Below are 72089 nucleotides of genomic sequence, written 5' to 3'. Positions count from 1 at the left end.
TGCCTTCCTCCTCTCATCACTCTTCTGTCTTCATCACCACCCCCTTTTTTTCTTTCCCATCCCCTCTTGACTCCTCACTCCCTTTCCCTCCTCCAGTCTTTCCTCCTTCATGGATACTGAGTTAAGAGCCTGCCAGTGACCCAACTCCACATGCCACATGGCTCTGAACAGTCTCATAGTATCCCTGAGATGCCAGTGTCCTAGAACTGGCCAGAGCTACTCAGAGGCCTACAGCGCCCCCTGCCGAGAAGGGGTCATTTTGTCAGACTCCCCAAGGGACTGATATCCACAGGAGAGAAGCTCCCAGGGACATGAAGTGAGGGGGGTGCCAGTTCGAGAGTCTGAACTCGGAGCCTGGGTGTTGTCCCTGAGCTGCTTTTACTCAAGGCTAGCACCCTATCACTCGAGCCACAGCTCTAGTTCTGGCGTTGTAGGTAAGAGTCTCTCAGACTTTCCGGCCCAGGTTAGCTTCAGACTTCAATCCTCAGAGCTCAGCTTCCGGAGAAGCTAGAACTACAGGCGTGAGCCACCAGTGCCTGGCTGAGGGCATCATTTCCTCATTTCCTTCCTGTCCCTTCTTCCTTTTTTTCCTTTTCCTTTTTCCTTGTTCTGGGGCTTGAACTCAGGACCTGGGTACTGTCTCTGAGCTTCTTTTGCTCAAAGCTAGCACTCTGCCAGTGGTGCTAAGGTTCAAGTGGTAACTTTTTCTGTTTATGTGGTACTGAGGAATTGAACCCAGGACTTTATGCATGCTAGGCAAGCCCTCTATCAATAAGTCACATTCCCAGCCCTGAGGACATCTTTTTTTTTTTTTTTTTTTGCCTGTTGTAGGACTTGAACTCTGAGCCCGGGCGTTGTCCCTGAACTCTTAAGCTCAAGGCTACCACTCTACCTCTTGAACCACAGCAATACTTCCAAGTTTTCTGGTGATTAATTGAAGATAAGAATCTCCTGGACTTCAGGGCCTGAGCTGGCTTTGAACCGGGATCCTCAGATCTCAGCCTCCTGAGTAGCTAAGATTACAGGTGTGAGCCACTGTGTCCAGCTAGAAGGCATCATTTCTAAGAAGATGGGAGCTGTGAGGCTGCTGCATCCAAGGAGGGCTGGTGTAAAGGGTAAAAGTTCCAAAGATGGTGCCCAGTCCTGAGGGGCAGGGGCAGAACCTGCAGCTACGGGACAGAGCCTCTGGAGGTCACTAGCAGACAGAACAGGCTTCTAGAAACTGCTAGAAAAGGGAGCCTCTGAGGCAACAGCCTCACTTTGACATTTAAATGGTTTCCAATCTCTTATTTATACTTCACATATTTATGCATAATTATACTTTTAATAATCTGTCTCATCACAAAAAAGCATAGTTTTTATGAATTTCTGGTGATGTCCTAGCCCAGAATTTCTGTTCTTTGTTCTCTGTATTTCCTCAGGTGACTTGTTCTCTCTCTTTCTGTTTTCAATACAACACTGATTTCTCCTCGACTTTATCATGAATTTAATAACTTAGTAGAGCTGTGGTAGAGCTTTGTGTCTTTCAAGAATTGGTCCATTTCATCTAAGAAGTTGATCATAAGAATGCCTCTATACATATTAAACACAAAGAATTCAAACCTGAAAATTCTCCAACAAAGGAAAGCCCAGATCTGGATGGCTTCACCATGAATTCTAATACCAAGTGATTTAAGAAGAAATAATACCAATTCTACACAAACTTGTTGTAGAAAATAGAAGAGGTGAAAAAACTTCTCAAATCATGTTAGAAGCCCCACATTTCCCGGATATCAAAAGCAAACAAAGCCATCCGAGAGAGAGGTGGGAGGGGGGCTACAATCTAGGATTCCTCATGAATATAGATGTAAAAAGAATCCCCAGCAAAATATTTCAAAGCCATGCATGCAAGGGATCACTCAGAAATGTCACACTGGGAAGCAGCTGTCTTTCAATGGACACAGACACATGCACTCACACACACCTAACGGGACAACCCTGCTCGGCCATACAAAGGAACAAATACACTGTGGGTAAATGCAACGCCACGGAGAAGCCTTACACACATTGCCATGAGTGAAAGCAGACAGGCTCCGGGGACACTAACTGAATGATTCTCTGTGTTCTGGAAGAGATGAAATTATAGGAGCAGAAAATAAAACCCTGGACTGTCAGGCTGGGGAGAAGAGAGCCATAAAATAGTTCTTTGTCTCGGTTGCCTCCATAGAACTGTCTAGATTTCACAGACCTATGTGCCTGGTATGGGAGAATTTTACTACATGTAAAACCTCAGTGCACCTGATACAATAAACCTTGATTCCCTGAATTATCCATCACTGCTTTTCTTCAAGGATTACTCATCCCACTTGTTATTTCAAGAATACAAGTAAGATTCAACTTCTCTGATCACAAAGAAAGGGAAAAACTAATTTAAAATACTTTTATATTTTTTTCTCCCTCAAGGATGGTGCTTTACCACTTGAGCCACATGTCTACTTCTGGCTAAAAGCCAGGATTACAAACATGAGCCACTGGTGCTTAACTTATACATACACCTCCCCCCCCCACCCTGCCCAGGCATGGTAAACTTCTCCTCATATGCTTTCTTATCTGTAAAATAGGGGTCTGGCCTTTTACCACTATTCTTTGACAGAGAAGATCATGGTTTCAAAGTCTGACACCTAGGTAAAAAAGAAATCTCTATCACTTGCCACCATCTGTGTGGCTCTTAGGTTATTATTTCACCTTCTTAGTGGCTTTGGTTACCTTTCTGTCACTGTAACTGAAAAATACCTGAGATAAACAGCTTAACCGGAGGAAAGGTTTATTTTTGTTCCTGGTTTTAGTTTTGGCCAGGAATGTAACACCCTGGGAGGACCTAGCTTACTTCCAATTTCCCACCTCCCGAATATTCTTGTCTTTCAATAGAACCCCAGGAACAAACCTATAATACATGGGTCTTTGAGGGAATGTTCTAGATCCAAACTAGAGTACTAGCTATACTAATTACATCATTATGATAAAATTTGCTTCACAGAACTGAGGCTTAAATGGGGCAGAGAGTAAAGAACATAGCTTGGGTCAGGCATGGTGGCTCAGTTACAATCCTAGCTACTTGGGAGGTAGAGATTAGAAGAATCTTAAGTTTGAGGCCAACATGAGTGATGAAAGTTAACAAGACCCCATCTCAATGCAAAAATCCAGCTGTACTGACATGCTGTACTGACATACCTGTCAGCTACACTAGGGGCAGGCACAAAATAGGATCACCAACCAGGCATAAATGTCAGTCTCTGTTGTTGTTTGTTCAGTCATGTTCGTTCAGGCAAACAAGCTGGGCTGGAAGTTTGGCCTAGTGGTAGAATACAGTGCATGCCTGGCATGCACGAAGACCAGGGTGGCTCATGCTTGCAATCCTAGCAACTCAGGAGGCTGAGATACGAGAATCACAGTTCAAAGCCAGCTCAGGCAGGAAGGTATGTGAAACTCTTATCTCCAATTAACCACCAAAAAAAAAAAACCAAGTGGTACTGTGGCTCAAAAGTGGTAGAGCACTAGCTGTGAGCCAAAGAGCTCAGGGACAATACCCAGGCCCTGAGATCAAGCCCCACAACTGACAAAAAAAAAAAAAGTTGTGGACATGCAAGCCCTGAATTAAACTGGAAAAAAAAAGTGCAATGATAAGCACACCTGTGTGCTCATGTACTGACAGTGGCAGCCCATCTCAGGGGGCAGTGAGGACTCAGGCAGGGGCAGGCATTTGTTGTGGCCAAATGATGCCCTACAATGTGTTCATGTCCAAATTCCCAAAAATGTCAGTGTGACCTTCTATGGCCATAGAGGCTTTGCAGATGGAGCCAGGGCAATTTCCACCTCAAGATCCATTATGTGGCCTGGAGTCTCCCTTGGGGCCTAATAGGGGACAGAGAGCTAGAGAGGGAGTTTGTACATGCTAGGCAAGCACTCTACCACTAGGCCAAAGACCCGGGTTCCATTCCTGTGTACCACATACATAGAAAAAGCTGGAAATGGTGCTGTGGCTCAAATGGTAGAGCTCTAGCCTTGAGGAAGCCCAAATATAGTGCTCAGGCCCTGAGTTCAAGCCTCAGGACTGGCAAAAAAAAGAGTTGGAGAAGGAGATGTAACAAGCTGTTTGAAGTGGGCTACCAGCAGAGGAATCCAGACCTCCTTCAGAAGCTGGTGAAATATGGATCCTGGGTCTAAGTGGCACGATTTTGGCATCTTAGTGAATGATGGAGACTTGCATCATTCTCTGGAGGTGAGACTCCACTTTGTCACCCCCACCTCCTATGTGACAGGCAACTAAACCCCTACAGGCAAATGGGGCCGGGACTTGGACAATAGGTTCTAGTACCATAAACGTGTGAGACTCTAGGTTCTAGTACCATAAACGTGTGAGACTCTGAGTGCTGGATGTCTCTGTGACGCTGCCCTCTAACCATGACCCTATTTAGGCCCCTCAATTCCTGCTGCCATTGTGCCATGCCTCTGATTCTCTTTAGGTCACCAGGGCATCCCTCTTCAACTCTGCATTAGCATTGATCTTGTTGAGATTGTTTTCTGCTCTTTCTTTACTACCCTTGTGGCTCAGCTACTAACAATATTAAGGGCAAGCAGGCTCCTGTCCCAAAGAACCTGAGCCTCTGCAGTCTCTGGCTTTCAAATGAAGACTCCAGATTCAATGCCAGGTTCTCTCTCTGGCAATCAGATTCCCATAAAACATTGAAAATGAACTAGCTTCTAGAAGTTTGAACAGGTAAGGAATACTCTCTCCTCAAAGTCCACTCTCCTCTAACCACTGGGTTTGTGGCAATGTACATGACAGAAGTAACAGGATTCAGCCGGGAGTGGTGGCTCATGTCTGTAATCCTAGCTAAGATTAAGATTACTATCAGGAGCTGAGATCTGAGGATCGTGGTTCAAAAGTCAGCCTGGGCACTAAAGTCTACGAGACTCTTATCTCCAATTCATTGCTAGAAAATGGGAAGTAGGGCTGTGGCTCAAGGGGTAGGGCAGGCCTGGGCCTAGAGTTCAAGCCTCATGACCCACAAAAAAATAATAAATTAACAGAATACTACAGATTCTTAAGGGAAGAGACCCAGAGTGGGGAGAGTTGATGTGGTACATGAATGACATAGAGCAGAACTGATCTCGTCTCAGAATCAGGCTTAACAAAGACCAGAGAGTGCAGGGTTCTTACAATGCAGATGCTGCGGGTTGTGGGCTGTGGGTGAGGTGACTCCTGATTGTGGTCTGATTGTGCACCAGCCATCTCCTTCCTGGGCAGTGATTCTTCATCTACAGTCTGGAGCCCTGTGGGGTTCTTTGAGAAAATGGAGAGTGGGATTGACTAGGCATTTGTTCAACTTCACCCACAAACATGATTGCATTTAGAAGCGACTGGAGATTGGTGTAATTTAATTTGGTGGTGGGGGGGGGGGGAGAAATGCTTTCCTCAACTGTCCACTGGAGGGTGCTATGGATACGTTTATAGGGGCTGTGAACACAAATCTGAGCATCACTGAAGCATTCACTCAAGCAGAGAAATATAGACAAAGACACATTCACACACATGTGTGATGGTGTGTGAGTTCATGTGTGTCTCTGTAGCTGGATATAGGCACATCTCCAAACCCACCGGGAGTACACACTGGTATACATGCACACAAACATGCTCAAGAATAGTCACACATGGCCAACACACACACATACACACTAGCCCAGATATGTGTAGCCAATTAATTGCATATTGGCAAACAATCACAGCCATGTGTTTTGTGTCACAAACATACGTTCAGACATCCACGCAAGCAGACAGGTACACTCTGGGTCCAAATAGCAGCAGGTACACACATGCATGTGCTCCATCCTGGGCCTTTCTTACCTCAGTCTTGTGGAGAATGTAGTCCCTTGAGGGGTGATTAGTCCTGTGTTGTTTCTAAAGGAAAACAATAGAAATGTCAGCTTCTTGTTCCTACCAGAAACTGTTTTATTCTTTAAATGTTAATGAAAAGCCATTCAAATAATACACTGTGTCTTTCAAAAGAAAAATAGTAGCCCTGCCCTGACAAAGCAGAAAATCCCAGCTATAGTTTTGCAAACACCTTAATAACATAGAAAGAAATGGGTCTCTTAGAGTATCTCAGAAGCCTTTCTACCTCCCCCCCTTTCATTCTGATGAAATTTCAATAGAAAAAAAATAATGGTAAGTCAAAGGGAATAAAAAAAATGACAAAGTTGAATAAGAAATCCAAACAACTCCCTCCTCAAAAAGGGTGATAAACACAGAGTCCTTGCAAATGACTATCAGATGGCCAGGCATGGAAATTTGCCTTTGATAAGACAAAAGCATTGAAAGAAAAACATGAAAGAAGGAGAGAGAGTGGGAGAGAGAGAGAGGGAGAGGGAGAAAGCCTATGTTATGTTCTTATTGAAGGAGCTGTTTTCAAAAGTGTGGGAATACAATCCACTCTGGCAGCCAACACCCCTGCCCCTCGCCCCTCCCCCATCAGGAGAGGGTTGGGGTAGAGGATCCAGTGGGGTTGCTGGTGACTTTGCCTGGAGATATCAGGCCATCCACTGCTGTCTTTCTTCACAGAATCTACATGAGACAGGGGATGGGCCCAGTGTGTGGTTCACAAAAACCCAGATCCAAACCACATTCTGCCTTGGTCAGTGACAGCCCCGGGTCCTTCCTGGACCTCAGTCTTTCCAGGTGGACAGTGAAGAAGTCTCTAATCGCTATATACATTTCCTTCTCTCTCACAATACCATCGCAAGCACCCCTCACTCCCCTCCACACACCACCTCACCCCTAAAGGCACCTCTGAGACCTCTGCAGTGGTTGTGGCCACAGGAGGAGACAAATAGCTGTGTTTGTGCATTTAACAAAGTGCCGGCTCCAGCCCATAGGCTCAATCCCACTGAACAATAGTGCAGGAATAGATAAAAGGCATTCATCAGGCAGCCAGGCTCAATTATCATGTCACACAGAATGAATGTATTTTAAAATCTTTTCTGACAAGAAAATGTTCCAAGTAGGTACCTTCAAATTAGCTGGAAAATCCAGAAAATTTGCTATTAGGCCTTCTTTGAAGAACCTTTATTCCCCCCAACCGTTCCAGAGGAATTCCTTGGATATTATTAATTCCTTCTAAGAGTCTGCCTTTATGACTCCCGCTGGGACTGAAACACTTTGCCTGTCTGTCCAACTCTCCAGGGGGCCACCACAGAGATGATATACATCATGGCCCTGGCTGGGCATCCCTTGTCCATCAAGTTCAAGTGGCAAGTGAAATTCAGTTCTGTTTTACTACCATATTGTAAGTTATCTAGTCTGCATCTGTGTGCCCAGCCTTGGACAGGAGTCCATCCAGCATTTGACCTTGAAAGGAGACTCCACTAAAGGGGCCCTGCTTACCAATAGACCAGCTCTGGCAAGAAACTATCTGGCCGTTCTTTGTGCAGTAGATGCAAATGGAAACAGGATTGGCCATTGGCTGTGTGACCCTGGCCTAATGACTTCACCTCTCTGAGCCTTGCAGTCCTTGTGAGGAAGGATGCTTTCCTGGGATGAAGTCCTTCCTTTTCTCTGGCTCACACAGAGTAAGTAGTTAAGGCTGTTATAGCCAGCATTTTCTCTGGTTTTGTGGCTGGAGATTCTTGTTCCTGGTTCTTCTACACTCACCACCCACATCTTTTTATTTGCAGCCTTATGTTGTAGGAAGCTCCCTTTGGCTTTGATGTGGGAGAAGAGACTTCCCTGGCCTGCTGAGAATCTCTGTCAAATATAGAATGATCTAAGATGTGTGGCTCTGGTGTCCCAGACGTGAAATAGCCCTGGAATAGTAATAGCAAGAAAGGAGTGATTTGGGGAAATGGTATTTGAATGAAAACAGAATGGTGTGATCCAGTGTCTTCTTGTGGTTGTGGGTTTGAGCATGGGGCTGCTTGTAGGCAAGGGAAACTTTTTTTTTTTTTTTTGCCAGTCTTGGGGCTTGAACTCAGGGCCTGAGCACTGTCCTTGGGCTTTCTCAAGGCTGGTACTCTACCACTGGAGCCGCAGAACCACTTCCGGCTTTTTCTACTTATGCAGTAAACCAAGGAATCAATTGGCCTAGTGGTAGAGTGCTTGTTTAGCATGCAAACTCCTGGCCCTAAGGGAAACTTCTTGAACCACTAAAATTCAAGCCAGAGGGAGTTCAGTTAATTCTTTCACAGGAAAGGAAACTAAGCCCTAGAGAAGGGAGGAGGCCTACCCAAGAGCCCACAATTAACCCGTGGGAGTCAGGCCTCGATCTCGGGTGTGTTAGGGTCCGTGATCAAAGGAACGAGTCTGACACAGAAGCAGAAGTTGGAAGTTAAGTTAAACAGTTTTATTCCACTCCTAGCATCGAGAATCATAGTGACCGGTCAGGGCCCTGCCTAAGATGAGAGAGCGACTCCGCCTAATCTTACAGGCTACCTTTTTAGACCGCCAGCTATGTGGCTGGGCTGGCCATACACAGGTGGCCAATGGAATTCAACAAAGTTGATTGATGGCTGGGGCAACCAGTGACACCTTTGCTGTTTGAAGGGGCCTATCATCTCGGTGGGCACTGCTCTGACAAGGAAAGGGAGGGAGTTTCCTGACAGGCCAAGGGGGTAAGGTGGGGAGGAATTGGAAGTCCCTTTCAGGGTGTCCTGCATCCTGGTCCTGCACTCATGACCCTTTAGCTATGTCACAGTTACACCAGTAGCTGGCCCTGCCTCCTTGACTCCACCCACTGTTTCGAGCAGCTGCAGGGGAGCAGAAAGGGGCTGTAGGCTTGAGGAGGGCTGAGAGCCTACTCTGGGTCCCTACATTTATTCCACAGGGTTACACTGAGATCAGAGTCTGACCTTGTGGGGTGAGAGATCTTGCTGTCAGATGCTGTTCTGGTAATTTCCTTTGTCGGATGCCGATATCTTCTGCACTTCATCTGCAGGGCTTTGTGTGTCCAAGTATGTGCTGACTTACTGTGCCTTCCCCTTGTGACAGGGGAAGGTCTGAGAGGATTTACAAACAACTGGCTGTTGTTTGTATCCAAAGAGCAAAGCCCTCCCCTGCATTCTCTCTAGTTACCTAGCTGAGCGGGCCACAGGCTTGAATCTCTTTCATAGCTCATCGCTGGTGTCACCTGGGAGCTCTGGAGGTGGTAGTTAAAAAAAAAAAAAAGACACCCTTGGAAGAGTGAGAAATATGATGTCTTCCCCTCCACCATCCATCACTCAGATGTGATGTCTTTCCTCTCTCAGAAGAGATGGTCATGGTAGACTTTCCCTCCACCAAGTTCACTGACCTAGCAATAGCCTTGCTTCTGCTGGGCACACACAGAAACTATGTGACTCTGGAAATGAAAAAAAATGGAGATGCCCATACATGAGGTCCCGCTGCATATTTTCAGAGATTTGCCATCCATGTCCTAGCATTCCTCTTGGAGGGGCTCTGATGCCACCCTTCAGATGCCACTTGGCACCCCAAATACCCTTCCCTGCTCTCAGGACCCTTAAAGCTCAGTGGACTAGACATGGGCACAAAGACATGGACTGCTTTATCTTCTTACACTGAAGAGATCTTTTTTTTTTTTTTTTTTTTTTTTTTTGGTGCTGGTACTGGGGCTTGAATTTAGAGCCTAGATGCTGTCCTTTAGCTTTTTCACTCAAGGATGGCACACCATCCCTTGAGCCGTAGCTCTACTTGTGACTTTTTGGTGGTTAACTGGAGATAAGAAATGCATGGTCTTTCTTACGCAGGAAGGCTTTAAACTGCAATTCTCAGATATCAGTCTCCTGAGTAGCTAGGATTATAGGCATGAGTCACCAGTACCAGGCGAGAGGCAGGATTTGATTTGATTTTTAAGAATAGGCAGCAGTGATGGGAAGAACATCTAGCAGCGGGGGATAGCATGGACAATGGTCTAAGAGAGAGAAGGCCCCATTTGGGAACCATAGGAACTTGAGTCTGAGATCTGAGCGAGGAGCAGGATAGGCCCTGGGAAAGGCCTTGCTAGTGAGGAGGATAATAGGGAATGGGGAAGAGCAGACTCCATGTGAAATGTTGTTTTGTGTGAAAGCTGGGTGGGCTGGGGAAGGGTACCCACGGATGAGGGGACATCTATCTAGCAAACAACTACTCAGTGCCCAGCAAATCCGGCCCTGGCCCTGCTGTATGTTTCTCACCATGGTGGATTTCTTCAGAAGACTAGCACTCAGGGCTCAGGGACAGGCCCTGGCTGTCCCCATCTAGCATCTTTACATCTGAGTATCTGTCAAGGAAACACCTTTGAGAGGCAGCCACAGAGGCCCAAAGGCTGCCAGATTCTGCCTTATCTCACATGTAAACACAGGTGTTTTACTACCTTATCAAAGGCACCCAGCTGCCCTAGGGAAAAGAGAAATTGCAATCCCTTCAGCCTCCTGCAAACAAGCCAGGTGAGGTCTCCAGCTTGAATGCAAAGTTGCAGTGGAAACCTTTTCTTTGTCTCAATGGAAGAGTCAATGCCTTGGGATGGGCCTCTCCTGCTTTCAAAGTTCCTTGTTGACCAGGACTGGTCTTCTCATTCTTTCTCTCTTACTAAACAGAAGAAGGCTGCACTCATATGGGAGTCCCAGCACCTGCCATACTGCTATTGCTCCAGGATGCCGGTGCATACTGAAGAGCCAGTAAGGAAGCCATGGGTGCTGTTATGGGGTCAGGAGGAGGGGATTCCACATCCCACCAGAGTCCACCACACAGACAGTCTCATAGAAAAAGGTGAATTTAGGGGCCAGGAGTTTGGCCTAGTGGTAGAGTGCTTGCCTAGCATGCACGAAGACCTGGGTTTGATTCCTCAGTACCACATACATAGAAAAAAGCTGGAAATAGTGCTCAGGCCCTGAGCCCAAGCCCGTCCTTGGACTTTCTCAAGGCTAGAGCTCTACCACTTGAGCCTCAGCACCAAGACTGACAAAAAAAAAAAAAGGTGAATTTATTGGAAGTAGATGGTGAACTGACTGGCCAGGGACTCAGTGTCAGCTCCCGAGTCTGCACTGTGACCCCAAGTGGCTCTCACTCTTGGTTTTTAAGGGCCAAAGCCATGCGGTCAAGCCTGGCTGGATATAGGTGGCTGATGGGATAGTTACATACACAGAAGGGCTATATAGCCAGCTCCAGCCACACACAGGGTTACAGCCCAGTGTTTGAATTTACCTATTGGCTACCTATCACCTTAGTTGGAGTTGTTGTGCGAAGTGGGCAGGTCTCCACACAAAGCAGGGTCCCCCTCCACCCAAGCCGATATCCCTCTTCGTTGGGGGTGGGGATAAGGTCAAGGTTGCCCCTCCCTAGAAGGGCAAAGGTGGCTGGACTGCTTTACCATTGTTGACCTTCCACAGTGGGGTGGGGAACTCTTAGGCATTTGGGATAGCGCCAGTCCCTGCTCCCCTTAACAGGTGCCTCTTTTCTGTCCAGTTTCAGGCCCTGTCTGGAGTCCAAATACAGGGAAGTGAGGGACAAAGCTATACATCTTACAAGCCTTGGCCCCCAACAGAGCTTAGTGTGGGGGCAGCTCCAGGTTTTGGGGGCTTCTCTTTATTGTGAGAAAATATTCATGTATGCTAGACAAGTACACGCATGTGTGTGCACATATGTGAGTACCAGTATTAGAACTTGAACAGTATTGGGTCTGGGCAGTGTCCACATTGGCTTTTTACTTTCTACTTTCCTCCCCCCCCCCACCCCAAGACTAGCACACTATTTCTTGAGCCACAGCTCCACTTTCATCTTTTTGGTGGCTAATTGGAGACAAGTCTCATGAACTTTCCTGCCTGAGCTGGCTTCAAACTGTAATCCTCAGATTCCAAACTCCCGAATAGTTTAGATTACAGAGGTATGAGCCACAGACACCCAGCAGGTTGGTTTGTTGGTTGGTTTGAGACAGGACCACACTTACATAAGCCAGCCTAGCCTTGAACTTGAGATCTTTCTGCTATCGTCTATTCATGGGTTTCCCCAGTAATGGGATTATAGTGTTATAATTCCAGAGCTCAGGCTCTTTTTGTCAATTATCTCTGATCTGGGACAGAAAGGAGTTTGTTCCTGAAAGGATTCAGGCTTGTTAAAACAACTGCATCACAGCTATTCTTACTGTCACATTCTCAATAACAAATCCAGAGAAACTGGATCCTGTGACTCAATGAAGAGTGACAGCCAGGGGCAAAGGGCAGATTCAATGTTCCTGCTTGATGGCCGCTCCAGGAGGGCATCTGGGGTGTGAGAGATCAGGACTGGCCTCACTTGGTAGCTTTGGGATGAAGGCCAGTTCCTTGACCCTTTGGGCCAACAGGTCCCAGGACTTGTAGTTTTTTCTCTTACAAAGAGGAAGCAGGGACACAGAGTTCAAAAGTCCTCAGCTTAGTTGGAGTTATAGCTGTGCCTGAAGCCTCGAGCCACCTTGTCACAGTCCTTGAACTCCTGGTCCACCCAGCAAGTGTGTGCACCTACCCCAGAGCTGTTGGTGAGATCACTGGCATTACAAAGTTTGTAAGTGGAGCTGATACTGGACTTGAAAGCATTCTTTGAACGAGACGACTGTGTTGTACCAGATGTAAGTGCATGGCCCCAGGTGTGGTGGTCTCAGTCTAGCCCTAAGAGTTGGGCCACTTTCTCTTAGAGGCTAATGTGGGGTTTCCCGTGTGTACTGTAGTGGGACTTTGAGATGGTCAAGGTGAGGGAGGCGTGTGTGTGTAGTAGCACATACTAGGAAAATGGCGGAAAAGGATGATTTGTCTGGATGATAGGGAATGTAGACTGTCTTTGAGGGCAAGCGAAATGCAGAGATGGGCCACCAAACTTCTTTCTGGTTGCCATGTAGAAGGTGGTTTGGGGAAGGTGACTTAGTGAGTGGGGAAACTGAGGTACCATTGTCATGGGGTCTGAATGATCTGGGGCCCATGGGCACAGCATGTTATGGTCTCCTTCATCAACTACACATATGAAGAGACAGGAGAGCCAAGCTGAGAGATGGGGCCTGGAGAGGGTTATTAACCTTTCATAAGAGGGCAAAATGCCACCAGCAGGAGACACAAAATGACTAAGGTAGTCTTTCTGAGACTACCAAGGGCCCGTCTTTGAAGTGAATACACAGAAAGAAAAGTCTCATGAACAAAGTGTCATGAACAGATTTGAACATTGCCATCCTTTGCCACTGAAGGCGGTTAAGATTCAGGCTACAGGAGAAAGAACTGCTCCCCCGCCTCCAGAGAATTCCTGGTATGTGACGGAGTCTCCCTGTCCAGTGTCCACAGAGCCACGGCTGACACCCCAGGCTCATTTTGTCAATATACCCTCCCCACCCCAGTCCTGGGCCAGTGCTGGCAGGCTGGAGTCAATATCTGCTTTATTGTATTTTGCACTCATTAACATGGACTGGATTAAGCAGCCCACATGGGCTTTTCAATTAGGAAGACAAGTTTCTGTCAGTATTTACAAAGGATTAGATCCCTGCTTAGCCTGTGACAGGCCCCTCTCCTCTTCCTCTACTCTCCTTCCTCCCCCCTTCCTTTCTTCTCTCCCCCCCTCCTCTTCCTCCTTTCTTCTGTCCCCCTCCCTTCTTTCCTTTCCCTTCCTCCCATATTTCCTCCCCCTTTTTTTTTCTCTTGCAGTTGGATAAGCACATGGATTTGACTCTCCTTCGGGTATGGGTGGCAGGCCAGGCTGGTATGAGTAAGCTTGTGATCTCCAAGCACGTGTGATTCTAGTCCTGCCTTTGCTCTGCTCTTGCACACTTCCGGCTCCCAGGTGCTCACATCCTCAGAAGATATGTCACTATGACGACTTTGATCACAAGCTGACTTCTGCCCCCACCCCAAGCCTGCTTTTTAAGAATACTGCTCTGTAGTGACCTTGATCTCTTGAGAGGCAGAGGCAGAAATCTCAGGGAGGGCTGGGAGCCTCCATTTGTGCAGAAGTCTGTGGCTCTTGGCATCTAGGCTGTACTTGGGGCCCACAAGGCACATGTGCACATAGTTTGTATCAGGCTATAAATAGCCTTTTTGTTCTCGCTGTAAAATTAAAAATACACCCTATATACATTGTCCCACATGGCACACGCACACACTTCAGAGCTACTCTTGAAGGGTTTCAGAGCTTGCTGGGCAAGCGTCATGACTTCTCCCTCTACCATGGACCAATGCACATTCAGCTTTCCAAACGTTTCCCCAGCATCTTTGTTCATTTGCTTCTTCCAGTGAGTAATTTCCCCAGGAGAAATTCACATTAGTGAGAGATGCCTGGATCATTTATCTTGATTTGACTTTCAGTACATATTGTTAGATAGCCTTACAAAACGTTGATGCCAGGCAGGCTGCCATCTACCCTCTGCTGCACACCCCCCCCCCCCCCCGCCAGTCCCCAGTAAGCATGGCTTCTCCTAAAAAATACCACCTGGACCAGGTTTTTTTTTTAATATATTTTTTCTATTTTGTAGGAAGAAAGCCACCTCAAGGTGGTTTTAATTTGATGTCTTTCATTGTTGATTAAAGAAAAAAGAACAATGGAGGGGAAAGGAAGATGTCTTTCCTTGTTTGTCATTGTCTTTCTCTAGTATGAACTGTGTGTAAATAAGTAAAAGGTACACATTGAGATATTGATGGCTTTACAACCTCCAATGAGCTTTTAAGTTGTAAAAATATTAAACCTTAGTCTGTTCTTGATCGGGCACTTTCTCCCAGCTCATTTTTGCTGTTTTGTTGGGCCCATCCTGGAGCTTGAACTCAGCCTTGAGCAAAAGAGCTCAGGGACAGTGCTCAGGACTTAACCCTCTATCACTTTGAGCCACAGTGCCACATCTGATTCTTTGAGTACTTAATTGGAGATACAAGTTTCAAGGGGACTTTTCTGCCTGGGCTGGCTTTGAACTGTGATCCTCAGATCTCAGCCTCTGGGATAAACCGGACGCTTGTGGCACATGCTGTAATTCTAGTTATTTGCTTTTAAGAATGTTATTATTGCTCTCTGCCCAAAACGACTCACATGGAAGATATGAGAGCAGTAGGTCACTCCCCAATGCTGTTCCCAGAATTGGCGCCTTGCAAGTTGAAAAGAATAGAGAAAATATGCCCAAAGCACATAGGACGGTGTTGTCATTACTATTATACCAAGGCAGCGGCACTTTGCCTATTTCACAGATGTGGACATTGAGGCTCTGAGAGGTGAAATGCCCACTGCAGGTCATATAGCATGCACACATGTGTGTGTACACACACACACACGGGTGGTGTGAGCTGCATTGTCTCTGATCTGTTGTTCTCTTTTCACAATACCAGCAGTCTGCAGAGTAGTAAGAAAACATCTGCTGCCAACCTCTCCAGGTTTGTGACTTCAGACTCCCCTGGCAGAGGAGGGAATTACCATATTTGGGGGCAATTTACATCAAATTACCATGCACCAGCCAAACAGCTGCTGCCTGGAGCGGGAGGCGGCCTGCTCAGAGATGCTCGCATTTGTACACACGATAATGAAAACCCAAGCTCCGAGCTCAGGCTCCTCACTCTCCCATAAATATGGTCATTAGGATCTTGTTGGCATTGCTTGTTGAATTCTATCTTGCAAATTGTTTCCTGGTTGCCTGAGGGAGCTGACTTGGGCTCTTCTCATTCTCCTTGTCTGTAAGATGCCACCAGGTTCGGGGGCTCACTCACTCAAGCTCCTCAGATCATTCTTCAGCACAGATAGGATTCACAGGAGGGTGTCTGCCCAATCCTAGCATTCACAGGAGGGTATTCGCCCAATCCTAGCAACAGGCATCAAACCTACCCTGTGTGAGCATCCTGCCATTCTCAGCTACCCTATATCAAAGTCCAAGGTGAAAAGAATCTTTGTGGATGTGGGTAGCTCATGCCTATAATCATAGCTACTCAGGGAGCTGAGATCTGAGAATTTCAATTAGGAAACCAAACCAGGCAAACAAATTTTCTAGCTTTTGCTATTTAGTTGTAGATAGAATGCAGGAAGAAAGGAATGGCTCAACTGGTGGAGTACCAGCTATGGAGAAGGGAGAAAATAAATGATAATGCAAGGTCCTGAATTCAAGCCCGAATACAGGTGTGCATGTGCACACACACACACACACACACAGATGTGGGCACAAGGGGTAGAGGAGATCTTTTATATCTCCTCCACTGAGCCTTAGAAGGTGGGACTGAGCCAGGCATGTTGGCTTACACCTGTAAGCCTAGCTACTCAGGAGGCTGAGATCTGAGGATTGTGGTTCAAAGCCAGTCTGGGCACTAGAGTCCATGAGACTTATTGCCAATTAACCACCAGAAAACCAAAAGTGGTGCTGTAGCTCAAAGTAGGGAGGAAACCTTGAGTTGAAGAGCTCAGGGATAATGCCCAGACCCAGGGACAAGGTGTTAGCCTTGAGCTGAAGATCTCTGGACCTGGGAGCTATTCCTGAACTCAAGACCCATGCAACCAAAAAAAAGTAGACTTGAGCCTCCCTCCCCATGGCACCAGGAGACTAGGAAGGCATGGAGCTTTGAGTTGTATATGTAAATAATGGAAATCTTCTAGGCAAGCAAGAGGATAGGACAGGAGAGAGATTGGTACCAGAACACAAGGCTGAGATTCATTTGACTTAAGAACTAGAAGCAGGCAGTGGAAAGCTGGCAGGAAGAGCTGGCACATTTTCCTTCAGCCTCTGTCTGCTTCTCTCTTCACAGGGACTCCAATCACCGGTCTGTGAGCATCATCTTCTCCACTGGGTGGGTTGTGGATGCCCATTCAAAGTGCAGTGATTATATGTAGTCATATGTGGAGTGGGGTTCTCTTTTAGAATGGTACGCTGTGGAATGACTGGGCTTAGCTTCGGTCAGACACTCAATCCTAGCTCAGTCATCTGTAGCCAGGAGAGTAAACTCAGCTCTGACACATAGCAAGGAGAGTGAGCAGGATTAGATTCAAGGAAGGTCCACACTGGGTGATAGACTAACTGCCATAGACTTATTCACTGTCTTAATCCCTGAAGTTGTTATTGAAATATCTACAGGTTCATATGCAGTCCTATGAAATAATGCATTAAAAAATGAACAAAGAGTTCATATATACTTTACCCAAACTCCCAGCCCCGATAATGTTTGTTTTTTGTGTTAGCCCTGGGGCTTGAACTCAGGGCCCAGGCCCTGTCCCTGAACTGTTTTCTTAAGGCTAGTTCTCTACCATTTGAGCTACAGCTTCACTTTCAGGTTTTGCTGGTTAAATGGAGACAAGAGTCTCCTGAACTTTCCTGTCCATGCTTTCCTGTCCATGCTGACTTTGAAGCTGTCTTTGAACTGTGATCCTCAGATCTCAGCCTCTTGAGGATTACAGGCATAACCCTCTAATACCCAGTTCAAATGGCAATGTTTTTCTTTTTTAAACTATACACATTATCATAACCAGAGGGTGATAAGGATATAATCACTGAATCATACTCAAGCCTCAGTAATTTTACTTGTACTCAGTTGTGTGTGTATATATGCACAGTAAGTTTTGTGTAATTTTATTCCTAACAAAGTTCTGTGTATCCAATACTACATTCAAAGAGCTGAACTATTCTGTCACTGCAAAGATTTTCACCTTATCTGTATGGAGGTAGGGGTGATGGTGTTATTTAGCCCCACCCTTATCATTTGAGGCTACATCCTAGTGGCTGGAACCTGTGAATGTGATTTTTTTTTTTTTTTTTTTGCCAGTCTTGGGCTTGAGCTCAAGGCCTGAGCACTGTCCTTGGACTTTCTCAAGGCAAGAGCTCTACAACTTGAACCTCAGCACCACTTCCGGCTTTTTTCTATGTATGTGGTACCAAGGAATCGAACCTGGGTCTTCATGCAGGCTAGGCAAGCACTTTAACCACTAGGCCAAACTCCTGGCCCCAGTGAATGTGATTTTATATGGCAATAGGGACTTCGTGATCAAATTTAGGGCCTAACCTAATTAATTCAAATGATATTTCCATCTCCATATTCTTAACTTAGTCAAACAGTTTCTCGCAAAAAAAAAAAAAAAAAGGCAAGAAGATCAAGAAAGGAAGTAGGAAATGGGATGTTGGCACAAGAGATCAAGGGATACAAGGAAGGGCCGAGGAGTGTAAGAGGCTCTAGAAGCTGCAAGAGGTGAGAAGACAGATGAGCCCAGAGCTTCCAGCTCTACCAACACTTGATCTTAGTCCAGTGAGACTGACTTCTGAACTTTGGATCTTGCAGAATGGTGAGAGAACACATATGTGTTATCTTAAGTCGGTGAGTTTGTGGGAACTACAGAAGCAATTGGAAACAAAAACACCCTTTTACAACTACATACTCCCCCTGCTTGGCACTTTTCCCAGCAACCACAAATATGTTCTCCACATCTAAAATATGATTTCAAAGATAGTATAGAAATGGAATCACTTTTTACAACCCCTTCACTGTTAAGAGGATTGAGTGGAGTTACCCAAGAGAGGACCACAAAGACCTGCAGTGCTCAGAGAGTGGCTTGGGATGCAAACTCCAGGAATTATGGTGTTCCTATAGATGCAGAAGTAGGGAAGTGGCTGTGATGCCTAGGCAGTTGTGGAGGGTGGGGGGGAGGCCAGGGACTGCTAACATTTAGGAGGAGGATCTTAGGAAAGAAATCTGGATCATTCAGGGAAGGGCCATAAACCAAGGAATGCAGGAGGTCTCCATGACGGCACCCACCTTCCTCATTGAATATCCTCTGCTATTCCTCTGTATGGGGTATGGAGCCCTGCCTCTCCACCTGGGAAACGGGTACTGTTGTATCCCTTTTAGATGAAAACAAAAATCGAGGCACACAAATCACGTTGAGTGAGACAAGTCAAGACCTAAGGAACAAAAGGCGCATGGTATCCTTAATATGTGGCTATTAAATCCAAAGAGTATAAGAGCAAGGACTCAATAACTGCATACCCGAAGCTATGGACATGGTAATGGAAATACAAACATAACTATATAAACATAAAAACCTATGACTCTATAGACAGAAACATTAATTTATGAAACATTATGACATACAAACCCTTAGTATTTAGAACTTAATCAAAATTAGGCTAAGTCCCAGTGATTCTAAATAGAGATTCCCTCCTTGAACACTTGTTTGTTAAACTTGTCATTTAAAATATGATGTAAAAATCAACGTTAATAAACTCTTTAATTAAAAAAAAATTGAGGCGCAGAATGGTGGAGGGCCCTGGGTAAGGACACCTGGATGGTAAGGGGCCGAGGTTGCGTGGCCCCTGAGCTCCATGCTTGGGCTGGATTGGCTATATGTTAAACCTTCTGGCCAAGGCAAGATTGGAATGGGTAGCTGGGTGCCGGTGGCTCACACCTGTAATCCTAGCTACTCAGGAAGCTGAGATCTGGGAATGGTAGTGAGAAGCCAGCCTGGGCAGGACAGTCTGTTGGCTAATTAGAGAAGAAAGGTTTCATAAAGAGCCAGAAGTGGAGGTGTAGCTTCAATGATAAAGGGAAAAAACTGAAGGGACAAGTGCTCAGCCCTGAGTTCAAGCTCTAGTTCTGGCACAAATAAAATAGCTTATTGTCTGTGGACTGACATGGACAAGTAGACAGGCTAGGGTCCTAGGAAGAGGAGTAGGCTTTGGACTTTACCTGGGAGAGGCCTTAGTAAGAATGGAGCTGAAGGAGGAGGAGGAGGAAGGGAGACTTTAAAGGACCAATTGAGAAGAAGTCAGTCCAGAGGAAGAAGCTGGGGATTTAAGACAAATGTACACGCACAGACAGGGGACAACTAAACGAGGGAACCCCATTTTCCCTACCTGAAAAGGATCTGATAGTACCAATTTCCCTGGTAGGGATGTGAGGCAAGCTGAATAGGATAGTCTACATGGGACATGGAGGTACATGGGACATGGAGGCTTCTCCTTGTAACAGAGGCCCTTGTCCCCTTCTCTGAGGTATCCCCCCTCCTTCTTGGAGAGCAATGGCCTGAAGATGTTAAACAAAGACCTCGGGGAACCAGAACAGAATAATCAGAAGCCATCCCAAGTCTGCCAAGTCACTGCCTCCCAACACCCACCCCTGGGCTCCAGCAAACTCCTCCTGGCTGGGGCCCAGCAGGGCCGTCTGGTGAGAACCCTCCAGGGAGCTCAGCCTTCTGGGCGCTTTCTCTTCTGCAGGACAGAGCTGTCAGGCGCCTCCTGGAGATTTTACAAGCTCCCCTCCCCCAGGGGATGCCTTTGTCTTTGTCTCTAGGCAGCAGCAGCATCGGGTGTGTTTAGAGGAGGGAAGGAAGGCACCATCCTTAGACCCAGAATATTCTCATTGGAGGAGATGTCAGGACACAGATAACTTCGTACCTTCCACGAGAAGCCTCAGAAACTGAAGCTTTGCATCTTTGAAATAATATAACTCTCAGAGGACTGGGAGTTCACTGAGTTCTGAGAGGTAGGTAGCAAGAGAACTAAAGAGAGCTTCATGGAAGAGGTGGCTTTTAGGCTGTCCTGCTAGTCTTGTAGGCAGAAAAATGGACAGAAAGAGTATCTGTAGTGGAGAATCACATGTCCCTTTTTTTTTTTTTACCAGTCCTGTGCCTTGAGCTCAGGGCTTGAGCACTGTCCTTGGACTTTCTCAAGCCAGAGTTCTACCTCAACACCACTTCTGCTCTTTTTTTTTTTTTTTCTATGTATGTGGTACTGAGGAATTGAACCCCGGTCTTCGTGCATGCTAGGCAAGCACTCTACCACTAGGCCAAACTCCAGGCCCATGTCACTTTTTTTTTTTTTCCATCGTTGGATCTTGGATCAACAACAGGACAACCATTGAGGCAAGAAAACTGGGGGGGACATTGGGTGGTTCTCTGTGTGTGTTCCTCAAGCAAGTATAGAGCTGTTGGAGAAAGAGGGAGACAAGATGTGGATAGGGAGAGCTCCAGGCCAGCCAGATGGTAAGAGACCTGAATGCAGGGCTAAGGAGCAGAAGTTTGGTTCTACAGGCAGTGGGGGACCATTGAAAGATTTGTGCAGAGGAATGACTTGATAAGGATGATGGACTGGAGAATAGGAGAGTAGGCGAGGAGAAGGCTGGGGACAATGAGGTGGGGGCTATTTGCAGCTGGATTGGGCAGTGGGTAGTGCCCACTTTCCACCTAAGAATAGAATGGGGACTGATGAGGAAGAAGTCACCTGACATGACACCAAGGCCACCCAAAGGGTTCTTTGGAGATGCAGTTTGAGAGCAGGAGGGGCCGGGTGACATTTTGGGGGGCACAGATCTGTTTGGCTGGTCCTGGATGTGTACGGTCAAGAAGGTAGGACTGTTCTGGACTGACCTTCCTTCCCTTCTCTTCCATCCCATCTTCTCAGGCTCACGCAGGGACTTGGAGTAGGTGCTTCGAGCATGCTGCTTGTGCCAGATGCTGGTCTCAACAGACTTGATGAATGGGGGCAGAGACTAAGCTCTGGGTGGAGGGGCAGTTCTTTCCTCTGGAAGGCAATGCTTCCTTGGCCCTTTCTTCCCATCATTACACCGCTAATGAACACTTCCCCTGAGCCAAATGGAGGCAGAACTCTGGTGGCTTCCAGACCAAGCTCTATCCTTAAAGCGATCTCTCTCTGTCCAACAAGAGGAGGATGGCATGCATGTGATGGGCTTCAATATTAGATCCATGGTGCTTAGGGCCTTGAGACAAGGACGGAGTGACAGGCCAGGGAGAGGGGCTGTGCATAGGGACTGTAGTAGAGGAAGCAGCAGGGCTGCAGTGTAGAGATGAGGAGGGTGCTGGTACTGACTGAAACCTGGGAGGGTTGAGGGTGGGGAGGGATGAGGGAAAAGAAAAGCAGAGCAGGCCGCAGGAGGAACACCTCTAGACAGGCAGGTTCTAGCGGATTCTGGAGGCGTGGGCTTTGGCTGCAGGGAAGGTAGTGAGGGATAGTAGGTAGGCAGGAAGGAGAATGATAGAATGATAGAGAATGTGATGACTATCAGGCTTGAGAGGTCACTGGGGCTGGCTGTCTGCTCGCCAGGACCTCCCAGTTTACGTTACTGTCTGGGTCCTGATCCCTTATATTACATTTCCGGATCACCCACTCATAAATCCTCTTCCTGCCTGGGGCCGGGAGCCCTTGAACAGAGAGCAGCTTTGATTTAAAGACAAGACTGGCAGGAAAGGGGGGAAAGAAACCATCCAGAGAAGAGCATAGGCCTCCCTGGGGGCAGCACTGGAATTAAAATGGGGCCATCTCTCTTCCTGAGAGCCCTCCTACAGCACATGGGAGGGGAAGATGACTCTCCAGCATCGTAGCCTATGCGGGTACCTTCCTAGGGCCAGCAAGATAAGGCCAAACTCAGCTGCACACAGACAGCTCCCTGCTGTGGTCAGCAGTCATTTCCACCTGCCAGTCCTGTTCCAGTATAATGCCCCTCCCATGGCGTGTAAGTCTGGGGTGTCTAGGGTGTGACCTAGTGACTTGTTTCTCATGCATACAGTAGACAATTATGGAAGTGGCCCCCTCTCTCATGTACTGAGTTATAAAGACAGTGGCTTCCGTCTCCCTCGTTTCTTGTCCTTTTCTCTTCTGCCTTCTCAGTTTGTTTGCATTAAATAAAGCAAGCTAACACCCTGGAGAGGTTCACATGGAAGGAACTGGGGGTCACCTCTGGTAACTGAGGAAGTTGGGCCTTTAACCCAAAATATACACAGAAGCCATACCAATGAGATTGGCAGCAGATCCTTCCCTGTCCAGCCTTCAAATGAGACCACAGTCCCTGGACTGACACGTAGCTTGTAGCCTCACAAGAGATGACAAAGTAGAAGGCACAGCTAAGACCTGCTAAGACCTATAGAAACTGGGACATAACAAACTAGGTAAGTACTGTTTAAACACCAGGTTTTGTTTTATTAAATCAGCAGGTGTGTGAGCTATTTATTCCTGTGTGAGTTAGTCAGTTGCATGCCCTGAAAATCTCCGTGTTCCCATCTGAATAAAAGGATGGGCAACACTCAGCTCCAAGAATGGAACAGACATCAGAGATGAAAGACCCGTAGGCTGTATGATGCTGTGTATATGGGATTTTTTTTTTGGAGAGGAGGGGTTGTAGGGCTTGAACTGAGGGCTTGGACACTGTTCTTGGGCTTTTTAGCTCAAGGCTAGTGCTCTACCACTTGGAGCCACAACACCACTTCCAATTTTTTGGTGGTTAATTGGAGATAAGTCTCAAGAGCTTTCCTGTACTGTCTGGCTTTGAACCACAATCCTCAGATCTCAGCCTCCTGAGTAGCTTGAATTACAGGCATGAGCCACAAGTGCCCAGCCTAGGATACATTTTTATTAATAAAATAATTCCTTTTGACAAGATGGGAAGAATGTAGCTCTCATATTGACTCATTAACAGGCCTTGAAGTCAGTGAACCTTCTTTTTTCTTGAGTGAACTTATCTGGAAAATGGGACTGTCAGGAGAACCAGAGGACATTCTTTATAGTACAGGCAGGAGGCCAAGGGAGGCAGTGTATATCTTTGAGCAGATATTTAGGGGGAAGAGAAGACACAAATGTAAGAGGCACCAACCCACAGAAGAAGCACTATAATGAGGTGCCACTGGAAGGACCTCCCCCCCAACACCAGTCCTGGGGACCAAGTGTCTGAATATTTGCAGGGAATAATGAGTTGCCTGGTCGAACCAAGTCTCAGGGCACATGGAAGGTGGATGCTCACAAGGATAAAAGATAGGCCAGAGAGAACACAGCCTGGCAGGAGCTTATAGGCAAGGAGAAGAGCCCAGACTTCATTCTGAAGAGGGGGGGGCAGAGGAACCCTAATAGGGGGGACCTTGGAGTCTATTGGAAAGCCATGCCAAGGGGCTGGGGCAGAAAGACCACCTAGAAGACTGATCCAAGAATCTTAGAGTCAAGAGTGAGAGCATATGCTTGTCACCCCAGTCACTTGGAAAGCAAAGGCAGGAAGATCACAAGTTCAAGGACAGCCTGGATAGTTAATGGGTGCCTATCTCAAAAATAAAATATAAATAAAAAGGCTAGAGATGTGGCTCAAGAAGTAGAGTGCTTAGCTAGCAAGAGGCCCTGGGGGTTCAATCCCCAGAACTGCCAAAAAATTCATTTTAGGTCTGCTGCTGGCTGGTGATACAGACTCCATTATAAGGTTATGAAAACTTCCCAGAAAATACACATAACACCCTGATCCAGGCTCCCTAATGCTGCCAAACCACCAGGTCCCCTCCCCCAGTGGTTACCTAGTGACAGCCACCCCCTTTCCCTCTCCGGCCCTGTATCTCTGAACATATGGTTTCTCCTTTCTCCACCACACCCTGTAAAAGCACTGTTCTTTCCTGTTGTCTATCTCCATTCCCAGCAGGGCTTCTGATAGCTGCACCCAGAGCATCCCTGAATTCTTCAAAAGACGTGTTTGGAAACAAGAAATTGCTAGAGAGATGATTCAGGCCTTGGCCTCAAATTGTGTCTGGACATAAGCAGGCCCATCTGTGGAGTCTGCATTGCCAAATTCTGTCACTCGGCTCCATATGGCCCGCGCTCCCCCCGCGTTCCCCCCCCCCCCCCCGCTCCCTCCCAGAACCTGCAGTCTGAGCCTGTCTCTTGCTCTGCTTTGGTTGATCCATGAAAAAGTCAGTGAGGGGAGTCTTAACTCCAGTGAGCAAGCACCTCAGACCTTCATGGAGACAAAAGCCTCTCTGTGTGTGTGTGTGTGTTGTGTCGAGCTTTCCTTTGGCTTTATGTGGATAATAAGGGAGAAGATTCAATGTGGATTTGTGGGGCTGAGACGAACAGAGGGAGACTGTCAGCTCCTGCCTTCCCTATGGCAGGGGGCAAACAGAAACTTCCAGAAATGCTAGTTCAGTTCTCCACTGACACAATCTGCTTGTCCTGGGAAAGATGTTGGACAGTATCTTTCAACCACATCCCTGCCCCCTGGACAAGCTGGATTTTACACTGGAAGATAGTTTGTATCAAGGTGTGTGACCGTGGGTCATTGGTTAACCTCTGTGACCTGCCCTGTCCTTCCTGCCCTGCTCATGGGTCCTGGAGACTTTGTGGGTGTGCTGTTGAGCAGCCAGTCTTGATTGAAGTCTGGTCCCTGGGCTCTTCGCTACAGCGTCCCCTCGGAGCTCCATGGCTGAAGCAACATCAGGACTCAGGAGAATCTGGAGAGGAGCCCGTGAGGCGGAATCCCCAGGCTCTCCCAAACCTCTGCTGCTCACTGGAATCCATAACTTCCAGGGAGAGTAGCACATTGTAAAATCATCCACCAGTCACCTTCATGTTGGCATAGAGTACTGCATTTGGCCATGTACATATTTCATTAGGAATGCGTGTAAAGCTTACAGATCTGTGTGATTTCTCATCTGGTGAAAAAAATCCATTTCAAAAATAGATCTCAGCCTCCTGAATAGCTAGGATTACAGGCATGAGCCATAGCACCTGGCCTCCTGGAGGCTGAGATCTCTCCAGAATGATGCTTTTCCAGTTTGATTATGACCACATCTAAGTATTGCTATTCAAAGTCAGCCAGGGCAGAAAAAAAAAATCTGAGACACACTTATCTCCGTTTAACAAAAAGCTGGAAATGGAGAGTGTCTCGAGTGGTAGTTAGAGTGCCAGCCTTGAGCAAGAAAGGTAAGAAACAGTGCCCAAGCCCTGACTTCAAGCTCCAGTACAGGCATACATACACACACACACACACACACACACACACACACACTCCTCAGGGGCTAAGGAAGTGAGTGAGTACTAGAAGAGGCAAGGACAGGTAAAGAGGAGCCAGAGGCTGGCCATACTACCAAACTCAACCGCTACCAAAGACAAACAATAAGCCCCTGTGCCAGCCAAAGAAAACACATATGTTACCCAGATCTGGTACAGGGCCTGCCAGTTTATTATTGGTATAAATACCGGGGGAGAGGGGGATTTGGTCTTAACGAGGCTATGCATTGGCCACATCCATAATTGTTCTGGGAAGGACTGTTTGGTATACAGTGGTTATTCCCAGGCTCAGCCTGAGCTAAAAAAGTTGCATGATTTTACTAATTCATTTATTCAGTCATGTCACTCAAACATCTGTGGAGGTCTGTGCTAACTTCTGTGGCCTCCAAGGTGAATCAGACACTTTCTATCTCTCAGATGCCCATTCTTGTCTATGAACCGTAGCACTACACTAGGAGATAATGGGCATCCTGCATGAAGAGTGATCCAGGATTAGTTAAGCAGAGAAAACACCTAGTTAAGCAAAGTGTGTTATTCCATGCAGAACTCCCCAGAGTTCTTGCTAACCCATACTGTACACTAAATGATCTCAAGGTACCTGGGACTGTCTGGAGTCCCTGATGTGCTTGGGGACCAGTGAGTGAGCAAGTATGCCTCCCTCCCCATGTGATGGTTGTCAGGTATGCAGCTGTATTGAGGGCAGGGGGGAGGGTGGTTTTGTTTCCTTGGGCCCTATTGAAGGGCTGTGTCTTCTGTGTAGCCTTTATTATCTCAGGATGGACCAGTGAGGTGACAGACCTCAAGGGCAGGTTTCACTTCCTGTAGCAGCAGTAGGGCTTCGAGGATTTTATCTGAGACTACCAGTCACATATGCATCTGAGATATAAGACTGTGCTATGTGAGAGGGAGAGAAACCTGCTCCGTTGTTTCTTGGTATAACGACATGGCCCAAGAAGGAGAAAGCAATTCCCTGTGTACAAACAAGGCTGATCTCCCCTTACAGTGCATTGGCCACACTTTGCCTGGGAGCCTGAAGAAAGCAAGCTCAGATGGCAGCTTGAAGTACATTACCTGCTGCTTCACAGCCCAGGCTGGCTCCGACTTCTATGAATAAAATTTAAAGGTTCACGACAGAGCTCAAAACCAATCATTCCTTCTCTTCTCAACATTCTGTCTGTGGTTCAGGCTCCCAAGCTTTAGTGCCTCCCCATCCCCTTCTCTATCTCCCTCTCTCTGTCTTTGTCTCTCTCATTTTAAAAAAGTCATTCCATTTGGGGAATCAGTTTGTCTTTGTTCTAGAAATCCCCATGGCTAAAGAAGAATGAATTGCTCTGGTTCTGGAATAATCTTTCACAGAATTAGGATAGAAAAACATTCATGGAGAAAGATGATGCAAACCAAAAGAACCCCCTAAACTATCTCTATGAATTTCATTTCCAGAGAAATCTCAAACTTCCTCGAGAACTTCTTGAACTAATTGGAGGCAATTTTGGAATCCTTTAAAGTACCAGTGTCTTCCCCAAGCGCCATTTCTAATACAGAAGTCTTCTTCCCACATGAAAAGAGAAACCAACAAAACATTTCCAAAGACAAAACAATAAAAGGTTTCATGGCAAAAGAGAACTTGGGAGGAAGAAAGAACCAACAAAAACCATGTTACTTTGAAGATCTGTCTAGACTTTGGTGGGACAGAGCTCAAGTATCTAGGCTGATATTGGGGATGCAAAGCGGAACAGTGGAAAGCACCTGCTGCCGCTTGTCTTTGTGACTGTGGAGAAGAGGGTTCTCCCTGCAGACAGCCTGAGTCAGTTCTCTTCCTCTCTTTGCCCCTCTCCCTCTCTTGGCAGGCCTCTGGTCCGTCCCTTTGCCTTGGATTGCTGGCTGGAGAATCTTCTGCAGTGTTTCCAGAGAAGGAAAACACCTCAGGAATTTTCTTCCTCCACAGTCTGAGTGGCAGGACTCTCAGGTTCTGGCTGCAGGCTCACAAGGGGTGGCTGTAAGCAGAAGGGACCAGCTGCAGAGTTGTATGTGTGATTCAGGAAAAGGGTCTCAGGCAGTGTCTCGGGAGGGGGGAGAGCGAGGGGGAGTTATCACCCACAGCTCTGGCTTCCATTGGAACAAGATTTTGAGAACTATCATCAGAATATCTTGGGTCATTTGTGTGGGAAAGCTGGGAACAGATCAGAATCTGTTTTGGGTGGGATTGATTATCCTTCCCTCTTGGGGTGAAGTGATTGTTTTGTTTTTTTTTTTTTTAACACAGATTGTCTTTGTACTCATCTGGAACCCCGGTCTGGAATCAAAAGAGATCCAGATCTTCCCTCAGCCACAGCTTTACCAAGGAAAGCAGGACATGGGGCTGGTGGACAGCTGTTCAAATAGGAGTCCTGCTACTAGAAGACTAGGTCAACCAAGGGGTCTTTTCTGTGGTTAATTTAGCCAACACCTCTTCTTTCTAGAATGTGAATAGATGCTGGGCAGGGAGAAAAGGAAAGTGAGAGAAAAGCTGTGTGGAAGGTAATTAAGTTTCTTTGCTGATTCGGAAGAGTCTTAATATGCTAATATGCTTTGTCTCTAGTGGGGAGGAGGTGGCCTCTCCCTCCCCCTTCCCCATTCAGAGCACCTCAGGGAACCAGTGCTTCCTGGAGTACATGGAAAAACAAAAAGTGCTTTTTGTTTTCCAGCTGGCCTACCTTTGTAGGGATTGGCAGTGGACAAAGAATGGCAAAGAGCCTCACAGAATGATTTGGCCTCAGTCACCCAGGGCCTTGATGGCCCACAGAAGGGAGTCGGTCCTGGGCTACTTGCTCCAAGTTTCCTGTTTCTTGAGATGCTTTCTCCCAGCCTCTAGATGTGCCCTCCCCTAGCTTGAGCTGTATATCATTTAAAGATTAGCTTTGGGAACTAAGGGTATGGCTCAAGTGATAGAGTGTCTGACCAGCAAGTACAGTTCAAATCCCATTATATCTTTATCTTTACAATGAAGGCAATTTGAGTCTGGCAGGGAGCAGACCCTGGCTGGTATTAGGGACTCAGACTCTTCCAGCTTGTTCTTCTACCAAAGGGACTTCATGCTATGGGATAGCTGCTGGAGCTCTGACCATCACATCTGTATGCCAAGCAATAGAAAGGAAAAGAGAAAAAAGAGTGGCTTCTCCTTTTTAGGAGTGTCGGTTCTGCTTACATCTCCTTGATCAAAATTAGACACATGGCCATGCTTAATTGCAAGGAATGCTGGGGAATGTGTTGACTGGGCATATGCCTATCTTAAAAATGGAGGTTCCAGCATGAAGGGCAAAATGGTTATTGGGGGATGAATAACACTCTGTCATACTATTTCCTTGGCTGATGGTCCACAAGCCAACAAATCTGTATTCTGCTCCAAGATATTCTGATTTGCCACTAGATGGGAAGGTTTTTTTTCTTCTCTGGTTACTGAACTGGGGGTGGCAGGGGGCCGAGGGGCTGTGAGGAAACCAAGTCTGGAAGGTTTGAAGCTGAAGGCTTGCATTCCACCCCACCCCCACCCCAGCATGTAGAGAAAACCCACAAAGAGCAGACTCAATACCCAGAGAAACACAGAGGCCAGAGACTAGAGGAAGACAGTGGCAGAAGTGTTGAAGGATCGATGGATCCCCAGTTCCAGACAGAGCTAAGCCCAGCCTCACCCTTGCCTTATTCCAGATTCATGGAGCAATAAATCCTCCTTCTGACTTCCACTGTTCCAACATGTGTTTCCATCACTGTCGTAAAAGAGCCCTGGCTACCAAAGCTATCATTTTTCATTCCTGAAAGCAGTGACCACGTGGCTCACTGGGCAAAAGTGTTTGATTTTTTTCCCCCCTAGAATTAAATCACGAAATGAATGTTACTTGGTTTTGTATTGCAGGACATTAGATGACTTCATTGCTCCACCATCTCTCTGTGATGTTAGTTTTGTTTCTTCCATTGTCTGGGAACACAGGTTCAATAAGACAGCCTGGTCTGTTCTCAGCAGTGGGGCTCAAGGTTCAAGTAGCATTCCATATGCAATCCCCATAGAGTGAGCGCAGGTGAGTCTGTCCTAACTCAGAAGGGAACATCTTCTGTAGGGTGAACAAGCCAAGAAAGCCTGGCTACCTTAGGTCAGGGACAGCCCTCAGAAGTCATGGGACCATCAGACTGTCACAGGATCAGTGGCTTGATCAAAGCTCCGGCAGGTGCTCATGTCAATGGACACATGGCTCATACCTCATGTCTTTTGGCTCATGTCATGGCATCCTGTTGCAGTTATTGGGGGAACCTCATTGGTGACACCTGTCGGGCTGTGTCCCTCACAATGCAATCTGGATCATTAATTGCTAATAGTGTAGCTTCTAAGTAGCATAGAAGAATCCTTTTGTTTGCTGAGGCTTATTTATTGTAAGGATTGCTGGCTCCAGCAGACTTCTCTGATAGCAAGCAAAATAAGCTCATCTTTAGCAAAAAAAAAAAAAAGTAAAGAGAATCTATTGAAAGGACAATTGGAGTTATAGATAGAATCCAAAGTAATTGCAACAGGTCATTAACTGGGGGAGGGAGCAGGGGAAGAGACCTCTCGGTCTAGAGATTGGCTGTCCATGTATGCTCAGCTTCCACGAACACTTCTAAATGCCTTTCATCTTTATATTGCCTGCTGTTGTGTGTGTGTTAAAGCAGACCCTTAAATGATCAGGTGCCATGCTTCAGGGACAGGAAGCTAGGACTCTGTGGTGTAGAGGCACACACAGATTCCTCCTCTGTGCTTACTCTGCTTCCTAACCACTGCCTTGGCCTCCTAAAAAAGCAATCCAGGAAAGGCTACTTCAGGTATTTTGTCATAGTAATGGAAAGCTAACAGTTTTCATCTAGTAGTTTTGTTGTTTCAGGCCTTTACGTTTAAGCCTCTAATCCATTAAGGGGTTTAAGCCTCTAATCCATTAAGGGGTTTATTTGTTTTTGTGGCAGTACTGCTGTTTGAACTGAAGGCCTTGCACTTGCTAGGCAAGCATTTTCATATTTAAACTACACCCCAGCTCTAAGAGTTGACCTTTCTTTCTTTCTTTCTTTCTTTCTTCCCTCCCTCCTTCCGTCCCTCCTTCCCTCCTTCCGTCCCTCCTTTTTTTCCTTTTCTTTGTGCATCATGGGCTTGAACTCAGGGCATGGGCTCTGTTCCTGAGCTTTTTCTTCGCAAGTCTAGTGCTTTACCCCTTGAAGCCATAGCACCGCTTTTGGTTTTCTTGAGGCTAACTGGAGATAAGAGTCACATACTTTCCTGCCTGGGCTGGCTTGAACTGTGGTCTTCAGATCTTAGCCTCCTGAGTAGGTAGGATTATAGGTATGAGCCCCTGGTCCACTATCATTCTGCTCTTTAACTCTCTTTCCCTTTCATATCTCATGCTATTGATGTTAAAATTTACATTAAAATTATATTGTATATAATTGTTTTTTGCCAGTCCTGGGCTTGAGCTCAGGGCCAGAGCACTGTCCTTAGACTTTTCTCAAGACTAGAGCTCTACCACTTGAGCCTCAGCACCATTTCTGGCTTTTTTCTATGTATATGGTACTGAGGAATCAAACCTAGGTCTTCATGCATGCTAGGCAAGCACTCTACCACTAGGCCAAACTCCCAGCCCCTACACCTAGATTTTTGTTAGTTTGTTTTGGTGCTGGTACTGGGGCTTGAACTCAGGTCCTTGACATTGCTCTCAACTTTCTTGCTTCCAATCTGCATGCTACTATTTGAGTCATGCCTCCAGCCTGGCACTTTGCTAGTTAATTGGAGATGGTCTAGCAGAATTTTCTGCCTAGGCTGGCTTTGAACCACAATCCTTAGATCTCAGTCTCCTGAGTAGATAGGATCAGACATGAACCACTGGTACCCGGCAGCTAGAGTTATTTTTAATACTTTTGTCCCTTTAGCTTTTATATTAGGGTTAAAAGTTACTTATGCACAGGCATGATAGTATTTAAGTGTCCTGACTGAATTTTACCTTTACAGTGAGTTTGATCATTTCATATGTTTGATGTGTTTAGTCTGCATCCTTTTTAATCAACTTGAAAAACTTCCTTTGGTATTTTTTGTAAGGCAGATTTAATAGCAATGAATTCCCACAACTTTTGTTTGTCTAGGATTGCCTTAAAGTTCTATATCCTACCCATCTACTGAAAAGAAAATATAAACAAACCTCTAAAACCAATTATACTAAGAAGAGGTTAGAAAAAAATAATTTTCACATAAATGCTCTTAAGCTTAATAGAACCCTTCTGAAAGAATTATGCTAAGATGCATGTTGGGAAAAATTTCAACATAAGAAAGAAGAATAGCATATAAACAACTATATCAGGAAAGAAATAGAAATATGCCAGGGTCTCTAATGAGAATATAGATTCTTACATTGAAATTCTTACTGAAGTCCTAAATTATTCATACTAGGCAAATCTTGATCAAAAGCATAGATACTTAAGATGAAATTGATGTTGATGCCAAAAGTATTGCTAAAGAGAAAAGTGGTCATTATACAATGATGAAAGGAACAATGCACTAGATTTAAAAAAAAAGTCTCACCAGACATTGGAGTTCAAGCCTGTAATCCCAGCACTTGTGCCTCCCTCTGCCTCTCATCTGATCCTCCTTACCTCATCACCCCCTCAACCCCACTTTCAGCTCCTCCTAGGTCTCCAGCTTTGTGATGCTGTCATTACAACTGAAGCTGGAAAAGGAATGTTCTGGTGGACCAGCATCCAGATCTTTCCATGACAAATGGACATCAGCAAGCCCAATGGCTTTTGCAAAGACTTAGAGGACAGAACTCAGAGAAAGAACTTAGATCATGGTCTTCCAGATGTTTGTAATTTCTGTAATTATAAATAATTCAAACGGAAAATAAAAGTGCGCGTAGTAAATTTTTAAAGCTGTTCAAGATTGCAGTTCTTCTGGGACAATCTCCACAATAGTGTCCATGTCTACAGACCTTTGCAATACATAATTTACATCATAGCTCTTTACACAATTGTGAGTATGTTATTCCTGGTTTTTTTTTGCCAGTCCTGGAGCATGAACTCGGGGCCTAAGCACTGTCCTTGACCTTTCTCAAGGTAGAACTCTACCACTTGAGCCATAAAACCATTTTCGGCTTTTTTTTTTCTTCTATGTATGTGGTACCGAGGAATCAAACCCGGGTCTTTGTGCATACTAGGCAAGCACTCTACCACTAGGCCAAACTCCTGTTCCCGTGAGTATGTTATTTTTATTGCCTGGTTTTTTGCTTTTTTTTACTTAATATATTTTGATTCTTATCAGTTCTTTTCAGCACAGACTACATTTTAGGACTGTGCTTTAATTCATTGGACACACCATTTCATATTTTCCACAGCTGCAGGGGGCAACCTTGAATGTGTGTAGTGGTACAGATGAGTGAGAAAATGTGCAGAATACATTTCTAGAAATAGCATCTCTGGGTCAATGGAGATTCACATTTTAATCTTTGATGGATTTGCCCAAAGTGTGTGAGCGTGTGTGTGTGTGTGTTTATTTATTCTGAACTCAGGGCATCACGTTCTTACTTGGCTTTTTCTGATCCAGATTGGCACTCTATTGCTTGAGCCACTCCCCCATTTCTAGCTTTTTGATGGTTAACTGGATAGAAAAGTCTCAGATTTCTCTGCCCAGACTGGCTTTGAACTAGCAACGGAAAATCTCAGGCTCCCGCTTAGCTAGGATCATAGCTGTGAGCCACTGGCATTTGGCCCAAATTGCCATAAAATATCTCCCAATTTCCCCCCTTCCAAATGGAGTGTACTTTCCCTACCATCTCATTAATGAATAAAGCTTAATGTTTCATCTTTAACAGTGTTTTACGAATCTGGTTGTTGAAAATCTATTTGCTTGTCTCACTCTGTGTTTCTCCATTAGTTTGAGCACCATGTATTTATTTAATAAAGTGAATTTGTAGTTCTGCATATTTACTATTGTTTAATTGAGTTGCAGAAAGTTCTTTCTATGTTAACATCATTTAACCTTTACTGTGTATTAAATGTTGCAATGATTTTCTCCAACTTGTCTATGAGGCAAATGTCTGTGAGGCAAATAATATCATAAACAAAACTAAAGTACAAATGACATTTCAAATATTTATATAGTTAAACCTGTTTCTCCCCATTATTTGGTTGCTTATTTGCACTTGGCCACCTTGTCTTTAATGACCTACTAATGATTTCATTGTAGTTAATCTGGTTACTTGAGGCCACAGGCAACATTTTATACATAACTACAAGTTCCTGCTCCAGAAATTGCTGGCCCTAGAGCCCCAGCTATGATAAGTACTCAATAAATAAACATAGTTTAAAACTGTTATTGAATTGACAAGAGCTCAGTGTGCTGTCAAATAAGTGAGCACAGAAAATTTAATTCCAAGGTTGAGGTTGAAGGAAAAAGCTCCAAGGCACTGCGGCCTGTAAGCCAGCATGCGTGGCAGATTAGAAAGAGTAATTTTAATCAATATATGGAATAAGATCACTGTCTAAGCTCAGCGGGTAAGAGAAGTATTTTTTAAAAATCACAAAAAGGAATCTTTATTTGTTTCACTTTCAAAGCCGTTTCTTGTCACTGAATTATCTGCCTTTGAAATCGGAGTTTAATATGGAAGAGTCACAGTTTAATATGAAGTCAAAATTTAATATGAAAGTACCAAAGTAGGAATCTCAGGTGGCTATCTGGAATTCAGTGGAACAGAACACTTGACCTGATTGCAGGACAACAGGGAGTGGCAGGGCAGGGGGTGGAGGGCAGAAAAAAGGTGAGGGAAAGAGAAGGGGGAGGAGGAGAAGAGAGGGGAAAGGACAGAGTCTCTGTAGGCCTGGCTTACTGGCATCAAGCTATAAACTGCACTGACAGTCAGTCATGTAACTCTAGGGAAATCCCCAGGCATGTGTGTATATGTGTGTGCTTGTGTTTTTAAAACAGCAACACACACAGTCACTAGGTGATCTCCATAATTCCTCTCCACACGAAATTCCTGGGCCCTTCCACTGTGGGTCCCCCTGGTATATCACGGGAAGTGTGAAGGCAAAGCCATCACAGCTGTCCCCAGCTGTGGGAGCCCCAGGACCATCAGCAGGCTGTCTGTAGGAAGTAAATTAAATTCCAGGGTCTGGTGCAAAGCTGCGACACGCCTTGACGTTTTTATCTGCCTGGCACTGGCTCCTTGGGGGCCTGTTGCTTCAGCTGATACAGGCCAGAAAGTGGGCAGAAATGCAATGGAAGGAAGTATTCTCTCTTCCATTCAGGCGTGGCTTATGCTCAGTCTATTGCATAAATTACACTCTGGTCACTTATAAGACATAGGATGACCCAGGAATTCACTTGAATAGCAGGTGCTTCATAATTTCTGGGGGTTGGAGGAGGCAGAAAAGAACTAAATCTGTAACTTCCATGACAGCAAGGGGGGGGGTGCAGGGAAACCGGGGTATGGTGAGACATGTGGAAGGAGCAGGCAGAGGGGGCATAATGGAAAGCACGCAGCAAGGAAATGGCAATAGCTTGAATGCCATCTAGAAGAGATGAAGAGATGACAGGACAGGCTTTGGGAAAGGTAAGACTGAGTTTGACCTCTGGAAACCTCAATTTTCTCATGTGAAAATGGGATAATTATAATGCTTCCTTATTGGGTTATTGAGACTAAATTACATTATCAAATGTCCTAACTAATTATAGAACTTCCTTATTGGGTTATTGAGGCTAAATGGAAAAATAAAAGTGTAGACCCCACTTAGCAGAAAACGTGACAAACAAGTAACACTCTGTGCTACTGTTCAGTGATCTGTTGCCATGATGGGCTTTACTATCAAAGATGGCACTGAAACCCTTTCACAGATGAGGAAACTGGTTCTGGACAAATGATGTAAGTGTCCTGTATCTCACAGCTCAGAATTCAACTTGTGTCCTTTCTAACAGACTTGAAAGCTCATTTTCTTTGCACTGCTAGGCTGTGAGTAAGGCTTCTAAAAGGAAACTTCCCAGAAGGTGTGATTTTTCAGTTAGCTGTTGACCATTAAATAGGAGTGTTCCTGTATGAAATGTAGAGAGAAGAACGTCATATGAAAGGAACAGCATACATGAACGCTCAGAGGCAAAGACAGAGTATGTGTGTATGTGGGGGAAGTTCCAAGTTTTCTTCCATCAGAAGAAACTGAGGCAGAGGTTATGCAGAATCTGATGGAAGGTTTAAGGGTTCGATTTCATTCTCTGCATCCCATTTGCTAGTAGAATTCAACTTCAGGCTAAGCAGAGCCCTAGTGTCCTGTTTTCTGGAGACATGGTCTGATAACCTCTGTGAGTTCCTGGAAACCAGTATGCTGTGGTCACCACTGGAACTCTCCGATCAGCCTGAGGATCCTCTTGTGTCAGGTTCATTTTCATTCCACACGTGGGGTAATCAAGCAGAAAGGAATCTCTCATACCTGCCGTGCTTGATATCTCTTAAAGTTTTTACCATGTCACAGCATCAAGCTGGCACATAAACCCTTGGGGTGAGACACATTGGAAGGTCATAAGTAACACTGCTTGTGAAAGGGACTAGTATTGGCTTCTTGGTCTTTAAGAATGCACTCTCAGGAGACCCAGTCCAAGAACCCCCAGTGCTTGACCCCTTTTATACGCGGTCACTTGCCTCTTTGCTTTTCCATTCATGTTTTGGCCCAGCCAAGGTGGCCTTCGCCAGGGGCTGCAAAATACAGGGCTGCTCTTGCTTAGACCTTCTGCCTTCAAAATCTTGGCTAAGCTGGGCACTAATGCCTTGTGGCTGTAATCCTAGCTACTCAAGAGGCTGAGATCTGAGGACTGCAGTTCAAAGCCAGCCCAGGCAAGAAAGTCTGTGAGACTTCTTTCTAATAAACTACTTAGAAAAAGCCAGAAGTGGTACTGTGTGCTCAAGCCAAGTGGTACTGTGTGCTCAAGCCAGAAGTGGTACTCTGCAAAATCCTGTCATTAAAACACACACACATACACACAAAAAAAAATAAAAATAAAAAAATAAAAAATAAAAAAGCTGGAAGTTTGGCCTCGTGGTAGTGCTTGCTTAGCATGCACAAAAACCCGGGTACAATTCATCAGTACCACATATACAGAAAAAAAACAAACCCACCAGAAGTGGTGTTGTGACTCAAGTGGTAGAGTGCTAGCCTTGAGCAAAAGAAGCTCAGGGACAGCGCTTAGACCCTGAGTTCTAGCCCTGGGACTGGCAAAAAAAAAAAAGAAAGAGAGAAAGAAAGAGAAAGAAAGAAAGAGAGAGAGAGAAAGAAAGAAAGAGAGAGAAAGAGAGAGAGAGAAAGAAAAAGAAAGAGAAAGAAAAAGAAAGAGAAAGAAAAAGAAAGAGAAAGAAAAAGAAAGAGAAAGAAAAAGAGAAAGGAAATAAAGGAGTGGCTAGCATCCAGTGCAGCCCAGACCCTGTCAGTCACCAGCCCTTCCCATCCTTATTTGGCTCTCACCAGAGTCCTGTAAGTAAGTTAGAACAGGTTGTCTGCTGCTGAGACCCCTGAGGCCCAGGGAGAGGTATGAACATGTCCAGGCTCAAGGTGACAAGAGAGTGGATCCTGTGTCATGCCCAAATCCTCTCATTCAGAGCTGGCATTTCTTTCTTTCCCCTGCCTTCTTAGCTTTGGGCAGGTAGATTCCTGTCATCTGTCCCCTTCCCTCAGGTCTTGTGGGTAAGTCTTCTCTCCCACTGTGGCTTGGCACTGGCTTTGGCATTGGCCAGGGCCTTGAATATCCACTGTATAGTGTTCAGGTCGCCATCCTCACAGGCTCTTCAGGGTGCTTCTGACAAGTACCACATCCCACACTCGACAGTCTCCCACCGTGCACTGAGGACTTCATGGCTATTTCCTCCTTTCCCTCCAGAAGCCTGACAGTCCCCAGAATGATGCCCAGACATGACTTGCCCAAACCTGCTGTGCCAAGGCCACCTGCTCTGCCTCCCAGGCTGCCCACCCTGGCGGCCCATCTTGGCTGTTGCCTCTGCTGGTTTTCCATTGGCATGGCAGCTGCGAAGTCATCTGTGAGGCCAGCCGGCTGGAGTCTCCTCTCAAACCACCCTCCAGATCAGTGCCAGGACAAGCCATGGATGCCTGGTTGGGCAGTTGGCTGGCAAGCAGGCCACCTGCTCAGCTCACAGAGTGTAAAGTTTTCATTTGCTTTGCTGTTTTGAGTTCGGGAGTGGAGTGCTTTTGGAAAGAGCCTGAGTTTGCTTTGCATTGTCAGATGGGGAGGTGGGTCACTGAAGCCCAGAGAGAAATGAACTCAAGGTCAGTGGATGAGAGCCTAGGGGTAGAGATGCCAGGCTGTAATGCAGATCTGTTTTTTGGATGCAGATCTCTGGGTGGAAGTGGGAGGGTGAGAAGGGGAGAGGGAGGTTTGATCGGGATTTAAACTACCTGGGAATCAGTCTTTGTAGTGATTGTCAGCTCAGTTATGTGACATCAGTTTCCCCAGGCTTGTCCCCTTTTCTAAGTGTGTGTTTGCTCAGTCAGTGTCTCCTGAATATAGGAGAGACACACACACACACACACACACACACACACACACACGGGGATGAATATTTGCAGTGATGTTTGTGAGGCCCTAGAGAGCATCCTGAGTGTAATTATGGAGAGCCATGTGGAAATAATAGAACCGAACAAGAAATTTACCTTGGTTTAGAATGTCATAATACAGAAATAATCTTAAAGGCTATTTAATGAGTTACTGATCTTAACAAAATGGAATCTCAGGGTTTTTGTATTTTAAAATACATCTTATTGAAATCGTAGTAATTTTTAAAAGGTCCAGATGTCTCCAATTGTTGAGCGTGAACAGTTTTTGAAATATACTGGAGGGCTTTTTTTGGGGGGGGGCAGTCCCAGGCTTGAACTCAGGCCTTGTGTACTGTCCTTAGGCTTTCTTAAGGCTAGAACTCTACCACTTGAACCACAGCACCACTTCCGGCTATTTTTTTCTATGTATGTGGTACTGAGGAATTGAACCTGGGTCTTCATGCATGCTAGGCAAGCGTGATACCACTAGGCCAAACTCCTGGCCCTGGAAGGCTTTTTTCTTTTTCTTCATTTTATCTGAAAAAGGAAAAAGAGAGAAGGAAGGAAAAGAGAAAAAAGGAAGAAGGGAGTAAGAAAGGAGGAATGGATTCAAGGAAGGAGGGAAGGAGTAAGGAAGGGAAGAAGGAAAGAGGAAGGAGGGGAGGGTTATATGAACAGCCCTTTGATTTCCTTCTCAGGGCCACCATACTATGCCATCAGGAGAGATGGCACCTTCTTTCTGGGCCTCACTCCTTCAGCAGAAGCCAGTGCCATGTACGGTAGCAAGGTCAGGGCCGGGTTGAGCAGATGGCTATTGTGTCCATAAAGACGGACAATTTACCTTTCAGGGGCCCTGGACTCATGCTGTGAGTGCTGACATCTGGCAACGTCGTAAGCACAGGACTTGGAGCCTCAGTCTCTGAAACCAAGGAGTGGAACCAGACAAGTCCCTGCCTACATTCTACCCCCCAGTCTGTGAACAGGCAAAAGACCTAGCAGGCAAAAGGAGCTAGCTCCTTTCTTCCTTCCTTTCTTCCTTCCTTTCTTCCTTCCTTCCTTCCTTCCTTCCTTCCTTCCTTCCTTCCTTCCTTCCTTCCTTCCTTCCTTCCTTCTCTCTCTCTCTCTCTCTCTCTCTCTCTCTCTCTCTCTCTCTCTCTCTCTCTCTCTCTCTCTCTCTCTCTCTCTCTCTGTTTTTTTCCTTGAACTCAGGGTATAGGCACTGTCCTTGAGCTTTCTCAAGACTAGCACTCTACCACTTGAGCCACAACGCCACTTCTGGCTTTTCCTGTGTATGTCTGAGAAGCAGGAAGCAGCTGGAAATGGATCTTCCCCACTGCTCACTGCCCAGTGGGTGTACTGACTCTGTACCTGCCATGCTCATCCTGGAGTGGGGTCTGAGGAACGTGCTGGTTGTAGAGGGGCATGGAGCAGAGATTCCGCAGGCTTCTCCGGGGAACTGTCTTTTGGACACAACAACCATGGCTAGGCTCACATGGACAAGAGTCCTTGCTAAGAGCTTGCAGAGCTTGGGCACAGGGTGACAGGCCATTCCCTGGGTGCTGGGGTGAAAAGGGGACATGGTTGTTTGCTGCAAGGAAACATTTACTGCTTTTTGGGTAGAAAGAGTGTGTTCACAGGAGGTGGGGAATTTCAATCCAAGTGCAGTTGAGATCATATTTTGGCTTTGTTCCCCACAATTGCATAGTTATTTGTATTTCAGCATAAAGTCCTAAATCCTAAGGCCTGATTAACAAAGGCAAGGCACACTGAGCATTCTCCCCAGGGGCCAGACAGATGGAAAGCCCAACGGAATTTCACTTTGAAGTGTTCCGTGTTATCTGGCTCATTTGCAAAAGAAATGAGCTTTATGGGATATTCAAACGTTTCCAGACATAACCAGTTGCCCCCAAGTGAGAATGAAGCTATCATCTCTCCTTCACTTAGTGCCCAGGCAGGCGACACAAGGTACCTATGTAGTACTGTTAGAATGAAAAACTCGGCTCTTCTCCAGCCTCTCCTGGGAGGAGAATCAAAATAAAAACCACCTTGGCTCAAACAATGATAGATTGGTTTCCCCTCCACTTTGACTGCCAAATCTGAATGCTGGTATGGCTGTCTGAAGAATTATATTCACTTGTTGTTAGGATAATGCAAAGTTTGTGCTGAGCTGAGCTTAGTTATGCATCCTCTAAGACTCTGGGGTGTTGGGGGGAAAAACATAGAGATCCAGCTTCAAATTTAACCCTCTTGTGAGTCTATCTCAATTTCCTTTTTTAGTCAAGTAAGCATAAAAACATGATTGAACCGTGCATGACACGGAGGTATAGCTCAGAGCCAGAGACTCCTTAAGATCTTTCTAATACATCGTCCAATCTGGTCACCCCAGGTCACTCCTTTCCTAAAGCACTTTTGCTCATGCTGTTTCCTCTTCTGAAACCTTCTCCTGGCGAGTTCCTCACATCCTTGCCAATACCCTATAACTTTAGGGGGGCTGGGCAGGGGGTTGGTCATGGCTCATTGTCAATCTGGAGGGAGCGTATGGAAAGGAGGCTTCCTCCTGTTCACTCCTCAGCCCCTTGGGCACCTGAACTGCTCGTCCTCTGGGATCATCCAGTCTAGATCTCCTTGATGGAATAGGAAAATGAAAGTCCAGAGAGGCGTACGGATGTGCTCACCTGTGCTGGGCCCCTCAGCAGAGGGTCAAGAGGCCCTGGAAGCCCCCAGGCCAGTTGACAGTAGCCTATTGGCAAAGCTCTTGGGTTCTTTTTCCTCATGTACTAGTCAGTATTTCCTGGAGAAACAATAAGAGACGTCTGCCTGTCTGCCTGCCTGCCTGCCTCTCTGTCTATCTGCCTGTCTGCTTAAAGAGATTTACTATAAGGAATTGGCTCATGGATTACAGAGATTGGAAAGTTAAAAATCTGCTTCAAATCCTTTTATGTATAAGACAAAGGCTCTGCAAAGTGGTTTAGACTTGTTTTTGTTGTTGTTGTTTGTTTGCTTTTTATTTTTGGAGATAAGTTTCTCATTATGTAACCCAGGTAGGCCTCTACCTCACAATTCTCCTGCTTCAGCCTTCCATGTGCTGGGATTACAGGCATGAACCACCATGTAGAAGTAAAAATATCAACTATTTCTAAGTAAGTTTCCAGTGTTAAATATTATCTGGTTAGTACACTCCTTCAGAACCCTCTGCTCAGCCCATATTGTCACAAATACACTGATGACACCACAGCATCCTTGATGTATGCACATAGGAGTCAGGAAGATAGAACACTTACTCCAACTCTGAGAGGACTCTCCACACATGTCGGGTTTCTTTCCCTCTGCCTTACCTGCCTAAGTGCATCCCAGAAAACAAGAAGCCAACAAGAAGCCTGCACACCTCATCCACTCCTGCCCATGCACAAACCTTAAGTCAGATAAGATTTGGTGAGGGGTGTTTTTTGCCACATCTTCAATTATCTCCCCACTGCCTGACCCCTCATACTATATTCCTAATCTGTATCCATACTCACAAAGAAAATAGAAGAATAAATTGCATGGCAGATTAAAGCAACAATGATATAATTCACACCACAGAGTGGGGGTAACAGACTGACAGTGTGAATTATTAGGGGAGGCCATATGACCCTCTCAGTTACAATGGTGGAAGCAACCATCTTCTCTTGCTCAGAATATTTTTATAGCTTGTGACGAGGTCTTCCTGCTCTTACTCAGGGACACCTAGAGTGATCATCTGAAAACATCAGACATGGTGCATTTTTGTTCAAACTCTACGGCAGAAATAGCACGAACAGAGAAAAACAACTTAAAAGAGGAAAGGTTTCCAAGGTTACAGTCCATAGATGGCTGGCCCCACTATTTCTGAGCCTCTACTGAACAAGCACACATGGTGGGCCAGATGCCAGTGGTTCAAGCCTATAATCCTAGCTATCTAGGAGGCCAGGATCTTAAGATATGGATTCGAAGCCAATTGAGGTAGAAAAGTCCATGAGACCCTCATCTCCAATTAACCAGTAAAAAGCTGGAAGTGGCACTGTGATTCAAGAGTTAAGAATGTTGTTGTTGAACAGAAAAGTCAAGCAAGAGTGTAAGGCCCTGAGTTCAAGCCCTAGTACTGGCACAAAACAAAGCAATACAAGCTGAAAGCGTTTGCTGCAGAGTCAGAGCTAAAAGAAAGGCGTGGAAATAAGACTCAGGGCTCAAGGGCAGGTCCTCGGTTACCTACTTCCTCCAAAGAGATTCTGCCTCCAATAAACCAATCACCTACCAATTCATCAAAAGGATTAATGCACAAATGAAGTGACAAGCCTCCTGATCCAATCATCTCTCAAGCTCTGTCTCTAAACAGTGTTGAATCCTCAATGCACATCTCTGATGGACATTTCAGATCCAATCCATTTCACACCATCCATGGCTTGTCCCTTCAAGAATAGTCAAGGCTGGGCACCAGTGGCTCACGCCTGTAATCCTAGCTACTCAGGAGCCTGAGATCTGAAGATTATCATGGTTCAAAGCCAGCCCGGCACAAAACTCCATAAGACTCGAATTAACCACCAGAAAACCAGAAGTGGTGCTGTGGCTCAAAGCGGTAGAGCACTAGCCTTGAACTGAGGAGCTCAAGGACAGTGCCCAGTGCCAGAGTTCAAGCCCCATGACACACACACACAAAAAGAAAAAATAGTCAAGGTTTCCGTCAAGTCTACCATTCCTGATTCATAGTGACCTTCTTGAGTTCTTCCTCCCTCCATTTTGCCCACCTTTCCTCCCTGTCCACACTTTTACATTCTCACACACCCTGCATCTGAGTTCTTCACCCCAGAGCCTTTGGAACCTCCTCTTCAAGTGTGCTGAGCATCTCGTCTCATTGTGGCCTGGACCACCTAAACTCCTAGAACTTCTTATTGTCCTTACTTGAACTTCTTTTCTCAGTTGCATCTCTCCCTTTAGAATGTACTGTGTCATTTATTTATCATATTTGTCGTCTGTCTCATTCCACTGACATCATCAGGAAGAATTTCAATTAAGGGCAGAAAAGCAGGCAAAGAAAAGCAGGATGTCCAAACAACAGCCAGGGTTTCAGACCCCAACCCTGCCCAACCCAGTGCAGAAACCCTGGCCACCACCACTGTGCCTGGACATGCAGCTGTCCTCAGGCTGTGGCTGCTGTGCTTGCTGTGTTGCCCCAGTCCATGGCCAGTAGTGGGGTTCCTGAGTTCTGACTTTCTATCAAGTGGGTCTTATCTGAGAGCCTGCTATCTGTGGGCAACAGGAAAACCACAAATCATTTTTCCATGTGGATTTTGTTTCAAAAGCATACAAAGTTGCATGGACTTGGTTGAACTAAGGTCCCAGGAGCAAAGCAGGCTGGGAAAATGGCACAGTCTTGTGCATTCTCCCCTATCCTTGCTGTCATTTCTAGGGACATTTAACAGGAGCGGCAGTGATCCTGCATTGTTTAGAGAATAGTAGCAAGATAAAATAGTCTGTCCTGCTCATCACAGGTGCAATTTTTAGATTGTTTTCTGCAAAGATTTCTTTATTGAGATTTAAGTAGCAATATATATTTCACAGTATTGCGGTATAGTTCAACTTAGCTAAAATCACAAACACATTTTAACATTCACAATGATAAGCATCACCATGCTATCCTATAAAGCTTATGAATAACAAGAAATACAAAAGCCCTAAGTTTTACATAAAGTTTTAAAAAAGTTTTTCAGATACTAAACAGTTGAAATAGGATTGTTACTGCACTGGAGTATATTAGAAAGTAATTCCCATTTTATGACTGTTTTTGTTTTCTTCATGTTCTGTTATCATAATACAATGAACCATAGCTAGTTTGTATAATATTCCCGATTCAGTAAGATACAAGTCAGAAGTATTTTTTTCTGCCCAATGGAAATTTCCAGTTCTTCAAACCTGGGACAAAATCTATGATATATCCCACGACTTCTCCAGTCATTTTTTTTTTTTTTTGCCAGTCCTGGGCTTGAGCTCAGGGCCTGAGCACTGTCCTTGGACTTTCTCAAGGCTAGAGCTCTACCACTTGAGCCTCAGCACCACTTCCGGCTTTTTTTTCTATGTATGTGGTACTGAGGAATCGAACCCGGGTCTTCATGCATGCTAGGCAAGCACTTTAACCACTAGGCCAAACTCCCGGCCTCCAGTCATTCTTGAATAACAACAACAACAACAACACCAATCATCAACCATTTTGACTGGGGGTTGAGGTAAAAACAAAACATACGTGGTCAGGGGTAATAAGTTCATACCTATGGCAATCCTGGCCACTCAGGAGGGAGAGATTGGGAGAATCTTGAAATGAGGACAGTTTGGGAAAAAATAAAGGTAAGTAAGACCTCCTAGCTCAACAAAAGCTGGGCCATGATGATGCATATCTGTAATCCCAGCTACATGAGAGGTACAAATGGACGAAAAACAAAAGACTCTACTTGAAAAACAACTAAAGCAAAAAGGGCTAGGGGTATGGTTCTAGTATTGTAATGTCTGCCTAGCAAGTAGAGAGTCCCGAGTTCAAACTAAAGTAGCTCCATAAAAAATGAGAAAGAAAGAAAAAAAATGAATAAAACTTCTATATTTCCCCAACATTCCACATCCACTTCAATAAGACAAGCTATCGGTTCATCTTACAGAATTTTCTAAAACTAAGCTGCACTGAAGAATAATCTACAATCAAAGTTAGCAATTTCATTTGTATAGCTGAGTTTTTTCATTGACATGATTGTTGAGATAATTGTAGATTTGCATGCGGTTGGAAGAACCATTACAGAAAGATCCCACATATCTTCTGTCTAGTTTCCTCTGATGGTAATGTGTAAACCACACTGTAATATAATGAAGTCGCAACATAGGCAGACAACTGAGTATCAATGGCGCTGTTGTGCTCGTGTGTGTGTGTGTGTGTGTGTGTGTGTGTGTTCTGAATCTTGTCACTGTACATGTAAATTAGTGTATCCATCATCATACTGAAGATCCTGATTTCTTTTCTTTTTTGGTGCCAGTCTTGGGGCTCAGGCCCTGAGCACTATCCCTGAGATTTTGTTCAAGGCTAGCACTCTACCACTTGAGCCACAGTACCATATCTGGTTTTTAGATGGTTAATTAGAGATAAGAGTCTTTCCTGCCCAAGCTGGCTTTGAACCATGATCCTCAGATCTCAGCCTCCTGAATAGCTAGGGTTATAGGCTTGAGCCAGCAGCACTGAGCTTGAATACTATTTCTCTTCATCATGGTCACATCTTCCTCTGAACCCATGGAGCATAATAGCTGCTTTAATGTTCTTATGTGGTAATTCCATCATCTCTATTATTTTATTTATTTATTTATTTATTTTGCCAGTCCTGGGCTTGAGCTCAGGGCCTGAGCACTGTCCTTGGACTTTCTCAAGGCTAGAGCTCTACCACTTGAGCCTCAGCACCACTTCTGGCTTTTTGCTATGTATGTGGGGTACCGAGGAATCGAACCCGGGTCTTCATGCATGCTAGGCAAGCACTTTAACCACTAGGCCAAACTCCCGGCCCCCCTCTATTATTTTATTTCTTTTTCTCTATTAAGTAGTTTTGTCTCTAGCCCTTCCTTGGTAATGGTTTTGTTGTGTTGTTCTTCTCAGATGCTGGACACTGCCTATTTTTACAGTCAGCTGCTGGATTTTTGTTGTAGTTCTTTAAATACCATAGAATTTTGTTCTGGAGCATGAGTCAGTAGGATCCAGAGCAGCCATTAGCCTAGGGCTATTTTGACCTTCTAAGACATGGAACTCAGTGTTGGCTGTATTGGGAGCTATTTCCATTTTTGCTGGGAGAACACGAAAATCTCCTCCCTCTGTGTCTGTGTGAGCTCTACAAACAATTTTGGCTACTCAGACTGGGAGCATATGTCCTTGTTTAGAACTTAAGTCTTCATAAAATGAAAAGCAGAAACTGTAAAGGAAGAGAGTGAAAAATTCTGACAACATTAAAGAAATTGTAAGGCCTTCCTGCTTGTCCCCTTTTAAATTCAGCATCACCATTATGTCTCATTGATTTGAAGCCAGTTGGGAGAAGGAGATCAGTGAAGCTAGGGGAACCCCCAAACCTGGGGTCAAGAGCCAGCTCCGCCTGTCACTATTCCCCAAAGGGAAATTGCCCCAGCTGATATGGAAGAGAAAGAGGCTGGGTAAGGGGAACCTGGAGTTCCTCCCTTCCTCCTGGCCAAGCAGCACCAGTGCTCTGCTTCTGTGATCCCCTACTCTTGAGGTCCCCAGCTGTACCCAGCGCAGCCTTCTTATTCCTGCTTTCCGTTTTAAATATGATTTCGTTTTCCTTTGATTTATGGACTCAATTCTATGTCTCTGAACTTCATTTGGCTGGGACAGCATATTGATTTTCAATAATGGTGAAGCAGAATAAAGAGATGACAGCAACACTTGGCTGCAGACCCAGAGCCAGCCAAGGGATCCAGCATTAATCAACTCCGAGGTGATCACTCAGGCTGTCCCTGGCAGGGCTGCGACCCTGGGAGCTCTGCCAGCTCAGGACAGGCCACACAATATATGTCTGTCTTTGATAACGGAGAGCTGGCTAGGCGATGGGACCTAGACTCATATTCTAGTATCACCTGAGTAAGTCCATCCAGTCTCCTCATCTCTAGAGAAAAGGAACTCTTGAGAGCTCCTGTCATCAGCCAGTGGAAGACGTACCATTGAACAGAGAAGAGATGAGCCACATACAACATGAGATGTGAAGACCAACTACTGCTAGAAGATGGGAAAAGCAGATGTGTGGGCTCTGCTGTGGATTTCAACATGGCTCAAATTGATGACTACCTGCGACCATCTATACATTAAGGTTGACTTGTCTTTGTGTTGCTTCTCTGAAGAACTTCAGCAAGCTGTCTGTGGCCCCTGGGCCTTTGCATATGTTGTTTCCCCCAATTACCATGGCAATGTTCTCTCTCCTAGCAGACTTCTACTTCTTCAAGTTTCAGCTTTGTTTCTGTGTCCTCTAGAAAGCCTTTTCTGATTTCAGTGAGTGACCCCCATCCATACCCCATTCTCTCACAGAATCCTTCCAGTGCTGTCTGTCAGGACACTTGTCACAGTGATCTATTCCATGTTGTGACACACTGTGACAACAGTGACCATGGTCTGTTAGCTTCATTGCCTCTTACAGAACCTCCAACCCACCTTCAGGTCCAGCATCTGGTGTGAGACACTCAGTACTTGTTTGCTGAATGATTAAGCCAAAGAATATTTATTGTACTAGGTGCTTAATGTAGCACGTGCTGATGTTCATTGATTTCTTTTGTGTGTGTGGCCCTCTTGAGTGTTTCACTGCAGATGTACTTTAAGGAATCATCAAGGGAAGTAACCAGACCAGGCTAGAACTGGCACCTGATGCCTAATTCCCAGCTGCAGCCCTGCCTCTTCCTGGGAAATGCAGCTCTTCCCTTCTCTCTCCAGGGCTTCTGCCATGCTCTCCTGTTCATAAACAGAGGGTTGAACCAGACCTGCAGTTGTGAACCATGGAGAAAATTAATGACAGCTCTGAACTGCAACCCCAGGGAAATGCATATATGCACAGAAACATTTATATCCCAGTTCATGGGTTCATGGCCCCCTGGAAAACTGTTTCACAACCCTCTGTCTAAAAAGCCCTGCGCTTACCTGTCTTGAAGGACTTTCTGCTCTCCCAGACCCAGATGCTTTATGAGTCACCCACTGACATCCGTTTTATGAAGGGATACAATTTTTCCCCTCATTTTTCAACGTCTTCCCCTCACCTCTCCTTCTAGCCCAGCTGGCAGCCGCTCCTTCCTGCAGAGAGACCTGATTAGCCTCCAGATCCCAGGGCCTTGCCAGGCTGTGGCTGTCACCCTGAGCCTTGGTCCTGATTTATTCTGCACGGTGTCTCTTTGAATAAGAAGTTGTGCCCAGGACTCAGTCCTGATAGGAAGAAATAGCCAGGTTCAATCTTAACACATAAAATGGCTGCTATTTTTCCCCAGAAATTCCCATGGTTCATGAAAAATGCAATTACCTGGCCACAGCAAACATGGAAGGCGGGGAGCTCCCACTTCAGCCTGTGGAAGAAACTATAACAATATAACTCAGTGAGCTAGAGAACCTGGTCTTCTATTCATTGTCTAGGCAGGCCAGAGCTGTGTTCGTTAAATCTTGTTATCAGTCAACCACCCTTTTCCCCCCTCAAGGATGGCTGCATTTTTCTGAAGCCCATCAGGAACTGCAGCAAAGAAACAACCTTCAGTTTCTTCAAAAATTCAGGACCTTATACTAAGCCATAAATTTTACCCTATAGGTGACAAGTGATAACTTGGGGCATCCAGGAGACAACCTCTAGTGAAGGTGTGGTGAAGACAATCAGACCGTTTCATGACAGGAACCTCATGTTGGCAAGGTCACTCTGGCTATAGGTGGGGACCTAGCAGAAAAATGGAAGGGAAGGCTGGGATGGTAGAAGCCCAAAGCAACCAGGGAAGAGATCTAAGGTATCTAGGGAGAGGTCTCCCCTAGTTCCTTATTGTTCCCATTGTGAGGATGGCAGCATGCCCACTAAAACTATACACACAGGAAATCCTACCACCTCATAGGTTAGAGGTTTCCATGGAGATAAGAAGGGAAACTGTTGGGTGGAGCCTCCTGAAGGGCTCTTTAGAAGCCATTGGGGAGAAAAAGCTTTTTTTTTTTGCTTTTCTCCAGTCTTTTTGTCTAAAATACAGATGAGATAGCTTGCTCTACAGCTGCCTTCATGCAAGTCTATGAAAAACAAAAAAAGTACAGCATCTTCAGCTCTGCCCTGTTGAGGGACTCAGTCAATGCCACATGCTGCGTGCTCCTCATTAAGTGAGAAAGATCTCTGCAGGGCATCAGATGGGAAAGTTGTAGGCGGTGGACAGGTAAGTGCATTGCTATGGAGCCTCATCAGTAGATAAGTGGAGTGATAAAAGACATGGGGGTGGCCATGATGATTTAGGGAATGGATAGATGATAGATAAATGATGGATGAATGGATGGACAAAGACAATTGTTCCAAGAATACTGACCCTTAAGGAGTAGGCTAAAGGAAAAGTATCTGCAGGGGAAGTAGAAGTGGTAGTGGCTCCTAGAAGGTCTCAGGCTGGAGGCTCCTAAGAAGTTAAATAAAGGAAGTGCTCTTTCCCCTCAAATCTGACCAAGATATATTTTGAGTCAGTCAATTGCTTCCCCCTGGTGTAGCCCAGGCTCAAGTGTCTTTGTGAGTATTGTTGGATTTGAGTCTTCCTTGCTCAAAGGGCATGCATCTGGGAATACCAGCTCTGCCCAGGGTTCTGTAGGGCCTGAGACAACTGCTCAACAGCTCAAAGGTAGAGCACATCAAGTTGAGGCCTTCTGATTCCAAATCTATTCAGTCCCCCAAACCTAACCATTTCCTAGGTCTAGCTTTTAATAAATACCTTGGAGGTTGGCATACTGCCAACATTTTGCTTGCTCAGGAAGGGGACTGGATGTTTTTTTGGCATATTGGGTACTCTATCATGTAGAAAACAGTTCCTTTCAGGGGGTAAAAACATCTGGAATTACAGAGCCTGAAAAGAGACTAAGAGGCCAGGTTACATGTTCCTCACACGGCTCTCTGGGTTTTAATGAAGCTCAAAGGTTTGAAATGCTCCGCAAATCTGTTTGTTGCTGCTCTGACTTTCAGCATTTCCCAGGGGACATGCCACTAGGTTTTTCCATCTTGTTTCGCCTGCTGGGATTCCTACAGCTGAATGAGTCTTCTGGATTCTGAACAAACTCCCCAGGAAGGCTCTTGAGCATACAGATTCCAAGTCACACACATACACACACACACACTCACACACACTCACACACAGGCAAATAGAGGCTGCCTGGTGAGGATAAGGGTGTTAGCCTGTACAAACACCTGGGAGCTTTGCAAGGAACAGACTGTAGAGCATCAGAGGATTTCTGCTCAAGGGCATAGCTGTGGGCAGGAAATGCAGTAATGAGGGCAACACTGCAGGAAGAACAAGGAGTGGTGCAGAGCTCCACAACCCCAGTGGATTTGACCAGAGTTCACCCGGAGCTAGTGCAGAGAACTCTTGAATCCTCAAGTTCTATCTACAGCTATAGTTTGTTGCTGCTGGTCTGGATGTGTCCAGCAAGTCTCTTCTCTGGGCATCCATTTCCATGCCCCCCCATCTACAAAATAGGGCTGGTAATAGTCCAAGCTCTACATTAGCACCCAGAGTTGCAGGGTCATTCAAGATGGGAGACACAGAGCCATACATACAAAACAACTGATTGTCTGAGGGCTCTTTGGACATCTTAGAGCTGTAAGCATTGGAGTATGCTCCCAAAAGGACACTGGTCTGATGGACTGGACCTGAAACTCAGCGAGGAAGCAGTCCTTCTGGTGTTTTATCCTCAAAGCCCTCGAAGCCTCAATATGGAGGAGAGACTCCTGCTTTTCTTTAGCTCCAGGATGGATGGTACGGGCTTTGTGTGATTAGATCCTCTGAAATGGTAAGGTATTTGTGGTCAGGTTGTGCCCAGCCTTAGAAAACCTGGCTTGAGAGTCATTTGATGGAGTAATCTCGGGTATTTCTGTATGCTGTGGTACAAACCAGGAATCTGTACCTTGTATGTGAATGTGTGCTCATGTACACATGCATGTATGTACATGATTGTATACATGAGTGTTATGTATCTATACACATGCATATGCATGACATAGGTATATGCTGTGTATGGGTATTGTATACATTTGTGTTTTATGTGAATCCATGAAGATGTGTTTGTATGTTCCTGTGCATGTGTACCTCTGTGCCCATGTGTAAATATTCACCCTCTCTTTCAAGGAGGGAAGTTTGCTGTGTTGTACCCAGGCCAGGAGCGATTTAATAAACCTAGGGTCTCCACGTCCAATGTGCTGAGCTGTGGGAATGGAGGCGCCATTGCAAACTTGAAAGACAGATGAGTTCATTTTCAGGTTTTGCTGTGAGTCGGTGGTTCCTGGCATGGCTAATGGCTCAGAGGCGGCATTTGCATCTCACGGAGTCAGAGTAGCTAAGGGCTGATTTAGGATAGCTATTTGGGAACATCCACCATTTTCCAATAATGCTTGAGAAATTACGTCTCTTGAGAAATTTCATGTGATCCTGGCGGGTGGAGAAAAGGCAGATTCCTCCCAGCACAGCAGGCTGAGCAGCACAACCTCAGGTTTCCAGAAGCCTCCAGGCAAAAAGGGCTCCATTGATTGCACTGTTACCCACCCTTTCCCTCTCTGCATGGGGTCTAGGCATGTTCCCAGCTCCCCACACCTCCCCCCTCACCAGGTCACCCCCCAACATCTATCTGATGAAATTAGTATTTGAAATACAATAAAGTGATTAGTTCACTTGACTGTGACAAACATATTTAATCTTGGCTGATCGATAATGTCAGAAAGCGAGTGCCATTAGTTAAATTATCCTCTGGTCAGAAAAGCAAACAGCCTAATTGAAGAAGGCAAACTCCCAAAGATCCCCTGCAGCTCAGTCACTTTCTCCCCTGTGGGCTTGGAGGCCTCTGACTTAGAATTTCACCCACACTGTCTACTTTTTATCCAGCCATCACACTTGGGGGCCCTCCTTGGGCCTCAGTTTCCCCATCTGTCAGTAGGCTGCAGAAACTAAAGACTTGAGCTCAGTGGCCCATACCAGTACCATTTACTGCTGATCACATGCACATGACTCAGCTTTCCTATGCCTCAGTTTCTCCATTGGCTATTGATATGAGTGCCTGTGTTCTTAGGAGCTAGGAGCTGCCTGGTCTGGGTTGTGGCATTTCATCTTGGTTTCTTATGACCTTGTACCTGGGGCAGAGTCAGAGGAGGATCCACCGCAAAGCTATCTTCCTCAGGGACTCTCGGCCTCAGGAACAACCAGCTCTCAGATGATGAGGTAACAATCACCACAAACTTAATGACTTAAAACCACACACGTATTCTCTTGTGGTTCTAGAGATCACAAGTTCAATATGGGTCTTGCTGAAGGAAAAATCAAGGTGTTAACAGGATGATGGCCCTTTCTGGAGTCCATAGAAGGAAATTCATTTACTTGCCGTTTCCTTCAAGAGATTGTCAGCGTCCTTGGTGCATGAGCTTCCTGTACTCTACTCCTGCTTGCAGCATCACATTTCTTTCTCTGTCTTTCACACTTGGACACTGTAAAAAATTGGGTCTACCCAGGAAATCCAGACTCATCTCCTCCATCACAACAATATCCTTAAGCATACTTAAAAAAATCCCTCTTGTGCCTTACATATGGCTTATCCTCCAAAGGTTTATGAGTTGTAACAGCCTCTGGCTAAGCCATGCTGAGAGGTGAGGTGATGGAAACTTGAAGAATTGTAGTCTAATAGAGGTTAGTTTGGAGTACTACCATAGTAGAGATTAAGGTAGTTCTTATAGCACCCTCACCATTCGGGCTATTAGCTGGTTACTTCTAGAGGAAAGGGTGTTATAAAAGAATAAGGCTGCCCTCCTCAATTTCTTAGGTTTCCTGACTTGGCCATGTAGCCTCTTCTTCCTGTGTAAGTTCCCTATCAATAACAGATATGATAGTCCCAAAGCTTCAGTCCTTTCATTCAATAAAAGAACTAGGGATGGGGGAAGGCAAGAGGAAGGGGATGAGATTAATTGGAACACATTGTAAATGTGTGTAGAAATATAGCAATGAAATCTCTCCCTCTGAATAACTAATATAAGCTATTAAAAAAAAAGCACTAGGAAGTAATTTTCTTTAGGAAGGTAATTCTTGCTGGGTGCTGGTGGCTTATACCTATAATAATTCTAGCTACTCAGGAGGCTGAAATCTGAGGATAGAAGTTTGAAATCAACCTAGGCAGAAAAGTCCCTGTGAGACTCTTATCTGCAACGTAGCACTTAAAATCCAGAAGTGGCCCTGTAGCTCAAATGGTAGATAATTAGACTTGAGCACAGAGAAGGTGAAGGACAGCACCCAGGTCCTGAGTTTAAGCCCCACAACCAACAACAGCAAAAAAGTGATTCTTGCTGGGCACTGGTGGCTTATGTCTATAATCTAGCTACTAAGAAGGCTAAAGCCAGGCACAGTGGCTCAGGCCTGTAATCCTAGCTAGTCAGGAGGCTGAGATCTGAGGATCTTGGTTCAAAGCCAGCCTGGGCACTAAAGAGTCTGTGAGACTAGTATCTCCAATTAATCACCATAAAACCAGAAGTAGCACTGTGGCTCAAGGGGTAGAGCAGTAGCCTTGAGCTGAAGAGCTCAGGGATAACACCCAGGCTGAGAGTTCAAGCCCTCCCCCCAGCACCAAAAAAAAGAAAAAGGTTGAGATCTGAAGATTATGGTTCAAAGCCATCCTAGGCAGGAAAGTCCATGAGATTTTTATCTCTACCAAAAAACTACCACTCTGAGTCACAGCACCAGTTTTAGAGTGCTCTTCTTGAGCAAAAAGAGCTCAGGACAGTGCCCAGGTCTCAGAACCACAAAAAATAAAAATAAAAATAAAAGAACGAGTAGGATTTGGCTTTCTGACAAAGACAACTCCAGGCCAAAGAACAAATAAGCAGAGGCCTGGCAGTATCGAGTGTTAAAGTAGGTTTAGAGAGCTCCATGGATAAACACAGCTCTGAGACTTATCAGAAGCAGAGGCCAAGATATAGGGGCCTTGCATGCCATGCTTAGGGTCGGAAAGCCATCAAGGGATTTTAAACAAGATTACAGAGGCTTTGAGTTAAATTTCATGAAGACCATTCTGTCTATAAGCTAAGAAATTGATATCAATGGTAAACGCAGGCCAGTGATACCAGTAAGAAACCAGCCTCTCTGCTGGAATAATCCTGGGCTTCCCAGTGGTTTTTCTACCCCCTGCAGACCTAGGCCCACACATCCTCTAAAGGGAGCATGATTTACACTTTGTACGGTGGGTTATTGTTAAAGAGCACCCACTTGTTTCCAGTACAGAATGGTTCTACCTGAAAAATGTTTAATTTCCCATGAAAAAGACATACTGGAGTATTATGTGAGAAGAACAATTTACTGCACAGACTGTCCAAGGAGGAGCCTATAATGTTGACCCGAGTGGCAGGGACCGAACCAGAGGACTGGCTGGTGTTCACTGGAAAGGACTGCAGGAGCCTTCTGAGCTACACCTGCCCTTCAGGCAGTTCTATGCAGCAGACATAGGGTCCTGGTTGACAGGATGGATAGATAAATTAGGATTCAGAACATTACAAAACAGCTACATAAGCTGTAATCCTAGCTAGTAAGGAGGCTGAGGGCTGAGGATCATGGTTCAAAGCCAGAAAAGTCCATAAGACTCCTATTTCCAATTAACCACCACAAAAACAAGGACAAACAAAAACAGAATTGGAGCTGTGTCTCAAGTGATAGCACAGTAACCTGAAGCACAAAATCTCAGGGACAGTGTCCAGATTCTGTATTCAAGCCTCAGGACCACCCCCCAACCCTCAAACAAATACAATAAAACCGTAAATGATAGGGATTAGTACATGCCTTTCAAGAGTAACTCTGAATGTCAATGGTTTCCACTTTCCAAAGACTAGTAGGTTGGATTAAAACAAACAAATACCCAACTGCTTATTGCTGACAAGAAACACAGCTCACTAGTAAAGACAAACACAAGCTGAAAGAACAAGGATGGAAGAAAACATTCCAAGAAAATGGACCTTGAAAGCAAGAATGAATAGCTATACTCATATCTGAGCAAAAGCATGCACTGGTCAAAACATAGCCATAGGATCTCTTAGCCATGGTTTCTAAGTCCTATCTTTATTACCAAGGAGTTCTCACAGACAGACTGGAAACCTCACCCTCTCTGCAGGACTTTCCTCCATCCTCCTTGGTTACTTGGAAGTTTTCTGGATATCTCTGATTCCTCTTTTTTCTTCCTGAATAGGGACGTTCATAGGGAAGGGGGAGGAGGAGCACAATTAACACATTTCCAGTCCCCAGGTGTGTGGCCTGTCCCTTGCCAATTACTGCATCAGGACCCACCTGCTCTTGGAAAGGGTGACCAATTATCAGAAATAAGTGTGAATGTGATCTCAGAGCCCATTACCTTCCTCTCCATCCACCTAGAAAGGGAAATCCCAGGCTCTGCTCTCCCCATTGGGAAAGATCAAGAAAAGAGACTGCTACCCAACCCTCAGCAAGGAAGGAAGCAGATATTGGAGGGTGTTGTTGTTTAATATATGTATGCTTCTGAAAAATATGTTTAGGGGCTGGGAGCATAGCCTAGTAGCAGAGTGCTTGCCTAGCATGCACGAAGCCCTGGGTTAGATTCCTCAGTACCACATACACAGAAAAAGCCCAGAAGTGGCACTGTGGCTCAAGCGGTAGAGCACTAGCCTTGCAAAAATGTCCAAGGACAGTGCCCAGGCCCTGAGTTCAAGCCCCAGTACTAGCAAAAAAAAAATACCTTACTCTAAGAAATATATATGATTAGATATTTCTTCCAAATGTATGTCTTCGTTCAGTTCCAAGAAAGAACTTGGCTTTTGCCCTGAGAGCTTCTGCTTTCAGGCATCAGTTCCTTCTTTGTTGTTTGTTTATTTTTAAAATTTTCCCAAACCCTGAACTGCTTCAGGAGTTTGTGCAAAAAGAAAGGGGAGTGGCCTGTCTGTGATAGGGCCATTCCCCACACCCTGGAGCAGTCCCACTTGCTGACAATGTCAGGTGCTAGTGGCAGTCCTCAAGGGGGAATGAATGGCTGAGTGTCTCTGTGGAGACTGGGAACCAGGCTTGGTGAAAGTCCCAAGGAACCATAGACTGCCAGACCCCACAGAGCTTCTGCCCATAGGGACATCCAGGAGAGATGGATCTCTAGGAACATTTTGCCCTTTTTCTTCACACCTCATGTACCTGGAGAGGATGAGGTACTTCCTTCCCCATCTGCAAAAACAGACTCACAACCTCTGCCCTACCACACTCTGTCAGGAGTGTAAAGCCTTTGTGCTCTGTTTTAAAGAGAACCCAGAATGCCGGTCTGTTTGGCACCTGTGAGCTTTTGAGAGAATGTGAAGGATATGAAGAACGGAACTGGCTTGTGTGACTGGTTGCCTAAATGAAAATGAGAATAAATCTCACTAAATGTTGGCAGTAGTTTTCCCTCTGTGGAAGAATTCTATCCATTTTATAAATTGTGTACTTTATAAGATCTCTCTAGTATGATTTATTTTAGAATAAGACAAACAACTAGAATTGCTATGCATTCCTCCCCCACCCCGCCCCGCCACTTCAGTGGCCATTCATTACCTACAGGCTAGTTTCGAACTCCTTGAACCCATGCCTCCTTGTACCCTCATCTTTCTCCGCACTCTTCCTTTCATCCACTTGCCTGGGCTTCAAGGTTCAACTGTGAATTTCCCTCCAAAGAGCTCCCTCCTCCTTTTCTACCATGCCTCCTATAACCTATGCTCACCTCTATCTACAGAGAAAGGACTGGGCCCAATCCACTTCACTCTGGTTGAATAAATTGCAGAGGATATAAGATCTTTCTCCCCTTGAATGGGCGAAGTGGGTGTGCTTCTATCACATGCCTTCAGGTAGAAAGCCTTGAGTGGGCATAGGACAGACAGACCAGCTCATTTCTGGTATGTCGCAAGGTCTGATCACTCTCTGAGCCGATGAGTGGTTAGGCCAGGTGGAGCCACATGAGACAGGTCGTGTGTGTCATTGGGCGACTTATTCATGCTCCTTAGAGATAGTCAGGGCTGTGTCCTGACCCCTTAGCAGGCAATACAGTTTCAAGGCCCTCAGCTTTGCCTTTTGTGTGCACCTGCTCACATTTAGGAATCCAAAAGGATAGGGCTGTGCAGAAAGTTGTGCAACGCATGCCACACAAACTCAGTTGAGCTCTGGAAAGAATCAGTAGTATAAGGAGACCACTGTTAGCTTTCTATATCAAATATGTGAGAAGAGAAGCTTATATAAAAGAAAAAGGGTTTATTGATCTGGAATTTGGCCTAGTGGTAGAGTGTTGGCCTAGCGTGCATGAAGACCTGTGTTTGATTTTTTGGTACCACATATGTAGGGAAAAAAAGAGAAAAAATCTAGAAGTGGTACTGTGGCTCAAGTGGTAGAGTTGTAGCCTTGAGAAAACCCAAGGACAGTGCTGAGCCCTGAGCTGAAGCCCTAGGACTGGCAAAAAAGGGTTTATTTTCCCTTGCACGGTTGCAGGCTCCAGTCCATAGTTTGGGGCCTATTGCTTCTGGGCCTGTGGTGAGGCAGCATTCATCATGGTGGGAGTGTATGTATGGTCATGCAAAGCTAAGCACCCTGGAGCCTGGATGGGACTTAAAAGATCAGAGTCTCATATTCCCCTCTGAGGCCTCAATAACCTAAAACATCCCCCCACCCAGGCCCCTCCTCTTGAAGGTCCTGTTAGCGCCCCATAGCACTATACTCGAGAACAGCTCTTGAGTACATGGGCTTTTTAGGAACACGTTCAGATCCAAACTGTAGCACTCTCCCACTGAAGGCACATCGTCAGTTGCTTTCAATCCTGTTGCCCATTCCTAGGTCTCTTCCAGTGATTTCTCATGGCTCTTCAGGTTTAAGAAGCAAAGGCACTGTACTCCACACTGCCTTTCCTGGATGATTATCTAGTGAGAAACCTTGGAAAATAGTTGTTTTTTTTCCTTACATCCAGAGCAAAGGGTAGATTTATCATCTTGCGTAATAAAGACTGGGTCTCAATCTTGGGGCAAAGATAGTTTTGCTTCTAGGTCATTCTGAAAGATTTGGGTTACCTAAAGTTGGGGTTCCTTTGTTTGGATTCATATCCACTATGCACTTGGATATCACATGAACTTGGGTCTGCTCTTTATTATCCCCATGGAAGTTGGGGAGCAAAGAAAAGTGACTTAAGTCTGAAGCACGTATGACTTGCCTATATTTTCAGTAATGAAGTCTTTTGTCTCTAACCCAGGAATCACATAACTTCTGGCAGCAGCACCCATAGAATTGTGAAAGCTTAGCTTTGCAAGCAGAGCAAAAAATCTCAGATGGCTCCTGACAGAACTAAATTCAAAAGAAAGACTGAGGGTTTTTTTTTTTTTTAAATGGGCTTGAAATTTGTTGAAGAGCACCAGGATGTCAGCTTTACATACATCATCTCACTGAGCGTTCCCTCCACCCCTACCCAGACACACACACACACACACACACACACACACACACACACACACACACAGAGCCAGGCAAAGGATACATAATGAGCCACTGATCATACAGAGGAGGAAATGGAGCTTAGCTAGAGGAGCACAAACTGAATGAGAAACTCCCTTTATTATAATTTTTTATTGTTATTATAAAGATATACAGAGGGGTTATGATTACATTTGTCAGGTAAAGAGTTTTCTTTTCTGACAATGCCATCCCTTCCCTTGCTCTCTCCCAGTTTTTCCCTCCCATCTCCACCCACAAGATACATAGTTCATTTCCAACCGAGTATCCAGTGAGTACATTGCCACTTTTGTTCACCCGTTGAGAGTGTAAGGGGGAAGCACGGAAATGGACTGACAAAGGCATGTAAATGAACAAACAGAACAAAGAGGAAAGGAAATAAAAACAGCAAAGAAGAAGAAAAAAAACAATTCTTGTTTTCCTATCCTTGAAGTTCATTTTGGTAAATATTCTTTTGTATGATCAGGTCCAATTCATTCTCACCCAGCCCTGTGTCTTCCTCTTGGGGAAGGTGACTGCTATAGAAACACCTATTACTGTCTTGAGGGCTGCTGTAGGGTGTGGTCCCACCGCTGCTCCAAGCCTTGGTACTGCCAGGACCCAAGTCCATAACAATACAGTGGATCTCACCCTTGTGCTGAGGTCTCTTGACTGCAGGGGTTTATTGCCAGGGAAAGACCTGCTGGCCTCTCCTTGGTGCATTGATTCAAAGGGAAACTATGGAGGTCTTAGGTTTGGCAAACCTGGGAGTGGAGAAGTGCTAGAACGTGCAGATCTTGATGTGGTTAAGTGTTGCTGTGAGGGAGTCAAATGATAAGAACTGAAAATAAGCCAGCCACTGTTGGCTCATGACTATAATCCTAGCAACTCAAGAGGCTCCGATCTGAGGATCGTGGTTTGAAGCCAGGCCAGGTAGGATAGTCCAGGAGACTCTTATCTCCAATTAAATAGAAAAAAAAAAAAAAAGCTAGAAGTGGAACTGAAGCTCAGGTGGTGGGGCATCAGCCTTAAGCAAAAAAAAAAAACAAACACTTATGGACAATGACTAAGTCTTGAATTCATGCCCCAGAAGCAACACACACACACACACACGCACACGCACACACACGCACAAAGTGGTCACAGGCATGAAGCAACTACATACATACTATAATGGGAGCTAATATGGAGTGCTGGCAGCAATAGCAAGCAAAGCAAAGGTGCTAGTGAAAGCAAAGTAGGGGAACAGGGCATGGGACAGTCAGGAAGATGTGTCTGAAGAGCTGAGGATGGTCGTGCTTGGAAGTTAGCCTGGGCAGGTAAGTCCGGGAGACCCTTACCTCCAGGTGTCCTGGGCTGAGGAGTGACCCGGGCACCTAGAAGGGGTTTACTGTGATTCCTTCCTGCACCTGTAGAATGGAATGGGCGTCGGCTTCGGGGCTGAGCACACCAGCGGGGTGGCGGGCTGAGCCTTTCCCAGTAATTACCGCTCCTGGGAAGCCCTCTTGGCTCAGCTCCACGCTCGGCAAGGCGGCAAGGCGAGGACGACAGCCACTTGTCAGAAGCCTCCCGGGGAGACCACCTGGAAATGAGAGCGGCCTGACTTGGGGAGCCGTGCTGGAGGGGGAGGGGCGGCGCAGCCCCTTTGTCATTAGGTAGCCAGAGCTGGAGGGATCGCTCCGGTTTAAATTAAGGATTTAATGAGATGAGGCCAAATTAGATGCAATTAAAAAGACACTTTAGAGCTGGCAGACGACCAAGAGAGGCAGTAATGACTTTTCCATAAGGGAATCCCACAGGCTGGGGCTGTGGGGGAGGAGGCTTGGTTTGCTTCTCCTGGAAATATCAGGGTGGGTGGGGGAGGGGAGAAAACACTAGACCCAGTCCTGGGCAGTGAGGTCCCTCAAGGATGAGATGGCCTTTAGACACCTGCCCAGGCCTGGAGCTTCCACACTGGCCTATTTGTATCCGCAGGGATGTGTGTGTGTGTGTGCGTGTGCGTGTGTGTTATACATGTTATCTAATATGTTATATATATATAATGCATATTATATGTTATTTTTTTAGATCTTGGCCAAAAGCGCTCAACAGGCTGGTGAATTGTAGCCCTGGTCATGGCCAGTGGCTGTACCCGTGGCAGCAAGGCTGCTGTGATGCTGTGAGGTCTCAGATTCTAATCTCTTCCCTGATCTGGGGATTCCTGAGGGTGTGGGCTCACCTCTGCTCACCCATGCTGCTGTCTGGGGGATCTGGCCTCCACTCAGGCTGCACCTCAGAGCCTGGCGGGCTATTCTTAATGAGTGGTGGCACCGTACAGAAGCTGGGAGGGGCGGGTCAACAGGATGATGGGGACATCTCTCTGTCATGCCACTAGAACTGGAGGGGTGACACTGTGACTTTGAGTATCCCCTTGTCTGACTTGATGGCTAACTCCAAAGCCATCTGTCCCACTACCGCGGTCACTCTTTTACCCTGGTGACATACAGGGTATATTCAAGGTAAAGTCAAATCCCAAAGCTTGGCCTTAACATGCAAACAATATTAATTTGCCTATTTAGGAAAAGTGTGAGTGAAGAGCTATCTGACACAGGCATTGAGGCATAAGATTTTCTTAAATCACAATCCTGAGCATCCTTCAAGCTACATTTGAAAAGTAGTTTAAATATTCATTCTCAGGCAGAAAACTAAGAAAGCTACTCATCATCTCCCTCCAAATTTAACACTCGCACTTTAAGGAGTGCAGGGCTAAAGGTATTATTAATAATTCAACCCTGAAACAAAATAATTGCCTATTATTCCTCTTGAAGCTCCTGGATGAATCTAATTAGAGAATATTCTGGGGCTGTAAGGTAGAGTTTTGAAGATTCATTACCATTTGCAAATATTTCAGGTGAAGAAGATTTTATATTGCTTCTGTTTTCATATGTAGTCCTTGGTTTTGAACCCATGTACGTGTGAGGCAAGCAAGTGCTCTAATATTGGGCCACATCCCTTGTGAGTGCAGGAATATTTTATTTATTTTTAATCTGTGGAACTGGGGTTTGAACTCAGTCTTGCACTTGCTCAACTTGCTTGGTAGGCTGGTACTCTACCCCTTGTGCCACACCTCTAGTCCTGCTTTTCTGCTGATTATTTTGGATATGGTGTCACTTATATTCCCTGCCTGAGTGGCTTCCAAAGGTGAGCCTCCAGGTCTCAGCCTCCCCTAGGTTTCAACTTTCCCAGTAGCTAGAATTACAGGCATGGGCTACTGTTGCCTGGCTGAGAATAGACTTTTAATAATACCGTGAAACCAAATCTAAACACTGAAATAAATTGGATATTGATGTAAATACGGGATTGCAGCTATTATTTATGCCCAATTTCAAACCATTTGGGTTATTGAAATAGCCTCATTATTCTCATTGGTCGACTTTACAATAAGTAGGGCTTACAAATTTGAACTGAAAGCATATTTATAACAATGTCACTCTTGTCAGTTTTATGTAATGGATTTCCACCTAGGAATGTGTTTCAATATTACTAATGAAATGATGTGTGGAAATTGCTAACCTTGTCCAATCTAGGAATGGTTAGACTAGGAAACAAGGAAACGGACAAGGGCTTGTTCTAGGCCACAGAGGGAGTCAACAGCAGGGCTGGACTTAAGAACAGAATCCTCCAACCTCCTGGCTCGTGTTGGAGCTGTCAAGAGGCCTTGAACAGTGCTTCCTGCCTCTGCTTGCCACAGCCCTATCTCAGAATGAACCTTGTAGTCTCCCTCTCTCTTTGTCCCTCCTTCTCCAGGCAGTGCTATATTCCAACCAAGTTCCCAACTTTAAAGTCTTGGGGTATGTCAAGATACCTATCTAAAACCTCCCTAGAGCTATCATGTCCCGGGGAAGAGTCTTGTGGCCCCCTGGAGGAAAGGATTACCAGAGCAGCACAGGTCACACGGATTCCCATAGGACCTGAAACCATGTAGGGATGTCTGGGTTCAAAGCCTACCTCCCCCTCTTACTGAATGGGAGCCCTGTACAGCAGTTCTGGAGATAAGGATTCTGTGAGGATTAGAGAACACTTCAAGTAAGACACAAGGCACACAGCCAGTGTCTGTCATTGTTATGTTTCTAATAATAGATGGAGGTTAAAGCATTTTTTCCCTATAAGTACTGACGTTTGGATTTGAACTCAGGGCCTAAATGCTGTCCTTGAGCTTTTTCCACTCAAGGCTAGAGCTCTACCACTTGACCCACAGTTTTACTTCCAAGTAACTATCAAAGTCTGTGAGACTCATACGCCCTCCTTTTTTTGTGTCAGGGCTGGCTTTGAACCACGATCCTCAGATCTCAGCCTAACTAGGATTACAGGCGTGAGCCACTGGCACCCAGCCTAAGGCATTCTTTTTTTTTTTTTTTTTAAATATTTAGTTTCTAAGGAATGTAGGGGAGGGAAGGAAGTGTTTAGAAGAAAAATATGGACGTTTTGTACTGTTCTTTGAGGTCCTTTCTCTGTGCCACATCATGGCTTTTCCTGCCCTTCTCATGCCCCCTGTGTCAGCCAGAGTGGTGGCAGGCTTTCAGGCCATGACTCAAGCCGTGGAAGTCTCCTGCTCTCCTCTCCAAGCCTGTTCTGGAAAGTTCCCATGATCCCCTGGACAGGAAACTCCTGAATTTCTTTTTTTTTGTTTGTTTTTTGTTTTTTTTTTGTTGTTTGGAATTTTCTTTTTTTTTTTTATTTTTTATTGTAATTAGTAAAAGGGTTACATGATATTTGCCAGATAGAAGGTGCATTAATTCACATACATTGATACCCTTTCACATGTCTTGGTACCCATTTCCCTCCCCCCCCAACTCCTGAATTTCTATAGCTGGCGAAGGTAGCAGCACATGTAGAAGATGGGAACTGGGGCCACATTGTTGCTTGCACATTGTTTTTACTTAGGGTGTGTACAGCTTATTTGGGGGTGATTTTAAGGAACTGGCAGGGATCGTATGGATCCCCAGTGCCTTCCAGCCCTGTAAAAAGGAGGGCTGAAACCTCCATGTTTTTTCCTCCCCTGGCTTACTCCGGTCTTGTGGTAGAACTGAAGACACATGAGTACCACATACTCTGGGTCTTGCTCCTTATATGTCCTTTGCCCTCTACCCCTGCCAGTGCGAGGCATGATGATCCCCTAACCCCATCTGTGGCATCATTAGCACCCAGATACCATGCTCACGGCACATGGGAGACATCCATGGCTGATACAGGTGAAGACCCTGGCCTCAGCCCTATAGTGGGTGCTTATAAACTCCTCCTGTCTTGAGCCAGGTGGCAGGAGTTGATATCAAACCAACAAATCAAGCCATACATGGCAAAATAAACTCCAAAATCTATTGCCTGCTACAAACTGCAAATATCAAATAGTATCAACGAAAGCTAAGTCTAGAGATAATTGCCATCCAGCATGGTGGTTTTCAGACTCTGCAGAGGGAGCTCAGAACACCCAGGCTTCTGGCTTTCTGATCCAGAAAGGCTGGAGAAAGACTTGAGAATTTGCAATATTTTTGCTTTGACTTTTTTTTTTCCTTCTGTGCTTGAGATTGAACCGAGAACCTTTCACATGCCAGGCAAGCATCCTTTAACATGAACTACAAATCCCAGCCCTTTCGCATTCTGTTTTTGAGACAAGGTCCTACAGCTAATTTTGTCCAGGCTAACCCAAAACATAGAATCCTACTGCTTCAGTGTGCCACCCTGCCTGCCTAAGAGTATGAATTTCTAACAACTTCCAGGTGTTGCTGACACTGTTGTCTGGGGACCCCACACAGAGAACTGCTGAGCTAATGTTTGATCTTTGTCCTGGGCCAGATGGCTGCCACAGTAGAAGTGAGGGTTTCATTTGGCAATCAAAAGTGTGGCGGTGCCCTCAGCCTTACATCCTCATCACCCAGGCTCCCAACTTAATACAGGGCAGGCCTCCTTTTCCCCAGATTCCAACTTCACTGGGAAAGGTGACAGGGAAGCTAAAAAGCATTTTAATAGGAAAGGCCAGATTCTGACATTAAAATGCATTCAGAAGGTAAACTGAAAAATCAAAACAATAATTATCTTAATTCTTGGAACCTTAGCAAAATGATTAAGGACTGCTAGACACTATGACCAGCTTAGAAAGTTAAAAAAAAAAAAATTCCCAGAGTGGGGGAGTGTGGCCTAGTGGTAGAGTATTCACCTAGCATGCACAAAACTCTGGGTTCCATTCCTTGGTACTATATATACAGAAAAAGCTGGAAGTGGCACTGTGGTTCAAGTGGCAAAGCACTAGACTTGAGCAAAAAGTGTCCAAGGACAGTGCCCCGGCTCTGAGTTCAGTCCCAAGAACTGGCAAAAAAAAAGAAAAAGAAAAAGAAAAAGAAATCCAGATAAGAACAATACAAACCACTGTTTGCTCCCATCTTCAATGTGTGGAGCAGAACATGTTTTTTATTTTTTAATTTGTTTTTTTTCCTCCCTCTGGTTAAACAACTGCCCATTTGTCACTTGTCGCTCCCCTGAACCTGGAGAGACTCCTAGAAAGGGACTTTGCCTTGTTCATCTTGGGGTTCCCAGGGCCTAGCACAAGACCCAAGACCAGGACTCATTGGATGTTTGTGGACTAAAATTGGAGGCCACCAAAGCTGGTGGATGTTGAAGGCTGTTCATACAGGTGATCAGAAACAGAGCTGGGGAGAAAACATTAGTCCCTCCTGAGTTTACGTTCCAGGAACCCCTTAGGTGTGGTTTATGTCCCATTATTCCTTCCCTTTTGAGTTACTCTGGGAAGCTCCTACCCAGGCCTTATGCTTTTCCCCTTTCTCCAAATGGCTGAAGTCTTCTCTGATAGGCACCCACTTCCCATCCCAGCCTCACTTGCAGCCCTGCCCCCAGGAAATAGGACCAGGCTGTCCCTGCCTGGGGCTTCAACTGCACTCAAGTTCCCTCCAAGGTCTTGTTCCCCCCACTATTCTAGACCAGGCAACTGTTTCCTTCCATTTTAAAGCCCAGCCTCAGGTATTGTGTTATGGCAATGGAAAATTGACAAATGGATTATCTATAGATACTCTCCGCTTCTCTGTCATGGCTTCTGCAGCTCCCTCGGTTAGAAAAGCCATTACATTCTCTACCCACTCACTTACCATGTATCCTCCCATGCCCAGCCAAAATGCTCTCTCCTTCATGAGTCTCTACCTTGGCAGAGACTTCCCCTTCTAAAAGAACCTCATAGTCCTTTGTGGCTAACAGTGAGACCTATAGAATTCTTAGAGAGAGACAGACAGACAGACAGACAGAGACACCGACACACACACACTGAGTAGATGTGTCAAAGTTCTTGTCAGCAAAATAACTCAAAGACACAAAACAGGAAAGAACGGGAAAGAGGAATGTATCCATTCTCAGGGGAAGTTGTATCCAGCTACCACAGTTTTGAACAGTGCACCTTATGGTTAAGATCAATAGACAAGGTAAATATTATTTGTGGGTAAAGGCAAACCCAGAATGGGTTGAGTTGTGTTTTGTTTTCACCTGAGTAGGGTTTACTCCTCTTTTCTGTACTTACACAATTTTTAGATGTCAGCTGCATGAAGGAAAAATGGCCAATTTTGCAAGGATGGTATTGGTCCCAGCTGGTTCTGGGGAGGTGTTTCTCACTGTTTGGACAGCCCCATGGCATCCTGCCCTGTTGCAGCTCAGCTGAGCCATCAGCTTCCACTACCATGCAATCTCTTCTTGCCTTAGTCTTTCTAGCCAGAGGCCCTGAATACATTGTGCCTCCTTTATAGCAGGGCTGTTGGGAGGGATGGCTCAGCATGAGGACTACCCCTGATCTAGGAGGCTGTGAAACCAGACTCTACTCAGCTTCAGCAGGAGCCTTGCTGTGACACCTGGGCGGCTTGCCTCCTTGCCCTAGGTCATCTCAGTGGGACAAAAATTTGTGTTGCTATTATTAGAGTCTGAAGCCAGATGCGGACAGCCGGTAATTGTAGCTACTCAGGAAGTGGAGATCCAAGGAGCACAGTTTGAAGCCATCCTGGGCAGAAAAACCTTTGAGATTCATCTCCAATTAATCAGAAAAAAAGAAAAAATGCACAGATGTGGAGCTGTGGCTCAAGTGGTAGAGCACCAGCCTTGAGCATAAAAGTTTAGGGACAGTGCCCAGGCTCTATGTTCAAGCCCAGAATAACACACACACACACACACACACACACACACACACACACACACACACACACACACACACATCTGTTCCCAGGAAAACCAATGGGGAAGAGGAAGTTGGAGAGGGAAAGAAAGTGAGCAAGGGATTCCCTCAGAGAGGGGCTCCGGAGTGGAAATTATGTCTCAGCTTGGCCCTGTCTGATCAGGGATCAGAACTCTACACCATGCCTAGTCAGACATTAGCCAAGGGGGAGGTGAATTCCCAGACACTTCTGCCTGGCTGCAATCCTGGTGAAAGAGTATCTAGTAACCTGGGAGGGTTCCTGGAGGGAAAACTAGAGAGAAAAAAATAACCACAGGTGCAGTCCATGGTAAGTACTTGGACGTAGTGTAGGGGGCAGAAGCTTAAATGCCAGCAAAAGGCATGTGAGCCCAGCACTGGCGGCTCACACCTGTAATCCTAGCTTCTCAGGAAGCTGAGATCTGCAGATCATAGTTCAAAGCCAGCCCAGGCAGAAAAGTCTGTGAGACTCTTATCTCCAATTAACAATCAGAAAACCAGAAGTGGCGTTGTGGCTCAAGAGGTAGAACAGTAGCCTTGAGCTGAAGAGCTCAGGGACAGCATCCAGGCCCAGAGTTTAAAATGCCTCTTTAGTTAGTTGGTCATGGGGCTTGAAGGATCCAGGGTGGAGTCCCTACATTATCCACCTTGGAGACCAGCACTGACCTGCTCACAGAGGAGAAATGTGTGTTCACACAGGTGGCTTCCATTTCATGTGTGAGCTTGGGTAATTCATTCTCTTCACCTTTCCTGGGGAGTATAGAGCAACCGAGGAGCTGTGCACTAGGGCTGAGCTTGGCTTGTCAGAGCCGCCCCTTCTGCCCCACAGGCTGGCTGCTGCACTAGCCAACAGCATGGCTTAGGTACTGGGAGACAGGAACTCCAGCATCCCGGTTTTCCACAGACTAATAGCAAGCCCAGGATCTCAAATCGGACTGATTTTCCCAGGGACCTGGTATGTTTTTATAATTCTGACAAGCTCCTCTCATCCTACATCTCTGTCAGAGCTAGGAACATTCATCGAGTCACCTCCTGGGCAAAGCCACACTTCCCAGCCATGGTTCTCAAGGCACAGGAGGTAGGAATGAAGGAAGTCCAGAGCTGAGAGCCTTGAGTGGACAGTCTCCTGATGACAGAAGTGAGAGCCTGTGAGGAACGGGCCCTGACTTCCTCCAGGTGCCCAATCCTAGGAGTATAGAAAGATTGTGGATGGCCAGAGTGGTAGGAAGTATCCTGTCCCTTTCCAAGAAGGAGCCACCAAGGTCATCTAGAGGGCAGGGAAAAGCAATGCTGGGCCAAGTCTTCAAGGATGCCACTTGAAAGGGTGTCTGTGACTGGAATAATCTCCAGGCCCACAGAGCTGGTGAAGTCATCCTCTTAGTCAGCAGGGCTGGGGGAGGAGAGGGAGAGGGTGTGGGGGATGGGCTTTGCAAACTGGGGTGGACCTTGGCCTAGACGCAAAGCTAGTCCCGGCTTTCACCCCCTTACCTTCATTCCCTCATTCCTACTTTCTACCAAATATGAAATCTGGAACACAGGGGTCTCCAAGGGACCCAAGGGGGACTCAGACTGCCATGGCAGTTCCTCTGTCTTTGTATAGATCTGCCACAAAAGTGCTCCCTCCTCTTGGTACTCAAACTCTTCTTGCCGCTGGGATCTGACCCAGCAGCTCAGAGACCAGCTACAATGGTAATGGCCATGTTAACATAAAGTTACAACTTAGAAAGTATTTCTGTCTACTAGTAACTTGATCTGCTACCTTGCAGGCCTAATTACTAACAAAGGCAATGGTACTTTGGGGGGTTTTGTTTTGTTTTAACCATTCACTGGATTTTCACCCCATCTGAGTCTGACCTCAGGACCTTCCTGGGCATATTGGATGGCTGTCTTCTATCAGTCCATTCTGGTAACAGTGACCCACAGAAAGGCTAAGGTTTGCCACTGCACACTTGAGACCCAAAGGTTTCCCTTTTCCTTAGAAGATTACTGGGGTGCTGGCCTCCCTGGCTGTGGGGCCCTCATTTTCTCACTCAGCAGGTGTCTCTACAGCTTCCCTCGAGGGCCTGTCCAATTTGTAAGGCCCATAATTGGGGTGACATTGAAATATATGTCTGGCTCCTGCGGCTGTGATATTTAAATCATCCTGAATTCCAGGTGGGGAGGTGGCTGCACTGTTCTGCGCGCCTGGGACCTAGAATCTGTGGGTATCTCTCCCCCTCCCAGCTCTGTCTGACTGCCTGCAGTCATGTGGGCCCTCGTGCTTGCATTCCACATGGACAGCTGGGCTCTCATGTCTGACCTTCAAATAGAGGGCAGCTCTGGCAGCGGGAGGCAGCTGGGAGCTGCTTTCCCATCATGTCAACTGATTCGCTTATTCGTACACTAGGCCAGCCGCTACTGGCTGTACCTGACACATCCTGTCGTTCAGAGCTTCTTGAGAGGGACTTGGGGGAGGAAGTAGAGGCTGCTTGGGATTTTTGGCTGAACTGGTTCAAATCCCGGTTCTACTCTAGCAGTTTGGTTTCATCGCCTTCCACATCTTGGGCTTTAATTTACTGGTCTTTACAATGATGACTGAATTGGGGAACCTTAAAAGGAGGGAGGGGTGGGGGGTGTCTTTTCAGATACTATGCACAGCCTTGTGAATGAATGATCTGGATAGATGGCAAGGACAGACATAGATGTTGTAAACTTATGACTGAGGGTACATCTGACCATGGATGTGCCTTCATCGTATAAGCTAGCCATGGTAGTGAATGCCTGTAATCTCAGACCTAGGGAAGCTGAGGCAGCAATATTGACACTTGAAGGCTAGACTAGACCACATAGTAAGACCCTGTCTCAAAAACACCCCAAACCAAAACCAAAACCAAAAAGCATCTTGTTCTACAGTAATATATCATATATATATATATATATATAATATTTTTGGTTTGAGTTTGTGTTTTGTTTTGTTTTTTGTTAGTCCTGGGGCTTAAACTCAGGGCCTGAGCACTGTCCTTGAACTTTCTCAAGGCTAGAGCTCTACCACTTGAACCACAGCATCACTTCTGGCTTTTCTGTGTATGCAGTACCGAGGAATCGAACCCAGAGCTTCGTGCATGCTAGGCAAGTACTCTACCACTAGGCCATGCTTCTGGCCCCTTGGGAGTTTGTTTGTTTGTATTTTTATTTTGAATGTGTTTACATGAAAAATGCTTACTCCATAACTTCTACCTTATTCCTCTGGTAATTTTCATTAGTGCTTCTTTGATAGTGATAGTAAATTTTATTTATTTATTATTTTAACTAAAAACATGGAGTCAAGCCAGGTGCCAGTAGTTTACTACAATCCTAGTTACTCAGGTGGCTGAGATCTGAGGGATTGAAGTTTGAAGCCAGCCCAGGTGGAAAAGTACATGAGATTCTTATCTCTGACCATCAAAAAAGTCCGAAGTGGATTTGTGGCTCATGTAATACAGTGCTGGCCTCGTGCAGAAAAGCTCAGGGACAGTGCCCAAGCCCTGAGGTCAAGTCCCAGGACTGACACACATACATACAACAAAAAAAGTGATGATAACAGATATCATGACACTATGAGTTGCCAAACTAAGATCGTTAAGCCAAGAATGCTTTTTATATTTTAATGGTTTGTGGGGAAAAATCAAAAGAATATATTGTGACCTGTAAACATGGTGTGGAATCCAAATTTCCACATGGCACTTTACTGGGACTGAGTTGCCCGGCTCATTCATTCATGGTCCACAGCTACTTCTTCCCCTGCCAGGCCAGGACTGAGGAGCTGCAGTGCCCTGTGGAGCTCCGTACTCGCTGAATAAATCATGCATGTCCCTGGCGGGGGAGGGGCAGGTAGTCCATCCTTCTCCTGCTGTTCTCTTTGGTTCGTAGGTTTTCACAATGAGAACTGGTTGGGTGTGAATTCTGAGCCAGTGAGTGTGCCTTTTTCTGAGAAGAACCGACCTTAGCCTCCTGGCTAGCATTCCTGTCTTCTGACTAGAGATCTAAAGCAACACCCTTGTTGGCTGGTCCCTCTGTTTTAGCCCTAGGGACACTACTTCATCTGCCTAGGCTGTGCTATCGTTTGAATGTGGCATGTCTGCCAAAGGCCTATAAGTAAAAGGTCTGGTTTCTGAGGAAGTGTAGTTGGGAGGTGGTGGAAATTTTAAAAGGTGGGACCTAACGGGAGGTATTTAGGCCATTAAGCAGGACTAACCATAATAGTCTTTTCTGTCTTCTTGTCAGAGCCATGAGGAACCCAGCTTTATACCACTACTGTGAGCCAAAGCAAGGACTCAGACCAACTGTGGACTGGATCCTCCCAAACTTTGAGCTATAATAACCCTTTTCTCTTCTTTTTCCTCCCTCATTTGTGGGGCTTGAACCTGGGCCCGGGTGCTGAACTCTTCAGGGACAATACCCAGGTCCAGGTGTAGGGTGGTAGCTGAAGAGTTCAGCTCAAGGCTACCACCCTACCCCTTGAGCCCCAGTGCCACATCTGGTTTTCTTGGTGGTTAATTGTAGATAAGAGTCTCACAGACTTTAGTGCCTGGCCTGGCTTAGAACTGCAATCCTCAGCTCAGCCTCCTCAGTAGCCTTTTTCTTTTTATGATGTGAGTATCTCAGGTATTTCTTTCAGAGGTGGAGAGCTTACTATTATTACTATGGAAAGCAGACATGCACCTCTTATAGTTCTAGAGGCAGGGAAGTCTGAGACCAAGGTGCCTGCTGATCACACTCTTGGCAAAAGACTCTCCTCCGGGCTCTTGGATGGCTGCTTTCTGGCTATATCTTCTTCACAGAGCAGAGAGAGAGAACAAATCTTTCCTTTTTTAGTCTCTTCCTTTTATAAGTCATGAATCCCATGGTAGAGGCTCCAACCTCATGATCTCATCTAAAATACATTTTCCATCTCCAAACAGTCAGAGTGAGTATAGGTTCTTAACATGACAATTTGAGGGAGACACAAGTATTGAGGGCATCACAGACCCATATTCTAACTGTAATATCTACATCTGTGTTTCCCTGCTCAGAGCTGTCCTCAGCATAGCAGACCTACCTTAGCTGAGCACTGGAGCATCTATCACTCTCTATGGAAAGTCCTCAGTCTGCTTTCATTGCAAAGATCAAACTTCCTTTGTCATCTGCCACAGAGTCAGCTGAGGCTTTCACACTTAGCCTTCAACTATTGATTATCTGCCCTTAATTTCTCATTATCCCTCTGCAGGTTATCACACCTCATTAAAAACCAGCTAGTGTCATCCTCCATGTTGACACTGTTTTCTCTAGATTCTTCAGATGCATGTGTCATTGTTCCATCTAAGGTGTCCCTCTTCACTGGGACATTTTCTGAAGTCACT

At 45.7% G+C, this 72089-nt stretch overlaps 1 long non-coding RNA gene across 3 annotated transcripts; it reads right to left on the bottom strand.

The window, feature by feature from the left end:
* Positions 1-47667: 47667 nt before the first annotated feature.
* On the bottom strand, positions 47668-48778 carry LOC150065650 (uncharacterized). Of its 3 annotated transcripts, none has more exons than XR_016534787.1 (4): positions 48659-48778; positions 48344-48398; positions 47971-48249; positions 47668-47813 (listed from the first exon to the last, which is right to left on the bottom strand). It is a non-coding gene; the product is annotated as an uncharacterized LOC150065650 (long non-coding RNA). The 3 variants fall into 3 exon arrangements; XR_016534788.1 differs by having other exon boundaries at positions 47971-48120; XR_016534789.1 differs by having other exon boundaries at positions 48344-48386.
* Positions 48779-72089: the final 23311 nt, after the last annotated feature.

Source organism: Megascapheus bottae, chromosome 3, assembly GCF_031878675.1.
Source record: "Megascapheus bottae isolate mThoBot1 chromosome 3, mThoBot2.hap1, whole genome shotgun sequence".
Taxonomy (NCBI): domain Eukaryota; kingdom Metazoa; phylum Chordata; class Mammalia; order Rodentia; family Geomyidae; genus Megascapheus; species Megascapheus bottae.
The sequence above is the reverse complement of the archived record's forward strand: the minus strand, read 5'-3'. Positions and strand labels throughout refer to the sequence as shown.